We start from the raw sequence: 72,089 nt of genomic DNA on the forward strand, positions 1-72,089 counted from the left end.
AAAGAAGAAAAATACAGTATGTTGGCAGAGAAAGAAGGACCACACTCATGTAACTTTTGTAACAGTTATAATGAGTTCTATCTCGTTATTAGCTATAATTTCTTACTGTCGAATGTATATACTGTATCATAAGCTTATGTAAGAAAAAAAATAGTGTTTGTAGGATTCAAAATTGTCTGTGGTTTTAGGCAACCACTGTGAGACTTGGAATGTGTCCATGGTGGACAAAGGGGATGGACTCTAACTTCTAAGCAGATGATAAGGAAAACACATGACACCCAACTTCCTAAGGTAATATGGAGAGGGAATTTTATGATTTAAAAGCTTATATTAGAAAATTAGCTCAAACCATGTTCTAGATTTTCATATTAAAAAGTAAATTAAACACAAAGTTAAGCAGAAAGACATTTTTTTTAATGGGGAAGTAAAAATCAATGAAAGAGAAAAAGAAGTAGGAAAGAAACTTAGTAACACCGAAAGTGGTTCTTGGAAAACAAAAAGTAACAACTTAATCCCCTAGGAATATCAACTTCAGAGAAAACATAAATGACTGATAGCCAAAATGAGAGAATGAACAGCACTGTCCACCTGCAGACCTGCAGAGGGCAGCTGGGGTGGAATGCTGAGCATCGTCATGCAAGCCACGTGCATATCCGAGATAAAATGTGGAGAGTGTACTTGAAAAAAATAACTTACAAAGCTCGCTCAAGAAGCTGCCTAAATAAATCGCCTTTCTACGTGCAATGATATTTAACTTGTAATCTAAAACCATACTTGTTTCCAAGAAAATTCCCTGAAAATCTAGATGATCTCACTGGTAAATTACATAAAATTTTAAGGAAGAAATAATATCCATCTGATACAATCTTTTTTAGAAAACAGAGAGAAAAGTAATGTGTGCTACTGCCTTTTATGACTCAATAAAATGAGAATTCTGCTACCAAAGACATTACAAGAAGAGATAATTGCATGCCCATCTCCTTCATGGACATAGATGCAAACATCCATAGGAAAATATTAGCAGATATCTACTTCTGCAGTATATAAGAAAAGCTAATGCACCAGGACTAAATGAGATTTATCTGGAACTAAAATGCTGTAACATTTGAAAACCAATCCAGGTAATTGGCCACTTTAAAAAAGATAAACGGGAAAAAATCACTTCAACATGTGGTGAATTTTAATACACATTATGATACACAAAACAAACAACTATCAGCCAGGAAGGAATAGAAGGGTACTCAACCAATTTAATAAAAGCCATCTTTGAAAACCTATAAAGAACCTCATACTTAGTAGTGAAATATTGAACATCGCCTCCCTAAGTTCAAAACAAAGCTAAGAGTATTCCCCCTTTAAGAGTATTAAGAGTAGTAAGAGTATTCATTCCTTCATATTTTCAGTTTTGTATCAGGGAATCTTAGCAATGCCACAAGAAAAAGCAAAGTCATGCAAGAAAAGAAATAAAACTATTGTTTTTGAGGTTTTTAAAAAATGTCTTAATTGTGTAGGTCAATATACAACTACCAATTATACTTTTATGTTTCAGTAAGGAATATTGAAAAAAGAATTTTTCTGAGCATGACATAAGCATCTGGACTTCAAAAAATTGCTGTCCAGTTAATACTAAGGTGAAGCCAAGGTTGAGAACCACTGGACCAGAGAAGGAAATCAGGATGTTGGATTGAGTGACTGAGACTATACTGGCAACCTCTCAAAGATCCTTTTCAGAGAATCATGTTGTATACTATGTTTTAGAAACCCTGCCACATAAAGAGAGTGCAGGAAGGAGAAGGAAGCAGTGAGCAAAAGACTTCTCTTTGAAAGGTGTACAGGAAGAAATGAGCTGATTGGGAAGGATGGGACCCTTCTGTGGGTGACATAAAATTTCCACCCAGCTAGTTTTTCAATTAAATCTACAAATGATGATTGCCATTTGAATTCTAGGAGAAATAGTGCAGGACTCAGCATAGAGTATTGCAAGGCCTTTGCAGCATGGGAGGGAGGAGGTTTCATGGAGACACTTATACCCTTTCCTCTCTGCCCCCTGTGGGCAGCGTGGTCAATTTGACTCTAGCTCCGAAGACTGGGATGCTGAATAAAATAGAGAATCGTGATTAGCTCTTCTCTCTTTCCAGTTTTGAGTTTAAGAATTACTTGAGAGGGGTGGGGTCAAGGAGAGCTGGGTAGATGAATAAAGAGAAGAAGGAAGGGAGAATGCAGTAAAAAAAAAAATCGATGCATATCCTACAAAAGTAAGAAGAATGAAGGAAGGGATTGGTAAGAATGCAGAAAGGGTTGACATTGATCAAGATACATTGTATTCATAAACTACATTGTTGAACAACAACTCCTTTGTATAACTACCTAAAGATTTTATAATATATAATATTTATTCTATATATGCATGCATGTGTGTGTGTGTGTGTGTGTGTGTGTGTGTCCAGGCCTAGCAGGGCACGGATGGTTCATACCTGTAATCTTAATACTCAAGGAGACATGAGGATCACATTTCAAAGCCAGCTAGGACAGGAAAGTCTGTGACTCTTTATCTCCAATTAGCCAGAAAAAGCCACAAAGATGGAGCTGTGGCTCAAGTGACAAAGCACCAGCCTTGAGCAAAACAGCTAAGGGACAGTGTCCAGGCCCTGAGTCCAAGCCCCAGTACCAGCACACACACACACAGAGACACACACAGACACAGACACACACACACACATACGTACACACACACACACACACACGGAATTCAGGCTTGAGCCAGTTCCCAACTGGCTTTCCCATTGTGGTAGATATTAGGGAGTATGACAATTTATCCCATGAGTCTAGGGAGGCCTCTTTTTTGTAGTTAGAGGAAAGATGCTCCCCACTGATTGTATACTCACATGTGGCTGGGATTGTTGCCAGTTCCAATACACACAAAGGAGACAAAACAGTCAGCATAGGATTGACCCCAAAGACTATAGAAGAGATATGTGGAAGAACATAGTTGTTGGTGATGTCATTGGATTTGACCATTATGAAGCAAAGACTCCTGCTCTGCTCCAGGCTTCCTGTTAGTGTGAACTAGAGATTTGGCTTGGCTTTGCTTTTCTGTTGTTTGCAATTGAAGGCATCCTGGTTGACACATTGGGTTGGAAGGTACAATAAGAGACAGTGATGAGATAAACAGTCCACATTAAGAGGTAGGCTGTGAGGGTGGCTAGCCCTTCCAAATCCCTGTGCTCAGATGAGGCCAGCTCAGGGGAGATGGAGGACAGCCCTCAGAGCCAGATACGCCTCAGCCAGGAAATCCAGGCTGTGGAGAAATCTTGGGAGCCAACAAGCTGCAAATGTGCTCTGTGTGTTCTGTGCACACATCCACAGCCCTGGGGAGGAGGCAGGAGATGTGGATACTTGCAAGCACCGGTAATTAAATGGTATCTACTATAACTTAGGAAGATTTATCTGGTGTCAGAGGCTGTGTTGTTTTCTTTACATACACCATGTCTCCTTAAATGCTCTTAAAAGCAAAACAAATCTCTTGGCCATAAGTAGCTTTTACTCGGTTTCAGATGTAATCATCTCAATAGACAGAGAAGTATTTAATCAACCACCATTCATGATCAAATCTCTCAGCAAACTGAGAGGAGATGGGAGGAGAGGAGAGGATAGGGGAGGAGAGGAGAGGGGAGGAGAGGGAAGGAGAGGAGAGGAGAGAGGAGGGGAAGAGAAGGGAGGGGAGGGCAGGGAAGGGGAGGAGAAGAGAGGGATGTTGTCTAAAGAAGATCTGTAGTAGAAGTTCTTGCTATTGTGTGGTTCCAAGTTGGCTACTGGGATCTCTTCTCTCTCTCTATGTAGTCATGAACAGGTCACCTGTTTGTGTCAGTCTTTCCTAGAATGCAAAATTATAGATAGCATCTATGATTAATCTGTTCATCTCTAAGCTTCTGGTTCTTATCCTATTTTTCACCATTTCTTGAAGATCATCTTATTGGATGGAAGTTTATCCTGGCCAGAAAGCTGTCATGCAAGAGAGCATGCAGTCCTCTTGTTTATCTTTCTTTTCATTCCCTCAGTCTTATTTGATACCTCCACCACCACCCCAAAGTGAAGAAGCAGATGTTTCCTTTTAGGTAGTTTACCGACATAGTAATCCCTACTGTTTCTATTCTGTTTGTTTTAAGTAGAATGAAGATGCCTCCTGGCCCTATCATTATAGGTTATTGTTCTGTCTCCTGTTCTCCTTGGATAATATAGTTCCTGTGCTTTCATTGTTTACTACTTATTTTTTATTTTAATTTTTTTGTACTAGTACTGGGGCTTGAATTCAGGGTTTTACAAAATTGCTTGACTTTTTTGTTCAGGGCTGGTTCTTTACCATTTGAGTCATAGCTCCACTTCCAGCTTGAGTCTCTGAGTCCTCATATTTCAACCTCCTGAGTAGCTAGGCAGGAGTCACTGTACAGACCATTGTTTGCTTTTTAAAAATATCTTTATATTACAGAATCACTTTAGATTTACAGAGTAGTTGAAATGATAATGCATAGAGTTTTCATTCACCCTTTGTGAACACTTCCTAATGCAAGCATCTTGTGTAACTATTACACTCTAAAACCAAGACAATAAGACTGGCACATTAGTATTCAAATGTTTTTTTTTTCTTTCATGCAATTGTTTCTAACATATTTATAAGATGATTTCTACATTGCTTTGTATGTCCCTCCCCCATGATATAACCCCTGCTCTCATGGTATTTGATGTTGGTATAATTTGTGGAGGGGAAGGACAAAAACAAATTGTTTAACTAGGGATACAGGTGGACCCATTGCAACAATGAGATGTACAAGTTGTTATGTCAAAAAACGAACTTTATAACTTTGGTGGGGTGGGGGGGAGAAGCAGGTGGGAGAAGGAGGGGGGAGTATGGAAAGGGATGGGCAGGGGAAACAAAGAGGAGGCAGCAATGCTTGATAAGAAATGCACTCGTTATCTTGCCCATGTAATTGTAACCCCTCTGTACGGTATTCTCACAATTAAGAAAAAAAAGAAGACTAGCACATTACTGCTAAAGAAACTACAGGTTTTTATTTTGTTTTGCTTCCATACTAATGCATTTTTTCCATTCCCAGATCCAATTTAATGCCTCACATTCTATTTAATTTGTACTCACGACTGAAATCTATAATCTTGTTTTTCAAAATCCCTTTAGTATCTTCTTCCCCTTTCTCATCAAGATGATTTGTTTGGATGAGAAAGGTTCCTTTGTTTCCCTCATATCTTACGGTATGTAATTTGCAAGGCAATGGAGTTTTCTCTTGGAATGTCTTAACTTCAAAGATCTTATGCCATTAGGTAAGACCAAAAGCCCCGGCTGTCCCCACCTCCTCTATGACCTCCGAGTTCCATGGATATCACAAGGCATGTGATAAGATGCTCTGATTATCATGTTTCTTTTCAGCAGTACCTGACCAATGCTCCCTCCCTATTGTCAAAAGAGTTTTGAGACATTCCCCTGGGGAATTTCTCCTTATTGCTGAAAAATCATATCTGTAATTATTTGTTCAAAGCAGAAGCTTTAACAGATGCCAGGTTGTGTGGTTTGAAGCCCAGGGTAGTAGCACAGTGGTTTCCAGGGGAGGAGACAACTATGTCACCCAGAACAAGTGCCTCTCTGGTGTGGGGGGATTGAGAGAAAAATCCTCAGGCTTATAACATTGACAACCTCTAAGTAGATAGAAAGGTAGATAAACTGGTGATGAAGTCATGGAAAAGGCGACCTGACTGTGACCAGATGGGACCGTCTACATGCACAATAATTTTCACAGCAACACAGCTTTAGGGAACTAAGTCTTGAGATAATCAAGTTCATATTGCTTTGACAAAAAGCAAAAGGCAAAAGGGGAAAGATTAGACACAGAAGAGGAGAGAGCAACCTGGTGGCGCTAACAACCCTTCCCTTCCTAAGGACCCTGAGAAAGTTAATGGTCTTTCCTCTTCAAGACCCCAGAAAGCCAAGATAATGGTTCTGATGAAAGCAAAGCCTGTTATGACCCTAGAGCAGATCCACTCAGGGGACAGGTGTCTCTCCCCTTCGGTTTAGGGAACAGTGACCCAAGCGGATACCAAAGCAGCTGAGACTCACCAAAAGGGCTATAAAAGGAACCCCATGAGCCTATACTGAGCTACTGATTTCTCTCTTACACAGAGAAGTCTCCTCCTCCTCCATCTCTTCCCCCTCTTCTTCCACGTCCTCTGCCCTCCCCCCACCCAAGAAGGTGGATAAAACCTCTTATGGCATAAAATAATCCTCCCAGTTGAGTGAGAGTCCAGGTTGGGGGCTTGTACCAACATGCAAAGAGCTAAGGAGACTTTTCCTCAGTTGTCCCCTGGTACCTTACGCTTTCAAATAAACTTTCTCTGCTCTCACTTTTCCTGCCTCATAATTCTTTATTTAGTGGAGAGAAAGAACTCAAGACCTCTAGATGGTATCAGACCAACACCCAGAAAGTGGGCCAGGGAATGCATGTGGGTGTGAATATTGGAATAGGGCCGCCTTGAACGCTAACACAAGACAAACTGAGAGCAGATATATTTACATAGCCACAGCACTTGATTCTAGAGTGTTCTCTGTGTGAATGCAAGCTCCATGTGACTAAATCTGCCAAGAACTTATAAAGAACCAGAGTGGTAATAAAAAAAAAATTGCAAAAAAAAAAAGAGCCAGAGTAGCTTTTGATATGACACATTACTGATAAGAGATAAAGTGAATATGGCTATAGGTGTTATGCCTCACATTTACCCTCTTTTATTTATTTACAGGACTCAGATTTGTTCCACTGAGACAGTTCCACAGTTTCCACAGCAACAACTCAGAGGTATGTTTCCCTCAAGCACAAATGCAGTGTGAGAAATAAAACTAAGAAGACCACAAAAATAAAGAGCAGGGAAACTGTCCTCATTTTCACAAATGGGCCTGGCAAATTTAAAATTAGGCAACAAGGCCCAAAGAAAGCCTCGAAAAGAAGCCTTGCAAGACTTTATTTCTAAGAAAAGTAATAAAAATAGTCTTGATAGAAAACACTTCTAAACACCAACATATATTATTATACATACTTTGGAATGTGAAGTGGATGGAGTGATAGGGACACAGGAGGAGTAGAAGGAGGTGGGTAGAGTTTGGGGAAAGAGACACACTTAGACTAGGCTGTTCTATGCTCATTTGGCTCAGTATTTGGTTACCGCAATGGACTGTGGCTTCTGCTAAGTCAATTGCCCTCTCAGAGCCATAGACATTTGCCCCCATCTTCTCCCCTGAGCTGATTTGAACAATACCAACCTGTATTTTGGGGCTCTCACGTGAAAGAGGTCTCTGAGCAGTGCTCTTTCTCTGCTTCTTCATTCACATTAGGAGGAAGAAAAATGATCAACAGAATACTTATAAAACAGGGTAATTGGGAAACTCTTGACATTCATAAACTTAAAAAAAAAAAATCTTGAGAAATCTAAATAGAAATTTCTTCACAATGCCCCTATCAGGCCTTCCTGGAACAATTGACTCCCTGCCCCCTCAGCGTGGTGCTCTGTTAGTCAGAGGAAAAGAGGAAAACTAAAGGTGTCTGACATGCTCCTTAAATCTTCCAGCTACTACTGTGAGCTTTGAAATTTCCCTTGCAATTCTGTATCTTTTTGCTTTATATAGTTGGTGGCTATGTTTTAAAAATATACAAATTCAGGGGCTGGGAAGGTGGCTCAGTGGTAGAGTGCTTGCCTTGCATGCCTGAGGCCCTGGGTTCGACTCCTCAGCACCACATAAGCAAAAAGAAAAAAGCCGGAAGTGGCGCTGTGGCTCAAGAGTTCTATGACTTCTTGTTTGAGCATTTCTTTGATCATTTATTGACATCTTACTCATCCTCTTTTTTTTTTTTACATTTTTTTTGTTGTAAAAATAGTGTACAAAGAGGTTACAGTTACATGAGTAAGGTAATGAGTACATTTCCTATCAAGCATTGTTGCCTCCTCCTTTGTTTTTCCCCTACCATTCCTTCCTTCCCCACCTCCCCAACTACTCCTCCCTCTCCCCCTCGCTGAAGTTGTAAAGATCGTTTTCAACATAGTGTCTTATTCATGCTCTTTTTACATTGTTTTTCCCCCTCATATTTTTTTGTCATTCATGGGACCTGAACTCTGAGCCTGGAAGCTGTCCCTCAGTTCTTCACCTCAAGGCTAGTACTCTACCACTTGAGCCACTGTACTACTTCTGTTTTTTTCTGCTTATGTGGTGCTAAGGAATCGAACCCAGAGCCTCATGCATGCAAGGCAAGCACTCTACCACTGAGCCACCTTCCCAGCCCTCCCCCTCATATTTATTTTGTTGTATCACCTTTCTTTGATGTAACAGCTGTCTTTTATGGTTATTAAGTTTGAATTGTATTTCTTACAAATATCACTTGACCAGCTGTAGGTTTTTCAAATCCAATTTGAGAATTTCTAGTTTTGAAATAGTTTAGTTTACTCACATTTATCATATTACTAATGCATTTAGTCTCATTTTTGCCAAATTCTTTCATATTTTATATTTACCATGGTTCTTTTCTTTGTTTTTCTTTCTTGCCTTTGAGTCGTGTTCCCTTTATTATTTTTATTCTTTTTGTAATTCACATTTTATTATTTAGCATTTATATTTTAGATAAAGCAAAAAACAATCCACTTTATTTATCACAGTCTTCAAAAAGTCAAGGACATATAACTGCTCTTCCAGTTTCTTTTTTTTTTTGGGGGGGGGTGTCCTATCGTGGGGCCTGAACTCTAGGCCTGGGCGCTATCCCTCAGCTCTTCAGCTCAAGCTAGCACTCTACCACTTGAGCCACAGCGCCACTTCCAGCTTTTTTCTTTTTGCTTATGTGGTGCTGAGGAATTGAACCCAGGGCCTCAGGCATGCAAGGCAAGCTCTCTACCACTGAGCCACCTTCCCAGCCCTGCTCTTCCAGTTTCTGTGTTACTGTTGTCTGGTAGTAAAACTTAGCTATACTTATACCCTTTTTTCCCAGAATCTCTTATAACTAATTTTTTTAAAATAAATTTTATGCTCAGTCACTGATGGTTCATGCCTGTAGTCCTAGATACTCAGGAGGCTGAGATGCACACACACACACACACACACACACACGAAAAAAGAATCAATTTTTAGGTAAATTTCCCAGCAATTTTGGACTCATTCCTCTTTTTGACAAAGTAATCTTTAGTAGTCATTTGAGCGAGAGATCAATAGTCAGATCTCCTAGATTTTAATAATTTGACAATGATGTATTATTTCACTCACTTTCTTGACTGATACAGTTTACCAGTGAGTGATAGCCATCTATGTTTTTAATTATTTTCTCTTATCATTTAAAAGATATAATTCTGGGGCTGGGAAGGTGGCTCAGTGGTACAGCGCTTGCCTTGCATGCCTGAGGCCCTGGGTTCAATTCCTCAGCACCACATAAGCAAAAAGAAAAAAAGCCGGAAGTGGCACTGTTGCTCAAGTGGTAGAGCGCTAGCCTTGAGCTGAAGAGCTGAGGGACAGCGCCCAGGCCCAGAGTTCAGGCCCCACGACCAGACCCCCCCCCAAAAAAAAAGAAAAAAGAAAAGATATAATTCTGTTTTGGGCATTTATCATTGCTAATGAGGAATCTGATGTCATTTTTCTTCAGTAAGTTTTCCTCAGTAATTTTAAGGTTTTTCGTTTAGTTTTCCATATTTTCATCTGCATTATCTTCTTTGTTAGTTCCCCTCACCCTCACCCTGTTGGGATTTGACAAACTTTTCAACTTTTCAATACCTATCCTCCATGTCTTCTGACTACATTTTTCTGTTTTACATCTTTATCACAAGTGTGCTGCATTTCAAATTATTTCTTCAACTATCCCTTTCTATTAATTCTCTCCTCAGTTGTCTGTAAAGCTATTGTTCAACCTGTCTGTTGAAATGATAGTTTAAATTACCATAGTTTCTTTTTCTAAATTTCCTTTTTGGCAAATTTTCAAGTCCAATGTTATTTTTTTTAAACATGGTCCTATTCTTATTTTACATACTTGATTCCATCTTCATCTAAAAGTCATGCATAGATTGCTCAGTCACCCATAGTTCCTCATATACCTTTTCTTTCATTTTTTGGGCCATCTTGTCAGTAGTTCTTTTTTTTTTTTTGCCAGTCATGGGGCTTGAACTCAGGGCCTGGGCGCTGTCCCTGAGCTTCTTTTGCTCAAGGATGGCGCTCTACCACTTGAGCCACAGCGCCACTTCTGGCTTTTTCTGCATATGTGGTGCTGAGGAATCAAACCCAGGACCTCATGCATGCGAGGCGAGCGCTCTACCACTGAGCCACCTTCCCAGCCCCCTTGTCAGTAGTTCTATGCCAGTGTTTGATCTCAGTCCTTTATATGTCTTGCGATTTTTGTCTGTGAGTTAATCTCTAGTGGAATTCTCACTGCAAAGGTCTTACATGTATTCGAGCTTGCTAAGACTTCTTGTAAGACTGTTACTCTATTGCCTCTAAAATGATTCCAGAACTTGACTACTTTTCTGTTAGAAATAGTAGTGTTAAAAAATTCTGGCCACAATGGCAACATTCACTAGAAGTGACAACTTTCAATTGCTTGCAATTTATATCATTTCTTCCCACAGCTTGGGTCCAGGGACCTGCTTCCTGCTCATATTACAAGTCAGGGGCAGAATTTTCCCAGTCTCAATTTACATACAGAATAATATTTCTCTGGCTCCACGCTTCATGGAAAAACTTAATCCTAGTTGTTCCTAAAACTTTGATCTCATTCCTAATATTAAAATTTCAGTCCAGTCAATTTTTGTGCTATAAAGTTTTGACTATCACTTATTGAAGTAGTTATTTTTCTTTTTGTCTAGTAACTGACAAGTTTTTTCTCTTGTTTTCATATTATTATTATTATTGATGCTGATACTGAAGCTTGAACTTTGGACCATCCAATCAGGAAACCTGGGTTGGTTTCAAACTCTCTGAGTAGCTAGGATTATAGGCACGATCCTCCAGTGCCCACTCAGATTTTTAAAAAATTGTAAAAACCAATTTGCAGAATAATAAAAGAGGCTTGGAAGACTGACTGAATACAACCATGATATTCAGTGTACCTAGGTGAAAATGGAATCAAGCAATTTGAATGGATGGGTGGGTTGCGAATAATGAGAGAGAATGATGGAAGGGGTGACATTGATCACGATGCTTTATACTCACAAACAAACATGTTGAAATAAAAACTCTTTATACAACTTATTAAAATATTTTTAAATGTTCAAAAAGAAAACAGGTTCTCTGATGCAGTTTATTCTACCATCTTGAGTTTGAATCATAAGAACAATGTTTCTCCTTAGCATTCATGCTTATCTGGGTTGGTTTGAGAGGTTGTGGGGTATTTAAAGTCTCAGCAAATTACAGCTCCGTGTTACAGCTATTGGTAGCTTAGGAGTGAAACCATAACAGAGGAGACAATCAATAAGTCATATTAAGTTATTTTTCTCATACTTGTTATCTTTGCGTTATAAAGTGTGATTTAGAATCAAATATCTATCAAAGAGGTTGTAAGAAATTCACTCTGATACTCTCTATATATTCTGTGTTCCTTACACAGCCTCATATGTGCATAATAAATTTGGTTTCTGCATAAATTGAAAGGAAGGAATGAAGAGAAAGAAAGAAAGGAAGGAGGGAAGGAAGGAAAGAAGGAAGGAAGGGAGAGAGAGAAAGAAGGGAAGGAAATGTGGTGGTTACAGGGGAAGCAATGGATTGTACAGATAACCAATATAACACAGTGCTACACTGCTGTGTGGGAAAGTGAGGCAACATAGATCAGTTATAATAATATTCTTTGTGTGTATGCCAGTTCTGGGGCTTGAAGTCTTGGCCAAGACTGGTGCTCTACCACTTGAGCCACAGCTCCAGTTTTGGCTTTTTGCTGGTTAATTGAAGATAAGAGTCTCATGAACTTTTCTGCCTTAGTGGGCTTTGAACCTTGATCCTCAGATCCTCAGATCTCAACCTCCTGTGTAGCTAGGATTATAAATGTGAGCCATGATTACCAGGCTAGTTGTAATATTTTTCAAAGGATTATGATTTAGTAAAGGAGAAAGATTGGAATGAGCCCTCTGGTATCAGTACAGACTCAGTTTTTTTCCAAATAAAGATATATGAATGATAAACAAACATACAATGTGTGTATACATAGTTAATATACATACATCTATATCCTCTGTCTGATTAAAGAGCCTTGAACCAATGAGAATATCTTGATGCCTACTCTTGGTTTCTAAATATTGCTCTTGAGTAAAAAGAACTAAGAGCCATTGGGGAAGTGATTAGTTCCATGGTTAAGATGGGAAATGTACAATACAATGTTTTTGGAGCATCTTGAAGTGCCAGAGAATAAGTAAATGCTCCAAAAAGAATGGGGTTTCTCTTTAAAAATGCTGAGGTCCTTAGGGAGCAACCAATGACCGAAGCTGCAATCATAAATCTAGAGGGCGAACATTTCACAATGATTGCCATTTCAGAACTCATGAAGCTGAGGCCAGGAGAAGCCGAATAGCATGCTCTGCTCAGGTTCCCATAGCGAGGATGATGAGTGCTTCCTTATTTCCTTTCATATTTGGTACTAGACAAGGGCTGCACCTGGAAGTAAAGACAATTTTTCTTTGTATCATCTCTGTGGCACTTGTCTGAATGATGAAGCTTGCATATAGAAAGTCCATGAAAATTGACATCTTTCTGAAGTCCCTGGCTGAACACTAAAACCCATGAAACTCAGGTACAGGTACCCGTCAGGGCGCATGATGCCCCAGGGTGAGGTGCCCACTTCAGGAGCTAATGTCTTCCTCTTTCGGTGCTTCTTGGTCCATAAATCCACAGTAGATGTTTCTTAGATGCCAGGAACTGAACACACAAGCTGGGGAAGACACAGCCTGTGCCCTAAAGAAACTAGCAGGCTTGTAGGAGGTGCTAATGGTGGGGGCCTTGCGTTCACACACTGCCTGTTCACAAAGCAGCCCAGAGGCACCAACCCTGGGACACAGGGACAGAGTTGTGCCTGCCCTTGAGCCCGCTACTGCATTATTTGCAGCTGAGCGAGCACTGCCTTAGCAGGAGACTGGGGCCTGGGAGTCAGAGGGGCTGGAGTTCAAATGTGGAAGACTGTGTGACCTTGAGGATGTAAATGCCTGCCAAATTCAATTTCCTCATTGAAGGCAGGTGCTGGTGGCTTGCTCCTGTAATATTAGCTACTCCAGAAGCTGAGATCTGAGGATCATGGTTCAAAAACAGTCTGGTAGAAAAGACCATGAGACTCTGATTTTCAATTAGCCACCCAAGAGCTGGAAACTTAAGGTTGTAACTCAAGTAGTAGAGTGTTAGCTTTGAGTAAAAAGCTAAGGGACAGTGAGCAGTCTCTCTCTCTCTCTCTCTCTCTCTCTCTCTCTCTCTCTCTCTCTCTCTCTCACACACACACACACACACACACACACCACAAATTTTCTCCTCAAAAAAGGAAAAGAAGGAAAAGGCCAGGATGATGGTGTCCATATCACCCAATTCATCCAGTTATTTTTAGGATTAAGTAAGACAATGTTTTAAAGACACTGGCAAAAGACAACACTCTTGATAAACATTGAGTTCTTGTTGTTTTAAACAAGCTGAGACCTGAAGATCTGCTGACACACAAAGCATATGGGAGGGGGTGGAGTGGAATCCCAAGGAATGGAGATATCAAGGTTTAGCTAAGGTCGAAGGAGACGGAAAGGGGGGTCTTACTGGCAGTATCCTCTGTCCACAGTACAGGCAAGCATACTCCCTTGAGCCAGAGCCTCAATCCTCCCCCGAGCCCCAGGCTCTTCCAGGAAGGAAGAGAGGCCCCATTGCTCTCTGTCTTCCAAGAGCTGCCCTGAGATCCACTCACCTGCTCTCACATCTCAGGAGGAGGACATTTAAAGTATCTGCCATACCACAGCTGAGCCTCATTGAACTTCCAGGACAGAGGCCAACGTGCAGTCAGGAAGTGAAAACCAGCTCCCATCCCTTCCTCCAGCCTTGGGTTGGTTCAGAACTCTCTTGGATCCGGCCCCAGGCACTTTTCTGATTTCAGAACAAGGAGACATATTCCAACAATATGTCTGGCTGGGTGTGTATGTGCTTGAGTGTGTATGTGTGAGGAAATGATGAGGGATACTAAGGGTCCTGGAGGACCACCAGGATAAATGTGAATTGGTGTGAGCCTCAGTAATGTTGGCATTAGTACCACATGTGGTAATGGGGTCTCCTCATGCTTGCTTTAGATCAACAGCCTCTCCTGGACATGGTACAAGGGTGAGGAGGTGATCTTGGGCAGAGACCCTGAGCCACTGCTCTGGTCATCCTGCGGGAGTTGTCTGTTGGGTCTTGACTCTCTTTCTTGAGCTTGCCCATCTCTAATCCCATACTGGGATGATCTGCAAGTGAACACACTTCACCACAACTACCAAGATGCCAGTCTAGAGAAATCCTGACAACCTATATTCTTTGTGGCAGCTAGATGTAAATTACAAATCTATAACATATATGGGTCGTATGCATATTTATACAAACACATTCACTGAAGTATGGTATGTGAACAAATACTCTTTTGAACAACTAACTTACAATTTTAACAAAATGAGTACCAGGAAGCTGGAGCGTATATTGGCAGGGTAAGGTTGAGAGGAAGGAGTAGATGGATGGGCAGAGAAAGGCTGCCTAAATGTAATAATAAGATTCAATGTACATATATGAAAGTAGAACTAGATAACTTGAGGGGATGGGTGGTGTTGGGAGAGATGAGGGAGAATATGAAAGAGGTGACATTGATCAAGACGCATTGTACTCATAAAGTGCTTTGCTGAATGGCAGCTCTTTTGTACAACTACTAAAAGTAGTTGTCCTGGGGCTTAAACTCAGGGCCAGATAGCTCTTTTTTCTCAAGACTAGCTCTCTACCACTTGAGCCACAGCTCCACTTTCAGCTACTTTTTCTTTTTCTTTTTGGTAGTTAATTGGAGATAAAAAAAAAAAAAAAATCTCACCGACTTTCCTGTCTGGGCTAGCTTCAAATCAGAATCTTCAGATCTCAGCTTCCTGAGTAGAAAGGATTATAGTCATGAACTACTGGTGCCCAGCAATTAAAAAAATATTTTTGAACAGATGCATTGTTCTCACAAACTGACATTTTTAATTAAAACTCCTTTGTAGCACTTAAAGATAAATTGAAAAGAGTAAAGAAATAATGCCAAGAAGAGGGTGAAAGAAGAGCAAGAAAAGGAGGAATAAAAAGAAGAGGAGGAAGAGCAGGAGGAGCTAGCAAATTAGAGGCCAACGTTGTCTGGCCTTGGAAACCACAGGCCATTGGGCACAGGGTGTATGGACCCATCTCTTCCTGGTGCTGGAACATTTTTCACAGTCCCTGCTGATGCCCACAGGCAGTGCAGCCCTGGGGGCGGGGGGTTGGCGGGGCAAGTGCAAGACAGGGTAGAACAAACTCTTCTGCCCAGGCAGGCAGTAAATCCTAAGGGACAGTGAGTGCTGCCCCTTGTGCCAAATACTATCCCCTTGGGCTCTTGTTTTACTGGTAAACCACTTGAATAATTCATCCAGACCCGGTGAATAATTAAGGCTCAGTTGAGGCCCACAGCTAAGATGTCATCCAGTTGTTTGGTCTTTGCATGCTGGGGGGGAGGAAGGAACCAATCATTTTTTGACCAGGAAGGGGGACAGCAGAAAACCTTCATTCATACAGCCGGTCTCCGAGTAACTGAGATAACAGCCACCTGCCAGCTACCTGTTTGCTAAGTAACACAGTTCCACCTCTTATCATTTTTCAGGTCAGATGGGAAGGGTTGAAGGAGGAAGCGTGGGAAAGTGATCTCACCTTCCACATGGGGTCTTTTGGCCTCCTGGATCCTAGTTGGTAATAAATCATCTAAATTCCAGACCATTCACTCTTTGCCAGGGGAGCAAAATTTGGTAATGCTTTTAATAATAATCAAATGAATGATCTGTATGTCAGCCCTGGTAAAAGCATTCCATACTGACTGCTTGTTTCCTTGATTCTTTTTGAATAATTTGGAGAAGGTGGTAATAAGCCAGTGTGACTGTCCTCTGGATCAGAGGAGCCTTGACACAGGGCCTTTGAACATGCTGTTCTCTCTCACGTTGCTCTTTCCTATCACCTACCTTCTCATCTGTCCTCTCTGCATATTTCAGCTTAATGTCACTTGCTCAGGACTAAGACTCTCAACCATCTTAGGATTCTCCATGGCGTGTGCTCCCCCTGAACACAATGAGGTGTGTGTGCAATGTATGTGTTTGTGTGTCTGAGTGTGCATGTGTATGTATTCTGCAATCGAAGTCAAGGACCTTAAGTGAAGAGTCCCCCACGTTTAAAGGGAATCTTCACAAACCTTCATCTGCATCTGGTGACAAAAACACAGATATAAGTAATTACTCTCAGTGTTGTTATGAGGAATGGATGAAGGATAGGTAAAATTCAGCACAGTGTCTAGGAAATAAATGATAGATCCTGATACTTGATTTCTGTTTTCCTCCATTTCTACTAAGATTTTGGTCTAGAATAATTTATGTTTCCTTAAAAAAGAAACAAGCTATCCATGATTTTTCAAAACCACAAATTTGTGTTTCTAAATGTGTATGACAAGGGTAGGGCTAATTCACAGTTTTCCATCTATGACTGGTGTGAGAGGGAGCTGACCAGAGTGGGTTTCTGAGGATAGAGCAAAGCTGCCCTTCCTGCTTCGGTGGTGACAGTGAACTCAGTGGATCACAATCACACTCAGCCTTTCCTTCTATTCCACCACCTTGCAGAAACTCCCAGCAGGTGTCTAAGGGGTCTGTTTGTTCAGAAAAGGAGGTAAAGATGGAAAGGAAGGGCATTGGTTATGAAGCTAACAAGCTTTTGTTCATCATTGTTCAATCCAGTGGAACTGTGTAGAATTATGGCTTTGGGGTAAGCAGGGCTGTCTGCCCATCCATGCAGATGGATTCCCCTGAGAATCAAGTCCCGGGAGGATGGCCTGTCACATGATAGCCTCCCAGCTTCCTTTTACTTGTGGGAAATCTGAGGTCACAATTGGTTTCCCTTAGGGTACCAAAGTCTGCCTATGGCATAAACAGTCATTCTATCCCTGAGGAAGAGTTTTGTCCCAGCTTCAAAGTATCAAAGCAAAGGGGACAAGGTTCATGGTGGGATTTCAGAGTTCAGTCTGTGGGCAGGAGATAGGTGAGGGAGTTTGAGTCATGATACACACGCAGAAAGTGATTGTGAAATGCAGTGTGAGCATGCACCCTGAACTGACATAGAAAAGCTTTGATGTGTTGCCAAGATCTGCTTCAGGACAAAGTGGACTTATTTCTCTGGTACTTGAACTTGACCATGGCAGGGGTATTGACAGCCGCCCTCTGTACCACACCTCTCACTTCTGGGGTGTCAAGAGGACATTGATATTTTAGCTGCACCTTGTAGCTGCAGTCATCACCTGAAAAATCTTTACTCACCTCTGTCTTTCCTCTGCTGCAGCATGTTGTGGTCAAAACCCTTGGGTTTGGAGTCTGAAAAAGTGGGATTCAACCCCATTCCTGCCTGTATTCAGTTGTTCATTTCCTAAGTCAGTGCAGGCAGCTACTCTGTGCAGGAAGAAATGTATCTGGTTGCTTTTCTTTGGAACATAGATGGTGCTTTTATGCTTCCAAAGACCATGTTTCTGAGTTGCTCTCACCAGGCCTTATTTTCCTCAATTTATCCTGCCTCACTTTCAAACTGCAGTCATGCTATTGGCTCTGTATGACAGGGCTCTTTAGTGCTGCAGCCAGGATTTGAACCCAGGTCAGTGTGACTCCAAAGATTGTGCAACCTCTGCTCTACTGCTGAGTTTACGATTTATCACAGCCACTCTGTCACTTACAAATACATAATACATACTCTAAGAGAAAAGTTATGGCAATTACCACTTCACTGCTGGAGTATAATAACAGTTATTAAGTAATGAATAGTACTGAACCCAATTTAATTAAGATGAACTGGAAAGAGAGTGAATTATGATTTCCAAGAGTAGGCTGGGCAACTTTGGGTATGAGAAGACAAAAAGGCAGGCAAGCATCTGCATATCCCATAGGCCAATATCATCTAAACCCTGCTCAATGCCAAGGTCTCCCACTGACTAACAAAGAGATGATTGAGTATGTGGTGAAGTCTGATTGAGGCTTCTGGATGTTTATAAAACATTAGTGAAAATAGAAGTCCTTAAAGATCTCCTGTCAATCTCCCAAACTAGCATCTTCTTCACTTTTGACAGTCGGCCATACAGAGTGGGTAAAGTGGGCTCTGAGCTGGAGGCAGGGGGAAGTAACATGTGATGGGAAACAGGGTATGAAAAAGCTACAACACCTCTACTAGGTACTGTCTCTATGGCTTTGAAGAATGAGTCCATGGACACAGAGGCAGAAGTAAAACAGTGAAGATTCATTGAAGAAAAATATAAGCAGAAGCTGGGCACTGGTGGCTTGTACCTATAATCCTAGCTGATCTGAAGATTTAGATTTGAAGCCAGCCATGGTAGGAAAATGCATGAGACTCTTATTTCCTATTAACCACCAGAAAAACTGGAAGTGCCACTGTGGCAAAGTGGTGGAGGGCTAGCCTTGAGCCAAAGAGCTCAGGGACAGCGCCCAAGCCCCCCACAACTGAATATATATGCAGAGCTCTTGCTAGACAGAAAAGGTTCCAAGGGAGAGCACCACCTGGGGTTAAGAAGGTGTCTCTAGGAGAAAACTAAGCAACTCTTGAGATCATTGAACAGCCTTCAGGGCATATTAGTCTACAGCCCCAATTAGAGGCTCCACTTGGCCAACATGTTCCTTTATCCTCCTTGACTGGTGCCTGTTTAAGTGCACATACAATTGCTAGTTGATCACGTGCAAGCCTTCCAGGGGCAATGGGCCATGATGTAATGCCCGGGGGAGGGGGGGCAGCGGGGAGGGGAGGCTTGCATTCTCGATTGCTCAGAATGTTTATGAGCCTGCAGAAGGGACTGTTCAACACTATGGTCAGGGAACCTGCATGAGAGGGAGCTTTCATCTGGATTGCCTAGCCAGGCTCTTTTTCTGCTTTCAGTAGAAAATCTACCGAGCAACCCCCTCAACACACACACACATACACAACAGGTTCTAGATGGGTGGATGACAGGACCCTAGTTCTGTCCTGTGTTGGACAGGGTCACCTTCCTCAACACAGATTGAAGGGCAAGGTGCCTGGCAAGAGAATGGCAAGTGACTGAGGTTAGGGCTCCACACAGAGCAGGTAGAAGCAGGATACCTGGATACTTGGGCAAACCCAGACTGGAGCCGGCCTCCCCATGGGCCAGTGTGGGGGGCTGAGGCCGCTCACAGCTCACTTGCCAAGGCCTGAGCAGGAATGCCTGCCAACCTGCTGCCACCCACTGGCCACACTAGGGCCTTCTTAACCTCAGGGCCCCTGGTCATTCTCCTTGTTCTTGGATGCTAGTTTTGGTGCTTTCTTTTAACAGAAAAGCCAGACCCAGAGGACCATCTCCTAATTCTTCTTTCTTCTTTTTTTTTTTTTTACTCTCAAGAGGAGGAAGGAATGCACATGTCCCCAGGGACTACTGAAATCAAGAGTTTTTTTTAAGAGAAAATTCTCTCCTGTGGGCACTGTAGGCCCACTGGGAAAAGCACCAACCTTCCCAGGTCACCATGCCCAGCTTGCTCAGCACCTGATTGTCCAATGCCTCCCAGTGCAGGGCATCTTTCCATGGGCCAGGATGAGCCAAGCATGCTAGGTCTGTGGTCTCAGTTTATCAGATGACAAAACATTCAAACTGCCCAATTCTTTTCTGCATGGCTATTGCAAACTGAGGAGGCTAGTTTTATAGAAAGAACCTTTTATAGGGGCTGGGAAAGTGGCTCAGTGTAGAGCGCTTGCCTTGCATGCATGAGGCCCTGGGTTCAATTCCTCAGCACCACATAAGCAAAAAGAAAAAAGCCGGAAGTGGTGATGTGGCTCAAGTGATAGAGCGCTAGCTTTGAGCTGAAGAGCTGAGGGACAGTGCCCAGGCCCAGAGTTCAGGCCCCACGACTGGACCCAAAAAAAAAGAAAGATGCTTTTATATACACCTAAAAAGGAACTGTGGTATAATACAGACATAGGGACAAATGCTCCATAGTGTGTGGATCTCACCCTATACCCAGGAGTGATCAAATGCTCTAGCACTCTGTGGGCTGGCTGCTAGAGTGAAGCCAACCAGACACTTCTAGTGTGGTTAAGGAAATTCTTCTTCCTGGCACTGAAGGCTCACATCTGTAGTCCTAGCTACTCAAGAGGCTGAAATCTGAGGTTTGAGGTTTGAAGCCAGCCTGGAATGACAAGTCTATGATACCCCTGTCTTCCATTAACCTGCAAAAGGCTAGAAGTGTTAAGTATGGCTCAAGTTGCAGACCACAGCTTTAAGAGAAGAAGCCAATGAGAATGTGAGGACCTAAGTTCAAGCTCTAGTACTAACACAAAACAAAGTCAAGAAAGAGAGAAAGAGAAAGAGAGAGAGAGAGAGAGAGAGAGAGAGAGAGAGAGGGAGGAGAGGAGAGGAGAGGAGAAGAGAAGAGAAGAGAAGAGAAGAGAAGAGAAGAGAAGAGAAGAGAAGAGAAGAGAAGAGAAGAGAAGAGAAGAAAAGAGAAGAGAAGAGAGCAAGGCCAGATACCTGTGATCCTAGCTACTCAGGAGACAGAGATCTGAGAATTGCAGTTCAAAGCCAGCACAGGCAAGAAAGTCAGTAAGTCTTATACCTGCAATTAACTATCAGAATACTGTAAGTGGCACTGTGACTCAAAATAGTACAAAAGAGTTCAAAGACAGTGCCGAGGCCCTGAGTTCAAGCCCCACAACTGACAAAAAAAAAAAAAGAGAAAGAAAGCAAGGAATAAATAAGGAGAAGAAAGAAAAGAGAGAAAGAAAGAAAAAATGAAAAAAGAGAGAAAGAAAGAACAGGAAGGGAGAGAAACCCTTTATATGCCCCACAGAGTAGCTATCCTTGGCACCATCCTCATTCTGTTTTTAATGTTTTAATTTACTGCCTTTCTTGTCCCTTTTCTTCTTTGTCCCCCTCAGCTCCCCCTTTTCTTCCTTCCACTATGATTTTGTGGGTTTTGCATATGCATCTTACACATCTCCAAACATTCAGAGCCCTGTGCAGTGTTTGGGATACAGCAGGCACTCAATATAAGTCCCTTCTCTTTCTCTTCCTGCTTCCTGTCAGAGTTCACAGCTTCCAGGCCTGGATATAGACTCAGGGACCCAAAGACATCATCGCCTATCTGTCTACACTCTCAAAGCACTAACTACATGGGTTTTATTAGAGCCTTTTATTCTCTCCAAAACAGGCTGACTCAGTTAAGTCAACCCAATCATGAAATAAAAAATAAATAAATTGGATGGAGGATAAGAATCAGGCAGACTATTTCTGATTAGTCAAATCTTGTCACCTGGGAAGTTTAAATCCAATTACCCACCTGTTCTTGTGCATTTCTGAACACCCTGGTTCTGCTGGCTGTCTCTAGTGAGACACATTAGCCATCAAAATCAGCAAAGATCAAACGGGTCCTGCTGGGTTGTGTCACAATATCAGTGGGATACCTGGTCATTAAGCTCCCTTTGAGTGAAGAAGGGCAAATTGCTTTGGAAAATAAAAATATATTTTCAAAAAACACAGAAAGAAGCCCTCCCCTTCCCACATTCTGCAGGCAGCCATGCACCTGTGACTTGGGCCCTGTCTCCATCCAAGTCTATTTCCCTTCAAGGGAAAAGAGCTTCATGTACATTCTAGAATTAAAGCTTGTGATCAGCTGCTTCCATAATGTCTCCAATTCTAATATAGTGCCTTGCTTTATCAATAAAGAAGACTGAACACAGAGAATTAACATTAGGTCTTTATCGATTGATTACAATAATGGATCCAATTTGTTCAGGCATCCTGTGGGTACTATTTTACCATACTGTTGATGGATCTGACTATGTGGTTTGCTCAAGCCAATGAGAGTAGAAAATGAAATGCAGCACCTTAGAAAGCACTTGTACATTGGGAATATGCCCTCTGTCTGTCCTTGAACCACAAATTGCCTTGTAGAGAAAACCTAGGCAAGCCAGATGGAAAACAAGTAGGCATATGGAGTAGAAAAAGTAATCAACCCATTCTAGCAGAGCTCACCTATGCCTACCATCCCTACCAGGCTTGCCAACAAGTCCAGCCAAGCCTGGCTACAGAGAGAAGGACCACCTAGTTAAACCCAATCTACATCATGAGTTCAGAGCAGGGAGCTAAATAGCTATTCAGCCATTACATTTGGATCTTGGGTCATACAGCAAAGGCTGACTGATACAAGGGTTCATTTCCTTCCAACACAGAGAACCTTTCCCATTTTTCTCATACAGAGAATCCCTAAAATTCAATAGCTCTATTGTACAAATGCACCCTCATGCATGAGAGACTTTGTATTAGGCAGGTGTATCTTTTGAAACAATTTCATTAACTATCATCACAGACTCTATTCACGCATGTTGTATACATTCAGATGCAACTGGAATGACTCTTATGGAAGGACATTTAACAACATCTGCCAAATTATAAATTAGTCTTTGACACAGAAATCCACTTTATCCTGCCCATGTAATTGTAACCCCTCTGTACAGTATGTTCACAAATAAAATAAAATAAAATAAAATAAAGAAGAAATCCACTCCAGGAGAGTTTGTCCTACAGCTGTAACTTCCCATGAGTCGTGAAAAGGCCACTGTACTATCAGTGACAATGCATTGGGAAAAGCCCACACATCTATCAATGGGACTACAATGAAGTATCTTGTAGATATCACCCAAGAATAAAGATGGTTTTAAGAATAAAGATCCTTAGGATACTTTAAGGAAAAATAGCAAGATAGAGAGTAGTGTGCATAGCATGACAGCTTTTATGTCTCAAAGTGAAGAATAAAATTGCATATTTTCATGTATGCCTACAGTTGGCGTAAAAACTCTTTGATCTATGGGTAAGAAATTTATCGAGCTGGTTACCAAGGTCAAGGCAGGAGATTCTTAGAAACAGGTAAGTGGTAAACAGGAGTCTGGGAAAAGGGATTTTTGAAAAATTACCTTTTAAGTAGTTGTACGTACAAAGGAGGTGTTATTTAACAAAGCAATTGATCACTGTCACCCCTTTCAACATTAAAGAGGGATTTTATGGAATATTTTTTTATTCCTGTGATGGGTAGTTCAGTGACATATTAGGTTGGACCTAGCTCTTCAATCAGGGATTCTTCTTCTTTTTTCTTTTTTTTTTTTGTCTGTCATGGGGCTTGAACTCTGGGCCTGGGCGCTGTCCCTCAACTCTTCAGCTCAAGGCGAGTGCTCTACTGCTTGAGCCACAGCACCACTTCTGGTTTTCTAGTAGTTTATTGGAGATAAGAGTCTCACGGAATTTCCTGCCCAAACTGGCTTTGAACCAAGATCCTCAGATCTCAGCCTCCTGAGTAGCTAGGATTACAGGCTTGAGCCACCAGCACCCAGCTCTTCTGTTTTTTTAATGCCAATCCTGAGAGCCTTTTTGCTCAAAGTTAGCACTCTACCACTTACGTCACAGCTCCAATTCCAACTTCTTTGGTAGTTATTAAAGGTCTCATGGACATTTCTGTTTGTGCTGGCTTCAAACTCAGATCTGTCTCCTGAGTAGCTAGGATTATAGATGTGAGCCACAGGAGGCCAGTTCAATGATCAATTTTTTGCCCCTCTTGAATTTTGTACTATGCAAGCAATATGTGTTCAAAAAACAAAGCTAAAAGGAGGAACCAATGTAACAGCAATATACACAGATAATATGTTAGAAATGATCTGTACAAATTGGAAGTGGGGAGGAGGGAAAGTAGGAGAAAAATGAGGGAAGGGGTAACAAGTTTGATGAGAAATGTACTTATTACTTTACTTATGTAATGGTAACCCCTCTGTACATTACCTTGACAATAAAAAAAAAAGCAAAGCTAGGACTGGAAACATAGCTCAACAGTAGAGTACTTGCCTAGCAAATACCAGATGTGGAGTAATAAATAAAATTATTAAACAATATTAGCACATGAAAATTATACTCCAAAATCAATATTGAATTGATTAGAAATGAGACTTTTTCCAATTCTCTTTGACTTGGAAGTCAGACTGGATTCCAGGTGTGAGATGGGCCTGGATATTGCTATGTCTGGGAGAGAGGTGCCTGGAGGCGGGGCAGTCAGCCACAGCACTTTACCAAAACTAGCCGGTTCAGTGCCCATGGACACCAGCTGGGAGGAGGAATCTTGACCAGCTGATCAACTTTTGCCTGGTGGTGGCCACGAGCCATAAGTGTCCCTTCCAAGAGGACATGGTTGGAGCATGACATCACCTTTCCTCACTATTGTCCTACTGACCTCCTGTTCTTAAAGCAAAGGTGCTTTGGGACTAAGAAGAGGATCCTCCCTCACAACCTTCATGCACTGTGGTCTATCCTATTTTATCTCCTTCTGGGCACATAGCAAAAAACTAAAAAAGTACTGTATGTCCCTTCATGAAAAACATCTCCTGGGATGGGTGGTTGATATATTCACATGGCCCACATTTCAGTTAAGCCTTGGATTTCCAGTGAAGACATTTCTATTTCTTTTGCTCATTTCATGGGTTTCCAATAAATTATTGGCTGCTTCTGTCAAGTTTTCACTTGCCAACCAAAAAAAAAAAATGAGGAAAGTGCAATATAGTCACTTTTTTATACTAACTTACTGAATTTTGAGGTGTGACACCAAATAGCACTGATACCAATGATATTTCCAGTACTATTAATCTAATGAATCCCTTCTTTACAATTCCTATATTGTTGGAATCATATGAATCATTACTTGACTTTTCCTACTTACAGGGAGTCATGACTTATTTAGGGGACACTTTTTTCTTTTGTAAATTAATAGAAAGGGAACCATTAGGATATTTGAGCATCCACTCAAGATGGTTTCATGTGCCTGTGCCACAGAAGAGGGATTTGCTCCCTATCTTACTATCTATGAGACCAAAATCATCCCCTGGACTGTGGCCATCGTCATTCTTTGCCACCCCGTGCCCAAAACAGACAGAACAACAATCAATACACTTTAATACGATCAGACAGGTCTTACATTCATAAGTGAGTGGACCGTTGGGAGGTGGTGGAAACTGTGGAAGATAGGGCCTTACTGGAAGAAGTGGGCCTCTGGGGTATGTCTTTGAAGAATACATTTGGTTCTAAGTCTCTCGGCCTGAATCACTGTCTTAGCTGGTATGAGATGAACCAGCTTGCCCATCCCATGCCACCATCATGAGGCTCTGTTTCACCACGTGCATCCAGAAGCAACAGAGCCAAGGGACCAAAATAAATACCTTCTCCTTTAGCTGCTATGTTAGATATTTTGTCTCAGTTAATCTAAAGTATATTAATATACCATTCATACTTTTTAATCAGAGGCAAAATTTACCGAGAGTAAACCTCTCTCCTGTGAGATTATTTCTGGAGTATATATAGAAAATGAGCTTCAAAACATTAATATTGGCCACAAATGTAATAGACTCACATGCCTTAAAAGCATGTGCTTGTGTTTGTTTAGAATTTGCATAAAAATGTTGCATGGGCCAGGCATAATGGCACACACCTGCAACAAGTTTCAAGTCAGTCTGAAATACATTGTGAATTCTTGTCTCAAAAGCACAGTGAAAGTGTACTTTGCTTAGCCCTTGCAAAACATCTGTAACTAGGTTCCACCCATAGCACTGGAAAAATGATAAAACATATATGTGTGTATATATGTTATTATTTCTTTGTTGCGTTGTATGTCCCTCCCCCACAGTCTAACCCCTGCTTTCACTGTATTTGATTTTGGTATAATTTATGGAGGGAAAGGGGATAACAAGTCGTTTAAATAAGGATACAAGTGGACCTATTGCAACAATGAGAAGTACAAGTTGTCATGTTGAAAATGAACTTTACAACTTTGGTGGGGGGGGGGAGGATTGGATGGGGGGCGGGGGGAGGATTGGGTGGGGGGTGGGGGGAAGATGGGAAGGGATGGGAAGGGGAAACAAAGGAGGAGGCTACAATGCTTGATAAGAAATGTACTCACTACCTTGCCCATGTAATTGTAACCCCTCTGTACAGTATTTTCACAATATAAAATAAAAAAAAAAAAAAACACTAGAAGCTAGTCAATGTTGAGGTCGGGGTCAGATGGGGAAAGGAATGGTATTGAAACGATCTGCTAAAAACCTTCAACATTGGGGCATGTGAATATATTAGCCACCTATCTCCAGGAGCCTTGTGCTTGTCAGAAAATGTTTTTCATGAAGGGACACACACTACTTTTTTAGTTTTTCACTATATGCCCAGCAAGAGATGAAACGAGATAGACTACAGTGCATAGATTAAGTGTGCACAACCTTGTTTTCTCATTTCTGTAACTGATGCTTTCCTATTTCATGCCCATAGTGGCCTGGACTGCCCCTCCAAGAGTCAGCCAATTCTTATACATAGTAAGAGACTTATTTGCTAGCTCAGATTTTTCACACAAGCCAACATATCTAGGGCCCACACCCCTAGAAATCTCTCTTATTGGAGCCTATACTCTGGGTGACTATCCATCTTCCCTAGTCAGCCCAGAGCCCAGTACCAGATACAGGGCTATCCCTGCTCCCTGGAGATCATGAACGCTGTTCATCAAAATGGGGTTGGGGAAAAGGACACAGAAGCAGGCTCTGTTGGCTGTTGGGTACTAGTGGGAAGGGTTGAGCTAGCAAGGAGGATGAATGAGATGAGTGTGGCCAAAGATTGTTTGCAGGTATGAAAATAGAAGAATGAAGCCTGTTGAAATTGTTGTGGGAAGGGGGAGGGGAGAGTGATAGAGTGGGATTCATTAGATTATATACATGTATGGAAATGTCACAATGACCTCTCTCCCTTGTGGAACTATTATATGCTAATAGTAAGTGCTTGGGATGTAACAGATGCCCTCCTAAATGAAAGCCAAAAATTTGTTGTATGCCCAAGAGGAGAAATTGGTGAAGGTTAGAACATGTTGCTCAGGGCTACACAGCTACCAACACTTTGAACATATTTCTACTGGTAAGGGCTGTCCAGGAGAACCGCGTGCTTGCTACAGCCTGCTCAGTCACCCAGTGGCATGTCCTCATCTTGCTAAACACAATGAGGGCCCTTATTGGATGGTAGCCATCAAAAGGTAGGTTCAGGTCATGATCAGATCACATTTTACCCCTTTACTTTAAGCCTCCTAGGAGGAAATCAGAATCTATTTGCAAAACAGTCAAAAAAGGGATGATTCCACAGTCTATAAACGGGAAGTACAAAAAGTTCTTTCCAAATAGGAAAATCAAGTGACTAAAATGATTGAATTCACAGGAAGTCAGACATTTAGGTCCTATTCAAAAGTGAGATCTAGCTATTCCAAATCCACACTGCCAAGTAGAACAATCTGCTGAACAGTAGTACCTGCACGTAGTGCATAAGCTCTCCATTTTGCCACACTTAAATATTCATCTGTTCTTAAGAGTGCTTTCCAACATGAAGAATGGGCCCAGAAGACTAAGATTTTCCAGAAAAAGATGGAAACTAGAGAATGGGCTGATGTTTGGAAGGACTGATAAAAATCCCCGAAGCTTCTTCAGGGAAGGCAAGAGGAGGCTAGGGTGCCACAGCAGGGTCTTGACAGAGAAATTCAAGGAGAACAAGGGCAGGAGCTAAAGAAGCTGCTATCATAGTGGTCAGACACTGGGAAGGGAGCATCTCTGGGGAGCAAGGATGATGAGAATAACCTTGGCACCATGCACTGAAGGTTAAATCAGAACTCACTCAACATGTTAATTGACCCTAAATGTAACTATTGGGCAAGATGCTTTATCACTGAACAGAACTGCACTAAATTCTTTCAGGGGGAAAGGGAAACTGGTCAACCTCAATCAGCCACCTAATACAGTATTGAAAGCCCATCGAAAGAACCAGAAATTACACCAAAAAGGAGCTTCCTGTGGCTGTCAAAAGGGCCAATGGAGAAGGGAAAAACTTTTATGTTAAAACAAAAAACCTTATGTGTGTTCATGTGTGTGGTGTGTGTGTGTACATGTACATACAAATGTACATATGTACTTACTCATGGCCTGTTCATCATCCTAAGCTTCTGTACTCAAGGCCAGTGTTCTACCATTTGAGCCACAGCTTCACTTCCAGCTTTTTGGTAGTTAGTTGGAGATAAGAATATCACAGACTTTCTCCCTGTGCTTGCTTTGAATCTTGATCCTCTAATTTCAGCCTCCTAGGAAGCTAGGATTATAGGACTTTTTTTTTTTTTTTTGGCCAGTCATGGGGCTTGAACTCAGGGGCTGGGTATTGTCCCTTAGATTTTGTGCTCAAACTAGTGCTTTACCACTTTCTACCATGGTGAGTCACAGCTCCATTTCTGGTTTGGGGGTGGTTCACTGAAGATAAGAGTCTCATGGACTTTCCTGCCCAGGTTGGCTTTGAATCATAATCTTCAGATCTCAGCCTCCTAATTAGCTAGGATTATAGGTATGAGCCAACTGTTCCCTGCTATGTGTTCATTTTTTCAATTTGAACATATCTCTCCTGAGGGCAAGAAGGACAGAGCTCAGGGCCAGACTCCAGGGCCAGCATCTTATTTCCCTCCCTGGGTAGGGAACAAAATGAACCACCCCTTTCTATACAAACATCTTCAATAGATCGAAGTAGGAAGATTAATTTTATTTAATTAAAATAGATTAAAAACAGACTGTGTAAAAGCATTAGAATTCTCAATAATTTACTATTATTTACATTAGCAAATACCAGCCATTAGTAGACAAGGAGATGAGGACAGACCTTCCCCTGTGGCACAGCTGGGGCTATACGTTCCTCCCCCTTCCCTTCCTCTTTATCAGGGCAACTGTGTCGTTGAACTTTAGACCCTTGACTGTAGTGACAGCCATATACCCAGCACAAAAAGGCTGGCAAGGGCTAGCAGGCAGGGCAGGATTCCTTTCCTCTTGAGAAGACACTCTTCACCCTCTTGGGTCAAGTTTATGGTCCACTTGATTGTCAGTAATCTCCTCTCTCTAAAGCCAGAACTTCTACTTGTGCATGATCTTCTGTGAAGAACAGTCCTTTACACTATTCTAAAATCTAGTTTCCAGGGAGAAGATGACCAAAAAAAACTCGACAACAGAAACCACTCATTCTGGTTCCCAGGGACGCCCTGCACCCCTGAACATCCAGGTCTGTGTTGCTCAGAACCTGATGACTCGTCAAAACTTCCTCCTAAATGCTTTGTGCCGCTGACATATGAGGGAATGGTGGGGAGTCAGGGTGGCCAGGCCCCTTGACAAAGAACAATGTGCTCCCTAAGGAGGCGGTGACAGCAAGAAAAGGCAGTGACAGCCCTTGGAGCATGTGCTCTGTGGCACACTAAGTGGGACAGGGGGTCCCAGGGGAGAGGCAGGATGGTGGTACAAGTGCAGAGATGACCCCTTGGCTGTATGGACTTCCACTGTTGAACCTGCCATCAGCCTGTAGCCACTAGGAGCTTCTGCAGGGCCAATTGCAGGACACGGGGCCTCACTGGGGGTGGTGACAAAACCCCTGGGTGGGCCAAGACCTTTCACCATTGGGGCCACCCAGTGGACAGCATTAGGACATGCAGTCATAGGCTGAGGCCGGGAAGGCCCCATGGAGAGGATCAGTCCAAAATGTCCGTCTCAAAGGGGACCAGATGGTAATAGGACAAGTTGGTGACATAAGCCTCAGGGTCATCACCATCTTCCATCTCTGAGGTGAACTCGCTGCCATTTTCAAACCTGAAAGAGAAGACAGAAATGAAGGCCAGCTCACTAGACCCAGGCTGAGGAGAAAGAAAGGGCAGAGGTGGTCTTGGTTGGATGCTGAGAAATCAAGGCTCTGTGGGAGGCTGATGGAGGCCCTGGACAGTCTTGCTGCAGATGGGCGCGAGCAAGAAGAACCATAAATGCAAATGAACTGGGCGAAATGTACAGACCGGCAGAGTGACTGGTTGCTTATATATGGTTGCTTAACTATAGTGAGCGAGGCATCCCTTCATTTATGGGGTGATCACTTTGCTTTTTTTGCTTAGTGCCAAGCACTGTGTTAGCTTGGGGACCGGCAGGGGACAAGGCAGGAGGGGCTGGGCTCAGGGTTCAAGGAGGGACAGGAAGCTCAGGGAGACCCTGGAGGAAGGGTCCTTCAGGTCAAGAAGCCTGTGTTGGGTGGGTGGAGATCCAGTCTGTAAAAGGCAAGGACTACTGGAATGTGAGAAGCTCACATTGCGGGGGGGGGGGGGGGGGGGGGGGGAGCTGAGGGAAGCACAGGTAACCCAAAAGTAAATGGTAATCCCACCAGCCCAATGTAGATTCGGCCTCCTGAACTGGAAAATGATACTAGACATTTTTAAAATGTGTAACTGAGAAAGAAGTACATGAAGGAACTGCTAAGGTTGGAATGTGATTCCCCATGATGTTCCTGGTAAATCTTCAGTGCAGCAATGCTGAGAGGTGGAGCTCTTAGAGATGGTTTGGCCAGGAAGGCTTGGCCTGAGAATAGATCAAAGCCACTGGGACTGGGTTTGTTATTAAAGGAGTGCCCTCCCTCCCTCTCTCCCTCTTCTCTCTCTTTCCGCCTCCCTCTCTTATTCCCCTCTCTCCCTCTCCATTTGTCTTTCTCTCCTTTCTTAACTAAGCCTTTCTATCTCCCTCTGTTTCCCTTTCTCTCTCTTTGGCCAGATTGTAGATGCCCCCCTCTTCCTCCTCCTCCTCCACTTCTACCTCTTCCTTTTGTCTATCCCTCTCCCTCTTTTCTGGCCCCTTTTTCCTGGCACCATGCTAGGATGTAGCATGCAAGTCCTGACAGAAAGCCAGCACCATGTTATGAATTTGCTGACTTCCAGCACTGTGAGAAAGCCATTCATTCCTTCTTTAGATGGCTCGGGCTGTGGCAGCACACTGCTTGACCGAGAAGGATATTCTTCCCAAGAAGGTAGAAGATGCCACTCCTTGTGTGGCTGTCACCTTCCTAACCTAGAATCAGTGTCAATAAGGTAGGAGGAAGAGTTGGTAAGGCAGGGAAACTTCCGAGCCCACCAAACAAGCTATATCCATGGTTTAGTTCCCAGCACTTCAAGACACCACTGATCAGTGGAGAATTGTAGAAACGAATTCCATCTCTGAAGCCTGGAGTAATAAGGGAGTCTACAAGCTGTCCAGACAGCATGGACCTAGGCTTCTGATATGGCCACCCCAAACCCAATGCCACACTGATTGCAAGAGATCCTTGTACGACCTTCCTGGGACAAGGCCTACTGAGAGAAAACCCACCCTCCACATCCTCCTGAGAAAGAGCCATACATACAAACTGAAAAGGGGCACTGCTGGTGGGACCAGTTTCCCAGGTGTGGAAGGGAAACACAGCATGAACAATCCTGGAGACTCAGGCCACCTAATGTCCACTGAATCCTATCGATAGCTGCCCCAAGCATCTCAGCACATGACCCAGCCTCAACCTACTTTTGATCTTCATCTGAGGACCACTGAGTGATTGGGTCTAGTCCTGAGTCTTCCCGGCACAAGCCTATCCCCAGGGCACTCTGCAGCACACACTGCCTCCTCAGAGGCTTCTGAGCCAGACAGGATTTGCTCCTTATCTCAGTCTATCTCCTCAGCTCAGGTCCATCCGTGACAGAGCAGACAGCCCCCTTGGAGACAGGAGAAGCCAGGGGAGGTCAGCGAACTTCCTGCACTCACACAACCAGTAAGACTGGACTTGGCCTTGACACTAAACATAAGCAAAAGGGATGGATGACTTCCCCTCATCTGCCTAGGGGACACGATGCTCCAGTAATTCACCAGGAAGCTGACAGGCAGAAGCAGAACATGAAGGTAGGTGTGCCCACTAGCATCCAGGTGCCAGGCTTTCTAGACTGTGTTACAGTTAGAAATTAAACTGTCAGAGGTGGAAGGATAAAAGTGACAGTGTTGTCATTGGCTGTGCAGCCTTCAGTAGTAGCATGTTTATCTCCCTTACAGAACAGGGTTGATGATCAGACTCTATCCCAAGCCACTGATTACCCATGAAGCCAGTTTAGCACACTTCCCTGTCCCAGGGGACTGACCCCTTTAAATGTAGAGGGATGTAGTCTTCTAGCCCTGGGCCTGAAGATGGTGTCACATACCTCAGGGAAGCACAAACTGGTCCCTGGAGCTTTGACCCTCACAGTAAGCCTAAGTATCTCCACAGGTCAGTGAATCATTGGCCTCTAGTAAAGGCTACTTTTAAAAATAAAAACCCAGATATTGGCACTGTGCTGTCAGTTACCTCTGGCCTTCCATCCATACTTCTTTTTATGCGGCAGCAAGCCTCAGCCTGGATCATCAGCCTGGTGTCCCCTTCTATCAAACCATTTCGAGATCAGTGTACTTACAAATGCCCTGTGGAATCGTCACCCAGGTGCTGGTCTTGCCCATTAGGTATGCTGTGGTCAATAACTATCGTTTCTGTGTTTGCCAAACAAAATCCATTGGACCTCATGATTTCTGAAAACCAAAGCAAGAAGGGTCAGAATTTGAGGTTGAGAAGTTTAGGGTTTACACCAGATTTTCCTACTCCTCTTCCCTCAATGCCTATTGTCCATCTTGCTTTCCTTCATTGCACACCAGAGAAGGGTTCAGCTAGGGGCAGAGGAGCCTCTCCCTGAGGAGAGAAGTGCTGAGCACCCCAATACCCGTCGCCACTGGTTTAAAGCAGGATCTAGACAGAGAGGGGACTGAGTGAGTCTGTGTTTGTAGATCTATGGCACAGCAGCAAGCATCACCATGCAGATCCCCTTTCTAAGGTTTAGCCTGTGGCGAAGACAGAGATGGCAACCTCCACAAACCCAGGTTGTCCTGGGTGTCAAATGAGACCAAGGTACAGTTCACATCAAAGGAGAAATTTCACTTAATTTTACATAGACAATGACTTTTCTCCCACAATAAGCACAGATATAGTAGAACCTTGATGTGTATAAGAGACAGTGACTGAGGAGAACTCGCAAATGCTCAGGATACATGAAGGGGCTGCAGGAGCTTGACTCATGTTCCCGTAACATGACCCAACTTCCACTAAAGATGCACTACTTGCCCCCCAAACCCACAAAACTCATTTTCACGTTATCATCCTGATTAAGCACATAACTTTTCCAGTAATCTAAGCAGTTGTTTTTTTTTAATGCCAGTACTGTCACCTGAACTGAGGGCTTGAGCATGGTCTTTTACCTTTTTCACTCAAGATTGATGCTCTAGGGCTGGGAAGGTGGCTCAGTGGTAGAGCACCTGCCTTGCATGCATGAGGCCCTGGGTTCGATTCCTCAGCACCACATAAGCAGGAAAAAAAAAAGCCAGAAGTGGCGCTGTGGCTCAAGTGGTAGAGTGCTAGCCTTGAGCTGAAGAGGTGAGGGACAGCGCCCAGGCCCTACGACCAGACCCCCCCACCCCCCCTCAAAAAAATTGATGCTCTACCTACCACTTGAGAGCCACAGCTCCACTTCTGTCTTTTTGTTGATTAACTAGAGATAAGAATCTCACCAACTTTCCTGCCTGAACTGGGCTGATGACAATCCTCAGATCTCAGCCTCATGAGTAGCTAGGACTGCAGGCATGAGCCACGGACACCGGGCTGGAAAGTACTACAGTAAGTCTTAACAAGATAGATGCAGATCCCCGTGCTCTCATTGTAAATGGTATGGCTGCATGGAGCCATGCTCCATTTTTTAAATATCAATCCTGCCCCAAATCTGCCTGTCTGAGGAAGCTCATAAAATCTCTAAGCAGCCTCCACACAGCTACTTGACAGCCCTCGCCTTTTTCTCCCACCCCCTTGTCAAAGGAATTTGACAGGGGAAGCCTAGAAGTTCAAACACATGTCACTGCTGAGAATCATTTCAGAACCAAAAAATTATGAAGTTATCTTGCATGCCTGATCTTTCTTCCATGTGAACTTTGGAGTTCTAGAACATGGAATCTTTACTCAGCTCTCCAAAACAGACTGGCAAAAATCCTCTCTCAACTGTCTGGAACAAAAAGCCTTATGCACATCAATGTTGCTTCACTGCTTGCAAGAGCAGCCAGGCTGTGAAAGCCACTAAGGGGTGCTGGTACTTTGGTGCCTCAAAGCCTTAATGCAGGCCTGATAGAACTTGCTAGAATAGTGTTTCATGAAAGATGGTTCCCAAGAAGCTCCATATCCTCTTTCATTCTCTATGAGCTCTAAGTTTGTAACAATCCTTTGAGTAGTGTGTGTGTGTGTGTGTGTGTGTGTGTGTGTGTGTGTGTGTGTGTGTGTGTGTGTGTGTGTGTGTGTGTGTGTGTGTGTACCATGTGAATCACAGCTCCACTTCCAGACTTTTTCTGGTTAATTGGAGTTAAGAGTCTTCTGGGCTATTTTCCCTGGGCTTAGTTCTCAGGTCACAGCCTTCTGTATGGCTAGGATTACAGGTGTGAGCTACTGGCACCTTTGGAATATATATTCCAAACTCTGGCTTGGAGAAGGATATACAAAGCCCCATGTTTAAGCCCTCGTGCAGGAAAAAGAAATGTCCAAGGAAAAGTTGAACAAATGATAGGTCATATAAAATTTACCAAGAGGAAATAGCATTTAGCTCTAGCAGGTATAAGTTCAGGCCTTACTCTCCGAACAATCCAGAGTAGTGCCCTTTCTCCTCAGTATAGACAAAGGTCAGCTAGTGCTTGACCACAAGTCACCAGTTAGGTCAATTTTTATAGGAAGTGGCATGGACTGGGGTCTCTGCATGTTCGAGCAGAGGGTCTCACTGAGTTTTGAGGTCTCTGACTTGAATGGGGGTCCTTGTGGCAGTCCACTCTATGCAAGCATCAGCAATGCAGAACTCTGTAGTAACAAAGGCTAGGTGGGTAAAAGGGGCCACACAGTACACGAAGGTGACAGCTTTGAGCTTGGGGAGAGCTGGTTCAAACCCCGTTTGGTTACTACCTATGCCTGGGGAGCAGATTACTTCTTGTTTGGTTCCTTCTTCTGTAAATGTGAATGATGGTATCCAGCCTCCAGGACCTAGCCACAGGTTAAATGAGATGATATCTATAAAGAAAACACTAAGGGCTCAAACAAATAGTAATTATGGCCATCTCTATAGGGCATGTCTTCCAATAGATTATGATATGTAGGGGAAAAAAAAACAAACAAAAACCCTGATGGGCTAGGAGCCAGTGGCTGATGCCTGTAATCCTAGCTACTCACACTAGCCTAGATGAAAAGCCCATGAGACTCATCTCCATTAACCATCAAGAAGCTGGAAGTGGAGGTGTTGCTCAAGAGTGCGAGTCTTGTATGGAATGCAAGTGAGTGAGGTCCTGAGTTAAGCCTCAGTACCCACTCCCCAAAAAATGCAAACTGAAGAAGCGTGTCTATAATCCTTGCTACTCAGGAGGCTGAAACCTGAGTGGAAAAGTCCATAAAACATCATCTTACAAAATGCTATACTAGATGCACAGCTCAGTTGGTAATAACACCAACCATGAGGAAAGATGAACAAAAGCTCAAAACTCTGAGTTCAATCTCTGGTATTGGTGCATGCACACACAGGAAAGCTATGATTGAAGAAAAATGGCAGCAGCTAAAATCTATCTTCATACATATTCAAAAAGTGAATTTCCTGAATGTCAATTTAGTATCCACAACAAAACCACCAGCCACTTCAATAACATAGCTACTTGACCCCCAAAACAGTTCAGTTTTCAAGGTCTTTTCTTCTTCTTTGCAGAGCTAGTGGAATCCAGGTCTCACTATGCTATGTAAATTGCTCTACCACTGTATCATATCCTAATCCCTCGAGCTACTGTTTTAGCATTTTTTTGTGCCAGTCCTGGGGCTTGAACTTGGGGCCTTGGCACTGTCCCCGATCTTTGCTTCAAGACTAGTGCTCTACTACTTGAGCCACAGCACCATTTTTGGCCTTTTCTGAGTTTATTGGAGATAAGAGTCTCACAGAATTTCCTGCCTGGGCAGGCTTCAAACCGCCATCCTCAGATCTCAACTTCCTGAGTAGCTAGCCATCCTCAGATCTCAACTTCCTGAGTAGCTAGGATTACAGGTGTGAGCTAACAAACCTTGGCTATTTTTTTAAACTTTTTATTCTGAGCTGACTTTGGAGTTCTCACATACCCCTCAGCAGCTTTTCCTAGTACTGATACTTCAGAGCAACTGTAGCCCACTGGCTAAGTCCAGGACATTAACTTGGGCATCATACTTTTTAAAAAGTAAAGCCCTTGCCACTGCAGTGTTACGGGTTTCCACCAATGCTCCCTTTTTCTGTTCCAGATCCAAGCCTGGCACCCCCCCCCCCCCGGGCTGCCCTGAGTTGCCCAGCCTTGACCTGCTGTGGCCCTCGTGGTCCCTCACTTTCCCTGCCTTCCGGTCATGGTGATGGTGCCCTTGTTTGGCACAGAGGACTGCCTTATGCAGCACCTGGTCAAGCTGGGCTCCCAAGTGATCAGGTGTACAACTTTCCTAGAGATCCCACAGAACGAGGATGTGTCTGCTGAGTAATACCAGAGCTTGTGTGTGCCCATGCATGTGCATAGTCCATAGGTCCTATTACAGGTGATGCCAGCCTAAGTAGCTGAGTGAGGCTGCCAGATGTTCCCAAAGTAAGATTACTCTTTTTACCTTTGTAGTTAATGGATAATAGGGAGCTGGTGGCCTTGAGATTGTGTAAACCTGTTTTCTCCTTGGGTTTTCAAAACCCATCTGAGTACCTGTCTCACCCAGTGGATCTTTTCTAAATAACCACTACTACGCATGTGGTCCCAGTGGTGATTTTTCTGTTTTGTAGCTGCAGCTACGCCCCCTATGCCACCACACCATGACTTCTTCTATTCCTTTCTTTCTGCAGGCTGTGAGTCTCAGCCATACAAGTATTCCTAGCATGCAATTCCTCCTTTGCAAATCCTCTGAAAGAACAGAACCTAAAGCAACTCTTTTTGATTAATTGGCTAAGTGGACCATCCCTGTGTAGTAGAAATTAATGCTGAGATGGCACACATGCCAGATTAATGAAAACTGATACTATTTTTTTTTAATTTCCAGGCCTCAACCCTTGACTGACTAGATCTTGTGGCTGCAATCCATCAGCTCAATTAGACAGAGGAAGGGCAAGCTCCATGCTCCCGTTATGCTTCATATGGCCACATTGCAGAACACTGTGCTTTCTTAGATTTGAGAAGCATATCCCTCAGCATGAGGCAAAGCATGCTTAAGATTGAGTGGTTCTCTTTGCTGCAGTCCCAGATGGGCAGGTCACACAGTTCTCAGCATGGCTAGTACCTAATGCCATCTAGTGGAGAACTGGCCACTAAGCAGTCTCAATATTCCACAAAGACAAAGTTGTATTCAGAGCCTGATGCTTCCTCAACCATGATCCTACACAGAGGCTTAGAGCCCTACCCAAGGCACCATCTCCCCCAAATGCCACATTAGCCATAGAAGGTATTAGTGGGGGAGGAGGGTGGGCATGGGCCTCAGCAATGAACAGTAGAAGATGATCTTATAAAGCTATAGCATAAGCCAGACTCTAGCAGTGTCCAGCAGAGAAAGTACAGGATCTGGAATGTAAGAAACTGGACCATGAGTTAGACCTTGATACACCCTGGTGACAAAGGGGAGCACTGAGCTTTATCCCAGGGGAAGATAGGAGAGAAGTAAGTCTCAGGAGCTGGCTGAAGCCTGGTATCCACATTCAGTGTGTTCTAGAGAAAGGGAAAGGCCATGTGAACCAGTTTTTGGAAGGCCAACCCTCTCCGGCCCCCAAGCTGAGGCAAAAACACAACTATGGGGCCATGAGGCCAAATGAGATCATTGTCTCAGGAATGTGGGTGCTTTCTGGAATGAATGCTTAGAAAGCATGGAGAGGCTGTCTCTCTTTTCTCCCAGCCACATCTTGCCCAGGGCAGCGGGGACATTGCTGGCCAGCTACACACTCCTGTAATCTGGCTCCCATGGGGAAGCCCTTGCTCACACTGCAAGGAGGGCTGAGAAGCCAAGATGGGACAGCTCAAGAGGAAGCAAAACAGTGGCCAGGCTACTTCACTCTAGGAAGAACAGTAACTCTGTTGGCCCCAAGCCTTGGCACAGAAACTGCTGGCTGCAGCCTGCTTGTTAGAAAGAATTTTGTGTTGATCTTAAATTGCCTGATGGCCATACCAGTCCCTGCCCAACCCCCTTCCCACAGGGGCCTACTACAACCCAAGGGGTGCCATCCGCTTCCTCCCAAACCCTACTCCCCATTTCTTCCCTCTCCTCTCCTCAACCCTGCACATGAAGGATAAGACCATGGCCTTGTAGACCCGGACCCTGCAACCAAATCATGCATGGAGGCTGGGAGGAGGTTTCTGTACAGTGGGGCCCAAAACCTGCCCTGAGTTCTTGCAAAAAGTCCCAAAGAACACACTTAAACCTCCCCAAGACCCTTGCAATGTGGGGCTCTACATTTACCACTTTAAATTTCATCTTGTTCCTTTCAGTCTTTCAGGACAGACATGGTCACTGATCCATCCATGTCCCAGTTGAAAACAGGAGGGGGAGATGTAGGAGGGGAACATTTGGGAGGTATTTCTGTAGACAGCTCCATACATCTGGTTGTCCCCTCAAGTCAGGGGCTTCCAGGTCATCCCAAAGCCACGGCCTCATTCCTCTGAGACTCAAAGGAGGCCCCTGAGACTCTTACCTCCAATTAATCACCAGAAAGTCAGAAATGGAGATGTGGCTCAACTGCTGAAGCACAAGCCTTGAGTGCAAAAGCCAAATGAGAATGTGATGTCTTGAGTTCAAGCTCCAGTAGCGGTGTGTGCATGTGTACACATACGCTTGAGAGCATGCACGCACACACATGCACACACAGAGTGACTTGCTAATGTCACTATTTCTTAAGTGAGTTCCAATTTATGCAAAAAAGAAAATCTTTGAAAGTAGGAAAGGTGTAGATTACAGGTTCACAGGTAGCAAATACTCTGCTGAGTAAAATTCAAGCAACAATATCTCACACACTGTTTTCAAAAAGCTGATCAATTGTCTTTCTGGATCCCTGGCTGTGCCCATCCAGAGGCCAAATCAGAAAATAGCCAACATAGTACATCCTCACCCCAACCCCATCCTACACTCTAGCTCTTACCTGATATTTTGACAGGACTTTGGAAGCTGGGTTGAATTTTATGTACATTATCATTTTTTAACACCTGATCCAGAGGAGATCTTTCAAAGAAGGTGAGCACAACTTCTGACCTAGAATACTGGGAAGAAACACAGTAATGAGAAACACAATGAAAAGCTCCCGCCAGTTGGCCATACTGTTCCTACACCAGGCAAGCTGTTCTGAGGCTCCATGGCTGCCCAAGTAAGTACTAAGGGAACAATCAAACCAGCCTCTCCAGGTAGCTAAAATGCAAAGCCAGGGGGACAGGATGCCTCCATGAAAATAATGGTCATGTTTGTGGTTCACACACATATCCTTTCTTTGTATATTTTGTGCCAGTACTGAAACTTGAACTCGGCCTGAGTGATGTCCCTTATATTTTTCTGCTCAAGGCTGATACCCTACCGTTTTCTGGCTTTTGAGTGGTTAATTAAAGAGTCTCATAATCTTTCCTGCCTAGGATGTCTTTGAGCGCTGATCCTTATATCTTAGCCTCCTGAGTAGCTAGGATTACAGGCACGAGCCTCATACCTGGCCATCTCCCTTTCTGATAGTAAACTGAGATCCCTGTTTGCCTGACAGAGGAGTAAGAAATGTAAAAGATCTAATGGCTTCTCATGTCCACATCATGACAGAGGGGAGAAAAAGGACAGATAGAGAGACAGAGACAGACAGAGACAGACAGACAAGAGAGATGGGGGGGAGAGAGAAAGAGACGAGAGAGGGAGAGAGAGAGAGGGGGGGGAAGAAAGAGGGGGGGAGGGAGAGAAGCATAGATCCTACAAGTCACTTGAGGAGCCAGGTATCCTAAGTGAGGTACAGCAAGCAGGCCAGTTATGGGGAGGGTGGACACCTTTTTGATTTGGAAGATGGCAGGTGGATCCCCTCCCGCTCCTCCTCCAACCTGGACCCATTGTTCTTACCTTGCAGGGCATGCTGATGATTGTCTTAAGCAGCTTCTCCACCTCATTGAGCCTCGTCTCTATGTCATGAGCATCCTTTATGGCTACCAGCCCTACAAGACAGACAGAAATGTCCTGGTCAGAGTGTAATCGCTGACTCAGGGACGTGGGGAGTGCCGACTGTAGTTCCAGGACTCCCAATCCCTGGCTAGGATGTGAGGCTAAGAAATGGGGCCGAGGCTGGTCATCACATCACTTGGCAGCTGCAGGTTCTCTGGCTCTGGGCACCTGTAGGATTCAAGTCTGGCCCCGGTAGAAGTTCTGATGGTAAAGATAAGACCCCTTGGGAGCTGCAGATAGAGTTCAGTGGTAGAGTGCTTGCATGGCCAAATATTTGTGAGGCCTGTGAGTTCCAGCTCCAATGCCCGAAAAAGAAAAATCAGACTTCCTTGACTCTTACGTTTGACAACCCTTGATTACTACAGGGGTACCATGTTTCCATTTAATGGGATATCTCTAAAGCAGAATGTAAATTATTGATTTATAAAAGCCAATTAGATACAGCAATAGAAAAGATCATTCAGGTTAAAATATAGTATATGCATGTATTGGATTACCATGGTGAAACCCCTTAGTATAATTAATATACAATAAAATGACAAAATGACAGGAGAGTAAAAAAGGCTCTGTCGGGGGATCAGGTATCAGTGGGAGGAGGAGGAAATATGCAAAGGGTGAATGAAGGTGAATATCTTTAAGTACTTTATATGCATATATGGAAATAGAACAACAAAACCAGATGAATTGTTTTGAGAAGTGAGGAGGGAGTTAAAGGAGAATGATAGCTAGGCACCAGTGGCTAATGCCTGTAATCCTAGCTACTCAGCAGACTGAGATCTAAGGATCTCAGATCTGGTTCAAAGTCAGCCTGGCAAACAAATCCATGACACTCTTATCTCCAATTAACCAGCAAAAAGCCAGAAGTGGAAGTATGGCTTAAGTGGTAGGATGCCAGCCTTGAGCAAAAAGTGAAACAAGAGTGTGAGGCCCTTCATATCTAAAATATACTTAGAGCTCAAAAAATTAAAACCCCTCAAACTCTCAAAGAAACAACTACCCAATTAATAAATTGAGTAAAGACTTAAAGAGAGACTTCTCAGAAGAAGTAAGAATGACCAATAGACACATGAAAAAATGTTCAACATCTCTAGCCATAAAATAAATGCGAATCAAAACAACATTGAGAGTCCACCTCACCCCAGTTAGAATGGCCATTATCAAGAAAACTAACAATAATAGATGCTGGTGGGGAAGTGGCCATAAGGGATTGCTACTACAATATTGGTAGGAATGTAAACTTGTTCAGCCACTCTGAAAAGCAGTATGGAGGTTCCTCAAAAGACTAAACATAGAGCTTCCCTATGACCCAGCCATTCCATTCCTAGGCATTTATCAAATAGACCACAAACAAGGTCATACTAAAGCTACCAGCACAACCAGGTTCGCTGCAGCATTGTTTACCACAGTCTAGATATGGAATCAAACCAGATGCCTCTCTATGGATGAATAGATCAGGAAAATGTTACTTATATAACATACATAAATCTACAAGACACTGGATGGTAAGAGACAAAAACAAATAGTTTGGCATGATAAATAATACATGACTCTAGACAGTGAGACCAAAGGAGAGGATCACAAAGGCTCAATAGCTATTTGCATATACTCATTTAAATGATATTTATCAATGAGCTCCAAGAAATGGAAACAATAGGTTTTTCTTGTTGATTTGCTTCTCCCCCACCTTTGTAACTGTTTTTTATTTCTGTACCTTCTGTCTTATATGTTATTTTATCTGTTTGGTGGAGGGTAAAAGGGAACACAAAAATGGTGAGACAAGGGGTGAACAAAAGCAGCAGTGATACTAGACACTATGTTGAAAATGAACTATGCAATTAGGGGAGAAGGGAGTCAGGAGGAAAAAACTGGGAGAAAAGGAAAAGGTGACACTCACTATTCATTATCTATTTATTTTTTGGGTCAGGTCGTGGGGCCCGAACTCTGGGCCTGGACGCTGTTCCTCAGCTCTTCAGCTCAAGGCTAGCGCTCTACCACTTGAGCCACAGCACCACTTCCGGCTTTTTTCTTGTTGCATATGTGGTGCTGAGGAATCGAATCCAGGGCCTCACCTTCCCAGCCCTCATTATTGATTTATGTAGCTGTAATTCCTCTGTACATTACCTTTACAAAAACAATTTTTTAAAGAGTGTAAGGCCCAGAGTTCAAGCTCTAATACTAGCACACGTGTGTGCATGCGTGCTTGCATACACACCCACACACGCATGTGCACACATGCCTACAATGCACCATGCACACGCACACACATGCACAGATTGGGGAGGGGTAAGATCGACAAGGTATATACATTGTAAGCATGTATGGAAAGATCACAGTGAATGTCCCCAGTACAGTAGTAATGTATTCTAATCATCATTTTTAATTAAATAATTTTTAGAAAGAAAGAAATGGTCCAAGTCCAAAAGGCAGAGTAGGACATGTGTTACTGATTAAAGTACACAGCAGGATGAGGACATCAACCCTGAGGTCACCTTCCATAGTGAGATGTGGAAAGATCAGGAGCTTCATTAATTGAGCAGGATATACACTAAGCCAGCCAGTGGGTGCCTGAAACCAGGGCCAGGGCTGATCCCACTCCAGGTGTTTTTCCACGTAGGCTCAGTGTGTGTCACATGCTGTGGCTACAACTTCTGCAAGTTGGGGGGAACAGAAACTTAGTGTGGAGTTCTTTACAACTTGCAGATGGGAGAGTCCTTACTGCAGATCCTCAAGACCTTGACAAATACTTTTATTTCCTTGTTGATACCTTTTACTTTTTCCCTTAAACAAAGCAATTATGGCTTCTTTTGGACATATCTGAATCACGAGCATCCCTATGCTTTGGGAACATTACTAAATAAAACAAGGATGCTCGGGCATAAGTACCATGATAGCATGTCAGTGGATCTTACTGCCAACTACTAAGTGACTAACAGGCAGGTAGGCTATACAGAATGAAAACACCTGATAAAGGATTCACTGCATAGGAGACAACGACTAAGATAGATCAAAACTCCACCATGCTACTTCAAATGGCATGCCACTTAAAACATGTGAATTGTTTATATTTCTAGAATTTTCCTTCAAACAGTTTCAGACCATTATTGGCCTTGGGTGACTGAAGGAACAAGAAGCAAAAGCAAAGGTAAGGGAAGACCACTGTAATAAGCCTGTTCTAAAAGTCCTGCTCCAGACCTCATATCAAGTTTCCTCAACCCAATGAACGATTTATATTTCTGCTGAGCCAATGCCATGAATCCAAAATGAGAATGGTGGTTAGGGCAGGTGAAGTCTTGCTTCAGATGTCCTGGAGAGGGGCATTCTGGGTCCAATCCACCAACATCTATCTAGGGCCAGAGCTCAGCCTGGAGCCCTCATGCTCCACCCACATGGTAACTGCAGAAAGAGTGACACAGGGAAGCGCTCTGCATTGCCAGACCACAAAGCCAATGTAAAATGAGCCCATATTAAGACTAATTATGTAAATGCAGTGTTTGGAAAGGAAAAAGTCAGGTCTTTGCCTGGGAGAAAACCGAAGTGGGCAGCATTCATGACTTTTCAAGAAATGGGCATCTGTACTTACTCAGTCACTGGAAGCCCTCAATGGCTATTAAGCTAAGCAGTATTTTATTGTTATAATATTATAGCTCAAGGCTATATGTGGGAGACTTGGGATGCTTTTCTATCTCTCCACAAGCAGTACAAATGTATGGCTTCCCAGTAGAGTTTCTATCCACCAGATTTCTAGAGATGGAAATTAAGTAATCCAAGTGTGACTTTGTGTGACTCCAAGTGTTACCACCGTTGTGAGCTACAGTCGAACCGCACAAGCCTAGAACCCAGAGCTATAATCAATCACTGAAAGTCCTCCAGACATCTTGTTTTGGTTTTGGTTTTCAAACAGTGAAAAGAGATAAAACTGATTTCTTAAACCACCTGACTGAAATTAAGAGGCCAGGCACATAGGCAGATTTCTTTTTCTTTTTTTCTTTTTTTTTTTTGTCATGGGGCTTGAACTCTGGGCCTGGGCATTGTCCCTGCGCTCTTCAGTTCAAGACAAGCACTCTACTGCTTGAGCCACAGTGCCACTTCCAGTTTTCTAGTGGTTTATTGGAGTCCAACATACTTTCCTGCCCAGGCTAGCTTTGAATTGTGATCCTCAGATCTCATCCTCCTGAGTAGCTAGGATTACAGGCGTGAGCCATGGGCACCTGGCGGAAGATGTCTTAAAAAAAAAATCTGACTACAGAGCATGAGGACTCTTCATGATGTAGTTAAGGCCAGACACTGAACTGGGTCCTCTACTTCTTAAAACAGGTGGTCAGCAGACCCTTCACCAAGCCTACCTGGTACACAGATGTCCCTGCTTATACATGGAGATGTCTGATCCTGCCCAATCCACCCTCAGTCCCCAAAGAGGCAACCATTTGACTGGCCCACTGGAAAGCCTGCAGCTGTGTCCACACCCACATACACCCAGCCCTCACCTGCACTGTCAAGAGAGGAAGAGACTGTACCACCCTCTACACCACCCTACATATTGGTATAATAAAAGAAAAACAGGAGAAACCAGAGAGCAAGAGTCTATGGATGGCCCTGCCCCATGCCCTGAATTTTTGGCCCTTACCATCCTGTTATTGTTTATCTGAAATGTAAATTGAAATAGGTATCCTGAATTTTACTTGTAAAATCTTGTACAGAATTTTAAATATTTATGCAATTTATACACATACATTATAGTATAGTATCATATTGTATCATATCATATATATAGTCATGGGCTATATAAGGACATCTTGGTCAACAATGTTGCTATGACAGAAGGCTCCAAAAGAGTCTATCTGCAACATCATAGCTCAGTTTGTGTAAATACATTGGATAATGTTCCCACAACAAAACCCCCTGCCCTTTAGCAAAGGTTGTGTGTGTGTGTGTGTGTGTGTGTGTGTGTGTGTGTGTGTAAGTGCTGTTCTCTGGGGAGAACAGCTTTGGAGAAAGTCTGCAGTGGAAAAGACAACCAACTCCAACTCCAGGGTCTAGTGTTCTTGATTGGCTTTTTTTGCTTGGGGCTGGTGCTTTATCAGTTGAGCCACAGTTTCATTTCCAGTTTGTGTGTGTGTGTGTGTGTGTGTGTGTGTGTGTGTGTGTGTGTGTGTGTGTGTGTGTGTGTGAGAAAATAACGTACAGAGAGAGGGGTTACGATTACAAGGGCAAGAGCAAGATAACGAGTACATTTCTTATCAAGCATTGTTGTCTCCTCCTTTGTTTCCCCTTCCCATTACTCCCCCACCCCCTTACCCAATCCTCCCCCCCACCAAAGTTATAAAGTTCGTTTTTAGATAATGACTTGTACATCTCATTAATGCTCTCTTGAATTTCTCTGCCTAGATTGTGTTTGAACCATGATCCTCCTATCTCAGCCTCCTGAGTAGCTAGGATTACAGGCCTGAGACACTGGCATCCAGCTTTGGAAAGTTGTTCTTAAAGAGAAGACAATTCTATAACTCATCCCAAGAGAGCTTCTTTATTTAAACACTAGCAAAATTATTCTACCTTCCAACTTTTACGACAACTAGGATGCTAGTTTTTAAATCCATCAAATTACTGATGTATTAGTTTCACTTTCATGCTCTGAAAGTACAAATTCCCAGGAAGATTATCCTCTTGTATATTCCAAGTGTGTGGCATATTTACAATTTCTCCATTGTACATAAAGTATTGTTTACTAAACTCAAAGTATTGCAGGATATTATAATTCTTGCTGGGCTTCCTGGTTATACCTTTGTTTTTCCTGGTTGGGTTTATAACCTCCAAGGCCAACACTTCTATATTCTGCTTTAGACCCATGTTTTAGGGTGGCCAGATTTCACAAAAAAATACAGGACACCTCAATCTAAATTACAGACAAACAATGAATAACACAACAATAAGGACCACAGTACTAAAAACTTGCTGTTTGTTTGATGTTAGAAGTTAACTGCACAACCTGTATTTCATCTTTTGTCACTCATTTTCCAGGATAAAGTAGAGATAGGCATGAATGGTCCATCACGACTTTAGACATAGCACAGGATCTTGGGTGGGATGGCGGAGCCCCATGGTCCAGGCTTCAGCCCACCTTCCCAGCCCTGCCATTTCTCTACAGCCTCTAGCAATGACAAGAAAATGGCCCCACTGGTCAACACAACCCCAGGACAGCCCAGACCTGCCTCTGTGAGGCTTTAGCCCAAGGAGAGAGCCAATCAGGGCAATATGCGCTTTTCCTCGGGACTCATTCAGCTCTTAATGGCTTGCACAGTCAGTGTTCCCTAATTTCACCTGCTTAGTGTAAGCAACAAATTTAAACCTTATTTTTGAAAATGTGCTTAGCTGTGGTGTTTTATAGTCCAAATACTGCTAATGACAAGAAAATTCTATGAGATGGTCTAACATCATTTTAATGAAGGGATATAAATAAATATTGAAGTTGGACATGAAAAGGAAATCAACTTCCTCTTGATTATCAATCTGCTGTTCTGAGAAGAGCCAGCAGGGGACAGGAGAACCCTGTTGAAGCTGCAGAATTCGGTTCACTGACAATTGCCATATGAAGGGATGTCCACCATCTACATCTAAGGAAGTTGGCACAGAAGATTCCAGAAATTTTTCTAACTTTTGATAAAACATAATCACTAGAAAACTCCAAACCTTTAAAAATTCACTGCAGCCAATTTGTGATATGAATTTTACCTAGGTTTGCTCAAATAATTGAGAATTTGAAACACACATGTACATATACATATGCCATTTTATATAAATTTTGGTAGGCAAATTGCACATAGAATTAGGGGGTAAATATCTGCCTGGAACAGGCCTTAAAAATTGAGAACACAGGGTGGGGGGAAGTGTAGTTGTGGAGGTAGGAGGGAAGGGATGGTAGGGGAAAAACAAAGGAGGAGGAAAACAATGCTTGGTAAGAAATATACTCATTACCTTGCTCATGTAACTTTAACCCTTCTGTACAGTATTTTCACAATAAAAAAACTTATTTAAAAACTTGAGAACATAAAATGTGTTTTGGACAGTTTCAGGATTAGCTGTTTTGTGCAATTACAAACAACTGGTTTATTTCTGGCCTCGAAAATGAGCAACAATCTAACCACAAGAGCAAGTAGGAACAAACACAGAAATCTTAGAAAGGAGGACCTCTCCTTCTGACAATCATCACCCCAGGATTCCCCTGGAGGACCTCTCCTTCTGACAATCATCACCCCAGGATTCCCCTGCGGAGGGACTCTGGGTCACACTCCTGATCCTTGGATTCTGGAAATAAAGAGAGTGTGCCCAAAACACATGCTCTCAGAGGGCCCAGGCTTTACTCACACACAATAGGAAGCCCTGGGGGACTTTCTGTCAAGGCAGCTTCCAAATGGGGTCAAGTAACAAACTATATTGAAATTATTTCTTTTCCATTTAACAAATGTGCCCATTAACCCACCCTGCTTGAACACAAGTGCTTTACTTGGGGGTAAGTGCCAATGTGGCCACTTTGTGTGCTTAAAGGACCCAGTGAACCACTTAGAGGTAGAGCATACTTCTTACACATATGTAAGGCCCAGGGTCTCATTCTGAATAGCAAAAGTAAATAGGAAGGAAGGAAGGAAGGAAGGAAAGGAGGGAGGGAGGGAGGGAGGGAGGGAGGGAGGGAGGGAAGGAGGGAAGGAGGGAAGGAGGGAAGGAGGAAAGGAAAGAAAGATGAAAGAAGAAAACAAGTACCAACAACTGACAGTGATCTGCCCTTCTGCCTTTTGTCTCAGCCAGCAGCTGCCTAGGGCCTATACCCCTTAATTTTGTTATCTATCGAGAGGACATTGTAACTGATGCCTTCAAGGAGACTGTACCGGGTGCATTTTCCATTGCATCATTAGCTCGCTACTGAGCTCCAGAGATGCCAACTGACCATGTCCTTAGTATTGGATCAGTCTTAGTGCACTTTGACACTGGGTTGGGGGGGGGGGGGTGTGACTTAGTGGTGGTATTGGGATTTGAACTCAGGACCTTGCACCTGCTAGACAGGTATCCTACTACTTGACCCATGCCCCCCAGCTTTAGTTATTTTTCAGACAGAGTCTCTTGTAGTTGAGATCACAAGTATACATCACAAACACTTGCTCTTATGTTAGCTGGTCATAATGCAGAAACCTCTTTTGCCTCTGGGACAGTGTTTGCCAAACCAGATGGTAGCAAAATATCAGCCCAAACCTGTTGCTAAGAGAAAAGTTTATCCATATCTGTAGGGGACAGCCCAAGGTTATCCAAGAGAGGAAGAAAAAAAGTTTTTCCTCCTTTGAAATTTGATGGGAATCACCTTGACCTAGAAGCAAGCTGCTAAAGCATCTATGTAAGTTTCTATCTGGCTCTTTCTGCAAGTCTGCAGGAACTTGGATGTCACTAGGGGGTGAGGGGTCTAGGATAATATAATACTAACATCTGTTTGCATGAAATCAGGGAATCAGAAACCAAATACATCCAAAAGAACATTTGTGGAGAGAGAATAGGGATCAGGAAATCAGAGCTGAACCAGAGCAGAAGGAAGATGAGGAGCAGGCTGCCTTGAGATTTCATGTGAAGGTAGTATGGATGGTGACAGGCCTTGGGATCAGATCCCTAGTTTGCCTACAGCTGGGAACGTGGTGGGCACATTACCCCTCCTTATACCCACTTGCTTCTCCATCACAGGCATCTCCAGTTCAAGAGACAACTACTGGCACAGCTGGATGACAGTCACAGTGATAAAGGTGAGCAGCCAGGTGTGTGAGCACCACATGCAGGCTCACATCTTAGGCGGTTCACATCACAGACCTTACTTGGAGAAAAACACTCTAAGTCAAGCTCCAGAGCCACCTTATTCCCACACAACTCCTCCTGAAGCTGTCCTATTTTCAGGTGTGGCAATCCCGTATCTTGGGATCATCCTGAACCTCTCCCCCACACCTGCCCTCTAGTCCATCAGTGTTTTCCAGTCCTCTCCCTTCCACACCAACCAATGTCCCAGTACCTCTCATCTGTTACTCTACCCCCCCCTTTTTCTGTTTTGATCTTTCTCAGTACTGGAGAGAAGTTCAACTTGGATGTGATCAATCCTTGCTCAGAGCTTTTTGTGACAAAAGCTGCCTTGGAATAGGAGCCCAGGGTGCACCTGCCTGGCCTATCCTCTCCACTCCAGCCACAGTGGCCTCTTCACTACACAAACCCAGTGCAACACATCAGCCTCAAGGCCTTTGCACTGGTTAGAGGCTGTTCCACAGGTATCAACTTCTTGCTCCCTTCTTTCCCTCAAGTATCCACTCAAGTCATTTGTCAGTGAGATCATCTCTGACTGTCCTGTTTAAAAGCTAAACTCTTCCCCTATACCTAGTATCACAGTCTCTTTTCTTGGTTTACTTACATATTTTTCTTCTGAATGTTTATCACTAATATATTTTTATCATGGTTTATCTTTTTATTTTTTATCTCTTCTAACCAGAATAAATATAGTCTTTTTCAGTCTGTTCACTTCATTGTCCCCAGCATCTGCCAACATGCCTTGGGCACATGACAGGCATGGAGCAGATATGTGACAGGCCGAGTGAAAGCAAAACCAAGATACTGACTGTACAGTTGCCAAGAATCAAAGATCACCTGACAACTTAGAAATAAGATCTGTGTGTGGTATATATACACAATGGAATTCTATGCCTCCATCAGAAAGAATGACATTTCCCCATTTGTTAGGAAATGGAAAGGCTTGGAAAAAATTATATTAAGTGAAGTAAGCCAGGCCCAAAGAAACATAGGTCCCATGGTTTCCCTTATTTGCAATATCTAGTATAGGTATTAGTCAAGCGGAAAAAGTCAAATAATGTGATGTTAGGAAAACGAAACCTCAAATATGTATTTTAATGTTTTTGTTTCTTTCATGCATGTGTTTCTAACGCATTTATAATATTATCTCTTTGTTGCTTTGTATGTCCCTCCCCCACAGTGTAACCCCCGCTTTCACTATATTTGATGTCAGTATAACATGTGGAGGAGATGGGGACAAACAAGTCGTTTAAGGATTCAGGTGGACCTGTTGCAACAATGAGAAGTACAAAATGTCATGTCAAAACCAGCTTTACAATGTCGGGGGGGGGGGGGGGGGAGGGGGGGTATGATTGGGTGGGAGGGAGGGGGGAGGCTGGGAAGGGAGGTGAAGGGTAAACAAAGGAGGCGGCTGCAATGCTTGGTAAGAAATGTATGCATTATCCTGCCCATGTAATTGTAACCCCTCTGTACAGTATGTTCTCAAATAAAATAAAATTAAATTAAAAAAAAAAAAAAAAAAAAAAAAAAAGAAATAAGATCTGTGGCAGCAGGGTGACCAGGCCAGCTCAGACGTCACAGATCTCAAACAGGTGATACTGGGGGGAAAAAAGATTGGGTCAATAGACAAATTCTGCATCCTGTTTGAGCCTTAAAGCTCAAAGCTTTCCTAGCTGGAAGAGGTGTAAATAAGAGACCTCAGCCATTGTCTGGGCAGGAAACCCTGAGCTTCATTAGGTATTGAGTACAAGGGACTGCATTAAGAGTACAAAAAAGCAAGAGGGGAAATACTTTAGCAAGCTAGGGATAATTTTCCCAGGAAACAATCAGCTCCATACCCTAGAGTTAAGGACAAGAAAGAAAGAGGTGAGCCTATGAGATAGATCCAGGCAGAAAGCTACCAGGCCTGATGCCAGGTTAAGGTCTGAGGAGAGACCAAGTTTCCAAGAAAAAAAGATACAGGACAGATGCAATACAAGTCCTGTGGCCAGTTTTGCCCCCAGCTTTGCCCTGCCAAGCAGAATGGGTAGGAAGATAAGCTGGAAAGCACAATGCCTGTAGACTTCAATTTAAATACTCTTGCTATATGTCACCAGGACATATATGAAGCCCATGGACAGTCACCAAGCATAACACTACAGTGTGTGTGCAGAGACAGAAAAGACTAGTTCTATGCCAATAGTAAGCATCTCTCCCATGGCAGTACTTGAAGGACCAAGACAAAAGGGTTCAGCATGGCTTTTGTGGCATGATGATTCAGAAATGTAAAGTTGGGCCTAGGCTAGCAGGCATGATGCACAACCAGAACCTAACAAGAGTACCAATCTGACATTAGCAGAAACTTTGGACCTAGTCAGACACTGATTTCCTCATGACACTTTTTAATGAAACCAGAGAGCACAAATTTAAGTCAGCTCAGAAATTTCAGTAAGGGGGGTGGGGGGGGAGGCTGGGAAGGGATGTGAAGGGTAAACAAAGGAGGAGGCTGCAATGCTTGATAAGAAATGTATGCATTATCCTGCCCATGTAATTGTAACCCCTCTGTACAGTGTGTTCACAAAAAAAAAATTAAATTAAAAAAAGGAAAAAAAAAAGAAATTTCAGTAAGTACACATGGGAAATCTGAATTGAGAGAAACTGGTGCTGTCAAGACAACACAACATCTGGTTGCTTTTTGTGTTTATATTTTGCAAATTCAGATGATCTTTTTATGCAAATAATATATCTGCATGGAAATAAAGTAGCACCTGCTTTTGTATTACCATGAGATATATTCTGTAGCCAATAATTTTTCTAAATTAGAAGAATCAGAGTTTCCAGGCAATGATAGCTCATATCTATAATCCTAGCTACTTAGACTGTTGAGATCTGAGTATCTCAGTCTGAAGCCAGCCCAGGTAGACAATCTGAGACTCTTACCTCCAATTAACTAGCAAAAAGCTAATAGTAGAGTTATGACTCAAATGGTAGAGCACCAGCTTTAAGTGAAAAAGTCAATTGATAGTTCAAGCCCCAGTACCAGCCCAAAAATAAAGTGTGGGGGGGGGGGGGCGGGGGGGGGGGGGGGGAGGATCAGTGAAAGAATGACTTCACGGGCATTATGCAACAAAGCTTGGCTGGTTCTATGAAGAGTAGACCCACCTGTAAGCAGAAACCCAAGATCCAGCATGGAGACAGAGCTTGGGGTCTCCCTCTGGTCTCCCCAGTCCCTCTTGATCCCCTCCATGGAAAGCTAGATCAGACTTTCAAGAGGCCTCCACCAGACAGGACTCACCAGCACCCAACACAATGGTTCTAACAGGTGCATAACAGGCTGTCAGAAAGTCTTATAAGCCCTGGGTCCTCACCCTATCCACCCTGGACAGCCCATCAGCATGTCTACTCCATCTCATTTGTGTTCTCCTCTAGGGACTTGAAGGCAACTCTCATTATACCCCTTCTTTTTCTCTATACTAGTTACCCACTAAATATTTTCTTCCTATACATTTTACTCTTTGGAGACTTGTGTCCATGGACCCCCCCCCCCCATCCCAGAACTGACCCCAGCCCAATGTGCATGAGTGCAGAAGAGAGAGTCTGGTGTACGTGGCAAGGCAAAGTCCTCCCCTCCCCTCTGAGACCACACCTGGACCAGAGCCCTGCCTGGAAGCAGCTGATGCTGACAGGATGAACAAATGGCTTTGCCCTCTCCCACATATCCTAAGCTTTACAAAAACACAAGTAACAGAAACTTGTATCAGAGGGGAAGAGCCAGATTCCAAGTGTGTGCTTGAGGTCACAGCTGACCTGGGACACCTGGCCGGAGTGCCGCTCAGAAGTCCAGTCAGTTCATAACTCGCTTCACGAAGAAAAGACTGCTGAATACACTGTCCCTCCCTAACTAATGCTTTCCTGATTTGGGCATTCAATCGTTCCACTGCGAAAAAAGTAGCAAACAGCAAATCCGGAGAGCACTGGCGCTGGAAGCGATCCTTGATGAGTACTTGGAGAACAGCTACCACCGGAGACCCTGGGAGGCAGACCCTCAGGCCCTCACACCCACCGGCTCGGGAACCTTCCCAAAAGATGCCTGGGCCACAGGATGTGTCATGAGAACCGAGCTAATTATCCATCCACGTAATTCATCCGAGGGGCGAGGCCTACCGCCAGGGGGAAAGCTGACCAAGAACAGAGAAGCAGGCAGCCATCCACCCTAGTACTGATCCTCAGTCACCTGGGGTAGGAGAGAGGAGGGAGCCCTCCCAGCCCCCGCTGTCCTCCTCCCCCCGCCCCCACCCCGTCTCAACTCCAATCCCGCTTACTTTTTCTCCCTGCCCCCTCCCGGGCAGTGTGGAAATGGGGAAGGCGCCACAGTTTCTGAAAACATGTCTCCGCCAACCAGGAGCAGTCACCAGGGCAGGGAGGAGGTGGCCGCAGCTAATCAAACCCAAATGCGGCCCATGTCAGGGGTGGGGAGCCCGGGTTGTCCGCCGCAGCCGCGGGCGGGGCGGCCCCCTCGGGGGAGGGGCGGAAGCGCCGCTGCGTGGCACCCAGCCTGGTCAGCCGTCGCGGGGCCCCTCCCGGGCGGAGGGCTCAGGGACAGTCGCCATAACCCACGCAACCCCAATTCCGACCCTCGGGAACTCTGGCCAAACGTTCCCCAAGCCCCCTCCGGCCGCAAACTGGTCCTCCGAGGGGGGCCGGCGGAGGGTGGGGTGCAGCCGGCGCTCCAGACCCGGGACTGGGCTGAGTACGGGACGGCCCCCAAGTGTCCCTTGGCGACGATGGGGGCGCGCGTCCTCCTTCGCCACCCGTGAGTGGATCGGAGCCTCCTGTCCGGTTAACACCACCGCCTGGGGGACGCCTGGTCTAAGTGTCCCGGGACCCGTGCGGAGCCGGAGCGACAAGACTCAGTCTAAGTGAATTCTTTTCCGTCTACTCCAAGGCACTTAGAAGCCACAGGGCACCGCCCCCCCCCCCGCGCCCCCGCACCTTGTCGCAGCGGCGCGCGCGCCAGCTCCGGCCGGTCCTCGGGGAAGGCGTCGCGGAGCCGCTTGCACAGGCGGTTCAGGTCCGAGAAGCTGCGGTGCAGGTAGAGCACGCTGCGGTCCGACCACTCGGTGCGGATCTCGAAGAACTCCTCCTCGTCGCCGCGCCGGCTGACGATGAGCCTGCGGATGCCGTTCACCCAGCAGCCGCGCACGAACATGTTCACCAGCGACGTGCCCTCAAACACCGCCGAGGCCATGCCGCGGGCCGGGCATGCCCCCGCCGCCCGGGCGCCCGCGGCCCCGGGTCTCCGTCCGGCCGCCCGCCGGCAGGAGGCGCGCCGGCGCCGGAGGAGGGGGGCGGACGGCCGCGAGGGTCCGTCCGGAGTCGGCGTCGGCTCAGGACCCGCGCGGTGCGGGGCTGGGATCGTACGCGTGCGTGCGTCTCTGGCAGGGATGGACCGGGGCCTGTCCCGGACGGGGTCTGTCCAGTCCTGTCCCGGCCTCGGCGCGCGCTGCCGGGAGTCTGCGCGCGCGGCCGGCGCTCCGGGCGGCACTGCGATTAGTGGTAGGGCCCAGCCGGCCGGCGGCTTTATAAGGTACTTCCCATCGCGGGCGGCGACGTCGAGGCCGGGCCGCGTCCGCCTCCTTCCCGCCTCCCGCCCCGCACCCCTGCGCCGCGGTCCCGTTCGCTCGCCCCCGCCCTCGTCCAGGGCCTCCGGGCCGCGCTCAGCCGCTCCCCTTGCGGCCCCCAGGCGGCAAGGGGGTGACGGGCCGCGAAGCCGTGAAGGGAAGGCGGGGCGGGCGGCCCTGCGCCCCGGGCTCGCGCCCGGGGGACACTTTTTTCTCTTTCCGTTTCCCATCCTCCAGACTTGTCCGGGTGGAGCGCTCGCCCCACCAGGCCCTGCCCGCGAGGGGCGCCCGGGGCGGGGTCCGCAAGGTTGGCCCTATCTGCTCCACAAGGTTTCCCCCCCCCCCCCCCCCCCCCCGCACCATTGTGGGGCTGGGCTGCGGCTGGGGGAGGCAGGCGGGCCCGCCCCCGTGTTCTCTCCGGATCCGGAGCCCCAGCCCCGCGTCCTCCTTCGCATTCCGGTCGTGCCTTGGTCCTGCCAAGGTCCGGAACGCAGCGGGGCCGGACAACAGGGACCGGACGGTGCCAAGCCGGCGTGGAGGGCGCCAGCAGCTCGGCCATCCCGCGGGGGAGCGGGCCCCTAATCCTGGTGGGAAAGGGGGCTCCCCAGAGAGGGCGTCTCTGAGGACTCGGACGCCCCCAGAGAGCCTCAAGAATTTAGGAAGTGCTAGTGGGAAAACTGCTCCGAGCCGGGACGCATTCCTGGCCGCGTAGGACCTCGGCTGATCTCAACTGGAAGATAATGTCTAGAGATAACTTTATGAATGGCAAGTTGGTGCTCCTGGTGAGTGGAGTGACGTCACATCGCCTTGGTACCGGGGAACCCTAAAACTTTGTTTTCTAAAAGCTTCTCAGGAGCCATGGACATTGTGGCGTGGCGGGGGGGGGGGGGGGGGGGGGGGGAGGGAAGGGGGGCATGGGCAGGTGAACCTAGATGTATCACTGCTTCCAGTTTTAGTCGTCCTCCGAGCTTCCAACTCTGTGACTGGGCATCCTTCCTTTTTCTGGGCAAGGAGTCATCTTCAAGAGGTGGTTGCCACAATCGCGTGCTCTCTGCCCTTCCCCAGTGGACAGAAGGACCAGTGGAGCCTGCCCAGTTAAGGGAAAGGCCCAGAAGCCAGAGTCTTAGAGAGAGAGAGAGCAAGCTGAGCTGTGCCCTCCTCCCAGCAAAGCCCCACTTCAGCACTCCTGGACTTGCACCCCTTTCTGGTAGTGCTCTTACTCCCCAGAACAGGACCTCTAGAATTTTGGTCCTTTAATGAATCCTGTTTCATGGGCACCTTTGGCTAGGAGCAATCAAATCCTGAGGCCTAACTTTGGAAGGCTGTCTCTAGTCTGTGCCAGGCATTCCTGGTCACTGAAGAAAGTGTTTTCCTCAGTGGTGTTTGTTTAAAGAGATTTGGAACTAGAGAAAACTAGATGGCCAAGTAAAAATAACAAGTGCCAGAAAAGGCACTCATGAAAACAAAGACTGGCCCATTTTTATTCCATTGCATTGATGCATTTTCTTAAACGTATGCAAGATTATCAACAGAGACTCTGAAAATTTACATATTCTGCCTGGTAGAGATGCAAATAATTTTTGCCCTGAAGAAAAGATTAGCCAGATGCCAGTGACTCTTACCTGTAATCCTAGCTACTCAGGGCTCTGGGATCTCAGGACTGAGGTCCAGAGTCAGCCCAGGGAGACAAATCTGAGAGACTCTTATCTCCAATTACCCCCCCCCCCCCCCCGCAAAAAAAAACCCCAAAGCAGAAGTGAAGCTGTGGATCAAATAGTAGAGTACCAGCCTTGAGTGGAAAAAGATAAGCCAGAGCATATGATGCTGAGTTCAAGCTCCAGTACACACACACACACACACACACACACACACACACACACACACAGGGCGAATGAATAAATCACTGACTTATAAACATAGTAGATTACAATACAGCTATAAAAATGTGCTTTTCTGCCCTGTGAGAAAATTAAAGTGGAATGCTATCAAGACTTTTTTAGTAGTAGGGTCTGAACTTGGTCAAAGCAAGCACTCTACCACTTGTGCCAAATCTCCAGTCCTTTTTCCATTTAGTTTATTTTTGAGATAGGAACTCATATATTTTTGTCCAGTACTGCGATTCATCCTGCTACATTTCTAGCAGGGCTGGGATTATAGGTAGTGTGTGTGTGTGTGTGTGTGTGTGTGTGTGCTGGGATTATAGGTAGTGTGTGTATGTGTGTGTACCTACTATCCCTGGCTTGTTTGTTGAGATTGGAGTTCACTAACTTTTTGCCCAAATTGGCTTCACATGGCTTCACACTATGATCCTCTATATTTCTGGTGAGTACTCTTACTACACCTGGCAGATTTTTTTCTAATAAGGCTCTAATTACCTTGGCCTCCAAGAAAGATCAGACTCACTGGCATCTTGTTTGGAAGGCAAACTGGCCCTCAAACAGACAATGCTTTCTTATCTTTTTTTTTTCTTTCTTTTTGGTGATGGTCCTGGGGCTTGAATTCAGGGCCTAGGCACAGTTCCTTTTTTTGCTCAAGGCTAGTGCTCCACCACTTGAGCCACACCTCCACTTATGACTTTTTGGTGGTTAATTGGAGATAAGAGTCTCTAGGCTTTCCTGGCCCTGCTATCTGATCCTCAGATCTCATCAGCCTCCCCAGTAGATAGGATTATTGGCGGGAGCCACCAACCCTGGGCTTCTTAACATCTTAAAGAAAATAGCCAAAGTTTAGGAGAGCACCTTGTTCCTGTTCTGTTCCAGTAATAATAAAATGATAACTTTTCTAGAACTCCTTCAAGGACAAAGATAGAGATAGTGGCCTATCAGGCCACACACCCCAGACTGTTTTTAACTAGATACATTTCATATGCCTTTCCCCCAGTTCTCCCTATTTAACCTAAGGTGAATATCTGTATCCCTGAGGATGGCTGAAGATGTACTGAAGTGCTGTCTTCCTATGACTGCCATGTAATAAATCTTCCTCCACATTTCAACATGTCTTATTTGCCATATGGGGATGAGTGCTAGCCTAACTTGGGATGACTGGACTTCAGGCCTGGAGTCTACAAACATGGTTTTATTAATAGTTTCTCCTTAGTATTTTTCTGTTTAAGTATTTTTCTGATGAAGATGATGATGGTACAGAAAGAATCTCTGAAGTAAGTACAAGTTCAATATCATTTATCTGAAATTATTGGGACCAGAAGTGTTTATGATAGGGTCTTTCAGATATCTAAATATTTTTGTAGATTTTACTGGCTTGAACATCCCTAATCAAAAAAGCTGAAATCACAAAAGCTCCAAAATCTCATAATTTTCAAACCTTTTTGGGAATTTAAAACCAAAATAAAGTGCTCCAGTGTGGTTAAGGACAATAGAAAGGTATGGCTAGGTGAGCTGTACACACCTTTGAGGACCTGTGTTACGTAAATGTCAGTAACAGATAGGTAAGATGCGGACTGGTTTCAGATTATAAATCAAGCTGATGAACTAGCTCTGTGCCCTGGGCTACATAACAGAACGTGACAGAGAAGAACAAACTGGAGCACTCTGGGTCACCAGTCTCACATCCAAGCCTGGTTTCAAATTACAAAGGTGTAGGCAAGAAGGGGTGCTGGTTGTAGGTTAGAGACTTAAGAAACCAGATACTTCTAGCTGATTATAAGAGTAAATAACAGGACTAAAAGCCTTCATGCAATTCAAAGCCTTTATTTTGGATGCTTAGATGTTCCGTTTGCTTTCCTTCTGGAATTGTTTTGATTCGATTTACATTTTTATTTTCCAGCTCTTGCCTTTACTTCTTAGCTTTCAAAGTTAAAGGAAAGTCCACACAAAAGTTGGGAGCAATTCATTCCCCCAGGTGACCCTGTGTGACCCACACACTTGGCAACTGACCAGACAATAGCAGCTTAGTGCAAAATAAGACTGAGTGTTCTGCTTGGAGGAGGAATTGGGCTGTGAGAGAGGTGGGAGACAAGAGTCTGGGGCCGGGGCTGGGAAGGTGGCTCAGTGGTAGAGTGCTTCCTTGCATGCATGAGGCCCTGGGTTTGATTCCTTAATACCACATAAACAAAAAGAAAAAAGCCGGAAGTGGCGCTGTGGCTCAAAGTGGCAGAGCGCTAGCCTTGAGCTGAAGAGCTGAGGGACAGCGCCCAGGCCCAGAGTTCAGGCCCCAGGACCGGACCCCCCCAAAAAAAAGAGTCTGGGGCCTAGTAGCCTCTACCTGCAGGATCATGCTTTGTGCCGCTCATTCAACTGGTTTTTCCTTGGAAGTTTGGACACTCACAGGACTGATCAGCTATTTACAGTAGCATCATCATCATGGTTTGCATCTCATTGCCAGTTGTTTTAAATATAGTATGCTAACCCTGTGCCAATCCTGCAAAGCACAGCTTTGTCTGTATCTCTTGCAAAGAGCTGTGTGGCTCAGGATTAGGATCAGTTTTTATTGACTGATTTGATCTTTATACAAACCCAAATGGATGAGATAGAGATCATTGGTTTCCAGCCTGTGGCTCTATTGGAGTTGGTAGAATCTTTGGTAAGTGGGGCCCAGTGGGAGGAACTTAGGTCATTGAGGACTTGCCCTTGAAGGGAATATTGAAACCCTGCCCCTTCCTTCCCCTCTGCTCCCTAGATGCCTTCAGGCGAAAGGTCCTCCTCTGGCTTGTGCTTCCACCATGATGTTTTGCCTCGTCACAGGACCAAACTGAGAGTGCTAAGTGACTATGAAAACTGAGTCAAAATAAACCTTCAACCTAGATTGGACTTATCTTAGGTATTTTGTCAGAGTAATGACAAAGGCTTCATGCAATTCATGCAGTGCATCATAGTATGATGACAAAAACCTGAAGACCAAGCACCAGTGGCTCATGCCTAAAATCCTAGTTACTCAGAAGGCTGAAATCTGAGGATTATGGCTGGAAGCCAACTTAGGTAGAAGTTTGTGAGACTCTCATCTCCAGTTACCCAGCAAAAGAGCAAGAAGTGGAGGTGTGGCTCAAGTGATAGAGTGCCATCTGCTTGAGTGGAAAAAGCCAAGCGAGACATAGAGACCCTGAGTTCAAGCTCCAATACAGCACAAAAAGAGAACAAAACAAAAAAGAAGAAGAAATTGAAAGGAGTTTAGAGTGGTCCTGAAAATAGGGTTATCTCCAAATTGGGGATCTCCAAGGTTCTTCTTGACACAGACTCCACTGACCCAGCCCTGGCCCTATCACACTCTCTGAACTTTCCTGAAGAGCCAAGCACTTTCCCACCAGAGCTGCTCCCAGGCATGACAGTCCTTGAATTAGACTGACTTACCACCCAGCCTGCACTATGGATTCCCATTCACTCTATCACCTCATTTCTCAACCCAGTCTGACCAGGAATTTTCTGGGACCTTGTTAAAAAGCAGTTTGTGACATTGTGGGTCCAGGGGAGGCCTAAACTTCTACATTCTTGACACAATCTGAGGGCATTGCTTCCATCTGCAGGATGCTCTTAGTAGCAAGGCTGCTGGTGATATACACCTCCCTGTTTGTGGAAGGTTTCAGGAAATACACTGAGGGACTATCTCTCAGTGTTCTGTTTGTATTTGTCATGATGTTTTCCTGACTGGAAAACATCTCTGCTCCAGAAGAGCAGAGACTAGGATAACCTCATTTTCCTATCAGTATATTCCTATAGCACACTGCCTGGCAGCTGACAAATGCTGACTCAAGTTAGTGAATAGCACAAAGGACTGAAAGAGCAGGCAGCCAACACTGATCTTCCCACAGAAATCTCCACCACTTCATTTCCAATAATGGGACCTTTAGGAAACTTCCACAATCCATGTTCAATTCCAGATTCTACTGAGACCAAACCCTATGTATTGAATGGCTTAAAAGGACAAACAAGGGCTGGGAAGGTGGCTCGGTGGTAGAGCACTTGCCTTGCATGCTCGAGGCCCTGGGTTCGATTTCTCAGCACCACATAAGAAAAAAGCCGGAAGTAGCGCTATGGCTCAAGTGGTAGAGTGCTAGCCTTGAGCTGAAGAGCTGAGGGACAGCGCCCAGGCCCAGAGTTCAGGCTCCACGACTGGACCCAAAAAAAAAAAAAAATTTAAAAAAAAAAAAAAGGACAAACAAATTTTCATGGTGATTCATAAGAACAGGGTTACAGCCAGACACTAGGGCTCATGCCTTGTAATCCTAGCTACTCAGGAATCTGAGATCTGAAAATCACAATTCAAAACCAGCCCAGGCTAGAAAGGCCATGAGACTTATCACCAATTAACCACCCAAAAGCCAGAAGTGAAGCTGCAGCTCAATTGGTAGAGCTCAGAGACAGTGCCCAGGCCCTGAATTCAAGCCCCAGGACCAGCACAAAAGCAGAAAACAAAGAATGGGATTACAGACTAATGTTTTCCTTTGTTCACTACTTGCATCTTCCAATTTTAATGTAAGGTATAATTTAAGCATTTTTCATAGTTGGAAAGTAATTTGAAAGCTCATGTAAGCAAATTCTTTTATCTATATAATAACTGCCCTTTGATAATGGCAGATGGTGAACTTGGGTGGCCAGAATCCATCACTTTTACTTACCCTGTCTCAGTTTTCTCAACTGCCATATCGAGTCAGCTTTCCATTATTGTGATGAAATACCTGAAGTAAGTCAGCCTAAAGGTTGGAGGTTTATTTTGACTTATAGTTCCAGAGGTTTCAGTTCATGCTCACTTGGAATCCTCTCTTGGGGCCTGTGACCACAGGCAGAGCATCATAGCAGAAATACATGAAAGAGAAGGACTGTTCACATCAAGGCAGCCAAGGAGGACAGGGTAACAAAAGGGCCAGAATCCCAGTATCCCCTTCAAGGGCATGTCTTCAGTAACTTAACTTCCTTCCATTGGGCTCACTTTCTAAAGGGTCCACCCCTCTTACTAGTGCCATTGGCTAGAGACCAAGTATGTATGGGACATTTAAGATCATAACCAGAGCAATTAGAAAATGATATTGGTTTATAAATGGCCACAAAGGCTTTTTCCAGCATGACATCTCTATAAATCTGTTTTTTGATCTACATAGGCTATTCCTTCTCCATTTCTCAACTTCCAAGATTACTCAATCCCAACCCCATTCCTGATGTTCATTTGTGCACACTTCTGCCATCCTGCAAACCATTTCATGTTGCCCCTTTTCTGAGAATGGAAATTGTGACTTAAGGCCTAAGTAGCAGTTTTCACCCTTTTCCACCTTGGAAGTATTTATATAAACAAGTTACCATTTTTTAATTTTTGTTTTTGCTTTTGTGCTGGTCTTGGGGCTTGAACTCAGGGCCTGGGCACTATGCCTGAGCTTTTATACTCAAAGCTAATACTTTACCACTTGAACCACAGCTGTACTTCTGGCTTTTGGGGGCGGGGGGAGTTAATTGAAGATGAGTCTCAGGGGCTTCCCTGCCTGGCTTGGCTTTGAATCGTGATCCTCAGATCTCAGCCTCCTGAGTAGCTAGGATTACAGACATGAGCCACTGGTGCCAAGCTTCAACTTTTTAAATTTTAAAACTTTTATTTATGTGTGATAGGACAAATGAAATAAGTAATTCTGTCAATAAGAATCAAGATTTGTGAGGCTGAGATAGGGATAATCACAATACAAGGGCATCCAGGTTAAGAGTTCATGAGACTCCATCTCAACCAATAAAAAGTAGAGTGTGGTGGCATATGCCTGTATCTCAGGAAATGTAAATAAAAGGAAGTGTAAATAAAAGGACCGAAGTCCAGGCTAGCAGGGCACAAAGGGAGACCTTATTCGGTAAATAAATAATGAAAGCAAGAAAGGGTGGTGTGTGTCATGTGGTAAAGTACCTGTGCCTAGTTAACACAATGCCCTGAGTTCAATCCCCAGTACTGAAAAGAAAAATACTCACTGTAAAGTAAATATAAAATCAAAGACCACTCTTAAAATCACAAAAAAGGATTAGAAACATTATACTAATAAGATTACATTACTACTTCTAAAATAATCACTACCGTCACCTGTCAGTATTTTTGAAGGATTGATTTTAGTACTGCCAATACACAGATATTCAAATTCCTTTTATAAAGTGGAGTAATACTTGCACAGAACCTCTGCACATCTTCCTGTACACTTTAAATCACTCTAGATCTCTTATAATACCTGATACAATACCTAGATAAATAGGTGTCATGTATATTGGAAACAATCATAAGGGAAAAAGAAAACTGGTGCTTCTTGAGTATCCATACAGTTCTTTTCCAGTGCCAAGGAACTGGAATTGGTTGAATCAAGAATACAAGGAGAAGGCTGATGGTTATGTATAGCTTTGTTCATTGCAAAGCTTTAGCCATGATGTAAGTCAATAGTGAATATCAAGCCTCCTAACCAACCTAAGGGCTCTATAAGACTGAGCAGGCTTTGGTGGCTTACACCTGTAATTCTAGCTATTCAGAAGGTTGTGATCTGAGGATTGCAATTCAAAACCAGCCCAGGCATTTACCCAAACGATCACAAACAAGGCCATACTAAGGTTACCAGCACAACTATGTTTATCGCAGCATTATTTACCATAGCTAAGATATGGAACCAATCCCGATGCCCCTCAGTAGATGAATGGATCAAGAAAATGTGATATATATATACAATTGAATTCTATGCCTCCATCAGAAAGAATGATATCTCCCCATTTGTTAGTAAATGGAAAGACCTGGAAAAAGTTCTATTAAGTGAAGTAAGCCAGGCCCAAAGAAACATAGGTCCCGTGGTTTCCCTTATTTGCAATAACTAGTACATGTGTTGGATAAGCAGAAGAGGTCAAAAGCTATGTACATATGACCATATAAGATGATGTTTAGAGAAATGAACCCTAAGATAGGGACACACATATCTTTTTTCTTTCTTGCTATTGTTTCTAACATATTTATGATGTACCATGTGATTTTTTTGGTTGCTTTGTATGTTCCTCCCCCACAGTATAACCTCTGTTTTCACTGTATTTGATGTCAGTGCCCTGCATCTGGTATACATACTTCTATAATTCAGGAAGGGGAAGGGAAAAACAAAATGCTTAAGTAAGGATAGAGGTGACTCATTGTAACAATGAGATGTACAAAACACTATATTGAAAACAAAATTTACAACCTCGGCGGGGAGGGGAGTAGATGTGGAGGTGGGAGGGAAGGGATGGTAGATGGAAAACAAAGGAGGAGGCAACAATGCTCAATAGGAAATGTACTCATTACCTTGCTTATGTAACTGTAACCCTCTGTACAACATTTTTACAATAAAAAATATACAAAACCAATAAACAAACAAAAAACCCAGCCCAGGCCCAAAAGTTGTGAGACTTTTATCTCTAGTTAACCACCCAAAGACTGGAAGTAGAAATGATGTTGAATGGTTAGAGCATCAGCCTTGAACAAAAAAGCTAAGGGACAGTGCCCATGCCTTGTATGCAAGCTCTAGTACCAGTGTGCATGTGTACACCCATACCCACCCACCCACCCACCCACACACACACACACACACACACACACACACACACACAAATATATACCAAGACTGAGCAGTAGCCACAGTGCCAGATAATTCCCCTGGAAATTTTAAACTTTTCCTAAACCATCATTATTCTACATATCCTTAAAGTAAATATAGAACTTGTGAAATTATTGAGCAAATAACCTGTGAACCGAGAATTTTCACCCCCACCCCCATCCTATTGATCCTAAAGGCAAGAATGCATGTCTAAGTTTAATGATTTAATACTAATTTTTGGTTTGACGCTTCACATTTTCATCATATTTTTTTGTTCACTGAAACCTCTTCTTAACCTGATTTCCCTAAGTTTCCACAAATGAATTAGTGAGATTGTTTGTGGAAACTGTATAGGAAAAACAAAGAGAATCTAAAGCTAAATCTGAACTTTAGATCAGATTAGATAGATCAACATTAGGACTCCTGACTTAGTGCCAGCCCATAATATTTACACTAGGACTGTCTGTTTTATAAAGACATTGTGTACCTTTGTGTGGTTAGATTAAATAAGATTAAATAGATTTTTGTTAGTGTTAAGGTTATGCATTTCCTTCTATTCTAAGTAGAAATAAAGATTCTATGCCCAAACTTCATGTTTACCTGTTTTGAGTTAATATTATGCCCCGTATAATGGGTGCCAGTTGCTCATGCTTGAAATCCTAGGCACTCAGAAGGCTGAAATCTGGAGGATGTCAGTTTAAGGCCAGTTTGGGCAAAAAAGCTCATTAAACTTCATCTCAAAAAAAAAAAAAAAAAAAGAGAAAAACCACCAATGAAAAGCAGAACTGTAGATGTGGCTCAAGTGGTAGAGGACCAGCCAAGCAAACATGAAATCCTGAGTTCAAATCCCAGTATTTCTAAAGAAAAGAAAGAAAAAGAAGCAATAATATTAACCCCAAACAAGTAATACAACTTCATAATTTTTATTACAAAAATAGAGATAAGAAAAGAGAGGTGTGTGTGTGTGTGTGTGTGTGTGTGTGTGTATCTGTATCTGTGGCACGTATGCATACATGTCTGCCTGTCTTGTTTGATTCTACCAATGATTTAAGATATAACTTGCCAAAATATACAATAAAAGCACATAAATTAGAATATAAGGCCTAGGGAAATAAATAAAGAGGTGAGAAAAATTCATGTACCAAGAAGTAGGCCATAGAATCCTACTCAGTTACTAAGTGTGGGTTTCAAATGGTTTCCTGTGTCAGAATTAAGTTCCAAATTAGCCTGGCCTAGAGAACTTCTGTGGGGCCTGTCCCTGTCACCCCATCTTCTGTCTCATCCCCTGACACGCTCACACTCTCTCAGGTTATTCCTCCTTAGATATGCCAGGCACAGCAACCCTTGGAGCCTGTGGTTACTATTGCTGTAGCCTGCACCATTGTCCTGATTGCTGCCCAGATCTACTCCCTCACTGGAGAGATCACCTTCAACTACCTACCTGAAAAAGCACACATCTGTCCATCACTCTTTCTCCTTACTGTACATCTTTGTTGGTTTTCTGCTGCTGTAACAGAATGCCTGAGAGACTAGATAAAGGATAGAAGTTTATTTCTTGTAGTTCTAGTCTAGGAAGGTCCAAGTCATGGCTTCCTTGCTCCATCATACCATGTGGGAGAGCATCATAGCAGAAGCAAGCTCATCCCTTTCTTCATATTTTTTTCTTTGCCTTGAATTTAGGGCCTGAGCATCTGATTGCAGTCTCTTGAGTAGCTAGGATTACAGGTGTGAGCATGGGCACCCAGCTTCTTTCCTTTCTTACAAAGTTACTAGCATCATTGTGGGGGCTCACTTCTATGAGTTCATCTAATGTTAATTATCTCACTAAGCCCTAGCACCAAAAAACATCATCATAAATTTGAAGATTAAGTTTCCAGCACAAGAACTTTTAGGGGACACATTCATGTTTCTTCACAGCACTTAATGTCGTGCATGTTATTCATGTGCCTAAGTTCTGTGCTATAACTGGTATGTAAACTCAAGGAGAAGAGGCTTTATTGGTTTTACAGACTGCTAAATGATGAGAGCAGTCGATGGCTAAGGTATGTTCTCTTGTCAGGGGCAGAAGATTGAAAATTCTTGTCTGAATCTGATGAATCCTGAAGACAATTTCTGAGGAGCATCTCAGCTCTGTACGGTGACAAGGCAAGGAGACTGTCCCTGAAAGTCCCTGTGGATTGGGAGCTGATCTAAAGCCTGAACAATGGAAGAATTAAGCCTTGAGTTCAAGTATCAGTATTAGTGCCAAACAAACAAAAAACACTAATAATCAAATTGAACAACTATAATAATAAAATAAATTTGCCAGCACCACTCTACTGCTTTGGGCTCAAGAAGTAAAGTAAAGCTTAGTTTGAACCTCCCCAGCCAATCTGATGATCAAGAGGGCCACTAAATCACCAACATGTAAGCAGCATATATACACAGCATGGATATGCTGAACAAAGGGAGAAATAATTTCCACGCCAGGTAGGATGCCATGAGATCTCATCATGCTGCTCAGAATGGCACAAAATTAAAAACCTTTAATTTTTTTAACTTCCAAAATTTTCCATGCAATATTTTTTGTTTTTTGTTTTCTGGGTTTTTGTTGGTTGGTCCTGGGGCTTTAACTCTGGGCTTGGGCACAGTCCCTGCGCTCTTCAGTTCAAGGCAAGCGCTCTACTGCTTGAGCCTCAGCACCAATTCCCCATGTAATATTTTTAGATCCATGATTGCCTAGAGTAAGTGAAATTTTGAAATGCAAAACTATTGACACATATCCATGTCAGTAAGACTCTCCAGTTCTACCTTTTCCTTCTCTCTAGATACAGCCCAAACTACTTATCTTAGTTGTCTGCACATTCCAAGTGTTTTTAGCTAATTGCCAAATTTCTGCTGGATCATCTTCCCAGGTTTAAAGCGTTTTGTAAGCCAAACTCAGGAAAATTAAGTTAATAAAACTCAGGGGAAAATGTCAGTGCCTTGAGTCAAGGAATGACTTTTTTGTTTTTAGTCCATCATGGGGCATGAACTCATGGCCTGAATGCTGCCCCTGAGCTCTTTTGCTCAAGCCTAGAACACTCCCATTTTGAGCCACTGCTCCACTTTTGGTCTTTTGATGGTTAATTGGAGATAAGAGTCTCATGGACTTTCCTGCCCTAGCTGGCTTTGAATCACGATCCTCAGATCTCAGCCTTCTGAGTAGCTAGGATTAGAGGTGTGAGCCACCAGTGCCTGGCTAAGGAGTCACTTTTAAAAATTGAGTGTAGTGACTTGTTATGATGAATTGCTCTGACACTTAACCTAGATAAGAAATGAATTTACATTTCTTTTTCCAGGAGTTAATTCAAACATTCTAAACAACTTGGCCCCTGTTAGCCCCAAAGAACCACAATTTTTAAGTAAATAAATAAATAAATTTTTAATGAGAAAATACACCATCTTTCCCAAACATCCAATTTGAACCAATAATTGAAGAACTAAAAATAACTGGAAAACTTGCTTCCTCATTTAAAAAAATTTTAATTGCTTATAATGTTTATGCCAGACATCTGAACGAGAATGAGTGTGTGTGTGTGTGTGTGTGTGTGTGTGTGTGTGTGTGTGTGTGTGTGAGTGTGTGTGTGTGTGCGCGTATGCATAAACTTCTCACATGCATGTTTGAGAAATTCTGGTTCATGCTATTTATTGCACCACCACCTCTCCCTCCATATAATAGAAAAACAGTGCTAGTTTTGAGGACCAATCTTGGGCTCAACTACAGCTCTTTTTTTTACAAGCTTAGCTACTTCAGACTCCTCTGCAAGTTTTGCTCCTTGTTAATAACCTACCTTAAAGTTGAGAGGACTGACATCTCATTGGATTCTGATTATACTCCTGAAACTCCACTCCAAGTACAGCATCAGCAAATCCTGTCTCACAGGATTTATAATATAGAAACAGGAAGAGAGAGAGACAGAGAGAGAGAGAGAAAGTTAGATTATTTTATTTTCTTGGCTTGTTAAGTATTTAACAGTATTTGAAAGACAGATGTCACAGGGGTAGCCACCTTGACAATATTCCGCCCCCAAATCCAACCACATTGAAAGATAGTTTTGCTTAAAGACAAACCCTCTGAGACAGCTGGTCTACCCAAGTCGTCTATGTGGGTCTGCTTTGGCCAACAGCCAAGGCTCATGGGCTTTCTACTGATGTTACACTCATAACCACACCCACGTGTAGCTTAAGCTGTCTAGTCTTCAGAAGTCTTTAACGTAATTTTATACTTAGTGATAATAGCTCTTGGTGATTAATTTTGCTGCTTTGGGCCCCTTTCAGAAAGGCAGGTTTTGACATGTAGTCAGTATTTTTCAACTGAGAGAAAGTGGAAATGAAGAGAGTGTTTTCAAATGAATTAGTTCCAATGATTTTAAGTCTCATGTTAGAAGAAATAAAATTCTTCCAACAACTCAGCCATACAATGCTGGTGTATTACAGGTTTTCTTTGGGATCAATAGGAAACTAAATATGTCAAAGATACCAAAGTATGGGGCTGGGAAGGTGGGTCAGTGGTAGAGTGCTTGCCTTGTATGCCTGAGGCCCTGGGTTCGATTCCTCAGCACCACATAAGCAGAAAAAGCCAGAAGTGGTGCTGTGGCTGAAGTGGTAGAGTGCTGGCCTTGAGCTGAAGAGCTGAGGGACAGCGCTCAGGCCCAGAATTCAGGCCCCATGACTGACAAAAAGAGATACCAAAATCTACAGGTGCTCAAGACCCTTCCATAAAATGGTACATTGTTTACATAGAACCTCTGTACATCTTCCTGATTTCTTTCTTTTTTTTTTTGGCAGTACTGGGAATTGAAGCCCAGGCTTCACATTTGCTAGGCAGCCACTCTAACACTTTAGTCCAGTCCCTTTTATGCATTGGCTATTTTTTCATTGTTGTTGTTGGTTGTGGGGTTTGAACTCAGGGCCTGGATGCTGTCCCTAAGCCTTTGCCCTCAAGGCTACCATTCTACCACTGGAACCACAGTGCCACTCCCAGCTTTTGAGTGTGTAATTAGAGATGATAGGGAAAAAACAAAGGAGGAGGTAACAATGCTTGATAGGAAATGTACTCATTACCTTACTCATGTAATTGTAACCCCTCTGTACACTAATTTTACAATAAAAAAACATTTTTATAAAAGAGTCTCATGGGGACTTTTCTGCTTGGGCTGGCTTCCAATGGCGATCATCAGATCTCAGCCTATTGAGTAACTAGGATTACAGACATGAGCCACCGACCAGCTGCATTGGCTATTTCTGAGGTAGGGTCTCACTTTATGCCTCTATGCAAGTCTCCTACTTCTGTGTTCCCACTTTGCTGGGGATGACAGTCACAAGACATTGTGGTGTCCTAATTTTTTTAAGCCACTTGAGCCACAGCTCCACTTCTGACTTTCTAGCTGTTTGGGCTGTCTTTGAACTATGATCCTCAGATCTCAACTCCTAAGTAGCCGGGATTATAGGAATGAGCCACTGATGCCCTACAAAGTCCTATGAATTTTTATGTTTGATCTTGCCTCAAACTTCAATTCACCTCAAAACACCTGCAATTTAGCTAGGATTACAAGGTTAAGACATCTCAACCATTTGAATGGAGGAAGAGTTGAGAAGGAAGAGGGAAAATCATGATCAAGATGCATAGTATTCATAAACTCAAAGACATATTGAATGGTAACCCCTTTGAACAACTATTTAAAGATAATAAAAATTAATTTTAAAAAGACACCTCACCCACCTTCTCCAGTATACTTTAAACCATCTCTAGATGGCTAATACTATGTAAATAGTTGTTATGCTATATTGTTTAGAAGTAGTTGTTTGGGTTTTTTGTTTTGTTTTTAAGTATTTTTGATCCTTGCTTGGTTGCCTCCTAGATACACAGTGTGTAGAGTTCATGGACATGGAGAGTCCAAAAAGAGTTTGTTCCAAAAAGGGTTGGAGCTCTCTTCTTGAAAGTGAATGAAGTTAATAGATTTGGGATAGTGGGCTGCAATCAAGCACATATGATTGATTATTTTCTATCACTGAAGTTGTTTAAATCACTTCACAGAACATGAGAAAGCAAAATAACCTTCCTTCAAATCAGAGTCACACACAGGAAAATAGACCTACTGATATTCTTTAGGCCGTTTTTCACAATATTTAACTATTTCATATAAAAATAGATGTAGAAACATTTGAATTAAGCCAATGCATGGAATCTCAAACCTCTTCATGAAGCCATCCTATGGCCTTGTGGCACCTGAGTGACACTGTATCCCTTGATAACTGGCTATTTCCTCAGCATTGTCCCAGTTCTTCAAGTTGAGGAGGTCAGCATTTTCAAACAAAAGACTTTTCCAGAATCTCTTATGTCAAAAGAAGAGCACTGTTCCCTTGAATGAGAGGGAAAGTAGAGAGGAATGCAGGTGTGGGGGACATTTGCATTCTGTCCTCTTGATCCAAGATTTAGTGGTCCTCCACATTCTTCTGTGTAATAGCAAAATGGCCAAAAATGAATGCTTGAAAACATTTCCAAGACAACATGGCACAACAGTACAGTTCCTAAGGATATAAAACTCCTAAATGCTACTGCACTTTCATTGGTACCCTTGAGAAAGATGTTCTCTCTCTTTCTTTTTCTGTTTCTATTTCACAATTGAGATTCAGAACTTAGTCTTTTCTCAATTAAGCATGTATTTTACAGATGTAAATATTTTCATTTTTCAATTTAATTTTTCTTTTTTTTTCTTTTTTTTTTTTTTTTTTCGTTAGTCATGGGGCCTGAGCTCTGGGCCTGGGCGCTGTCCCTCAGTTCTTCAGCTCATGGCTAGCTGAGGAATCGAACCCAGGGCCTCATGTATGCAAGGCAAGTACTCTACCACTGAGCCACCTTCCCAGCCCAATTTAATTTTTCTTAACAATATATTTATTCAGAGCCAGATGTCGGGGTGCATGCCATTAATCCCCCCATTCAGGAGTCTGAGATAGAAGGATCATGAGTTTGAGGGTAGCCTGGATATAGCAGATCTTGCCTCTGAAAATTAAAAAAAGAAAGACAAAGAAAAATATGCCTACATATATATTTAACTAGTACTCTCCCTGTAAAAGTTATTTTTATGCACACTTTGCCAGCCTTTTGTCACTTATTAATTCATTTAATCATTCATTTAAAAGATTTTTTTATTATCACTCGATTTTATTTAGATCAAGTGATGGCATCACCCATATTAGTGGAGAGTTCCTGGGGATCGCTGTGTGCTTTTTAAAGATAAACAATCACTCTGTGCCTTTTAAAGAATCACTTATTTGTATTATGTTTCATAGTCTACAGAGGGATGTCAGTGTATAAGTATAATGCATCTTATCAATGTTACTCCTTTCACTCTGAACCTTGAGAAAAGTAGATGGTCAGAATTATTATCTTATAAACAGATTTGCTGGCTGCTGTAGTTTGGATCTGGAATGTTTCCCCAGGGACTCACGTGTTATAGCCTTAGTTATCAGCTTGACACTATTGACTCGTGGTAGAACTCGAAGAGGACCTAGAAGGGTTTCATTTCAACTGAATTATACCCCCAAGAGGATTATGGAACCTGGACGCCTTCTTCCCTTCCTCCTTTCTTTCTTTTTTCAACCTCACAATGAGTGAACAGTTTTTCACTACCATAGGCTTCCATTATGGTGTGCTACATCTCTCGAGAACTCAAAGCAACAGGGCTGATGGATTCATCATGCACTGGAACTGCCAAAGCTATGGGCCAA

The 72,089-nt window shown here is 43.6% G+C and overlaps 1 protein-coding gene across 1 annotated transcript; it reads right to left on the reverse strand.

Annotated features, from left to right (window-relative positions):
* Window positions 1-28,850: 28,850 nt before the first annotated feature.
* Window positions 28,851-54,836, reverse strand: Pxdc1 (PX domain containing 1). Its single transcript, XM_042680363.1, has 5 exons — window positions 54,192-54,836; window positions 40,302-40,393; window positions 39,358-39,475; window positions 32,602-32,713; window positions 28,851-29,968 (listed from the first exon to the last, which is right to left on the reverse strand). The coding sequence occupies exons 1-5, from the start codon at window positions 54,445-54,447 to the stop codon at window positions 29,851-29,853; spliced, it is 696 nt and encodes a 231-aa protein (XP_042536297.1). The 5' UTR covers window positions 54,448-54,836; the 3' UTR covers window positions 28,851-29,850.
* Window positions 54,837-72,089: the final 17,253 nt, after the last annotated feature.

This window comes from Dipodomys spectabilis, unplaced genomic scaffold, assembly GCF_019054845.1.
Source record: "Dipodomys spectabilis isolate Male_0828 unplaced genomic scaffold, ASM1905484v1 ptg000059l, whole genome shotgun sequence".
NCBI lineage: Eukaryota > Metazoa > Chordata > Mammalia > Rodentia > Heteromyidae > Dipodomys > Dipodomys spectabilis.

What these genes read in the sequence shown, in the direction of transcription:
- Pxdc1 (XM_042680363.1), bottom strand. Translation starts at nt 54,447, where the DNA reads ATGGCCTCGGCGGTGTTTGAGGGCACGTCGCTGGTGAACATGTTCGTG. An exon ending in AAGTCCTGTCAAAATATCAG is followed by an intron (nt 32,714 to 39,357) that starts GTAAGAGCTAGA and finishes TTTGGTTTTCAG; the next exon opens with AAATCATGAGGTCCAATGGA. An exon ending in GACGATTCCACAGGGCATTT is followed by an intron (nt 29,969 to 32,601) that starts GTAAGTACACTG and finishes CTTCTCTTTCAG; the next exon opens with GTTTGAAAATGGCAGCGAGT.